General features: G+C 38.8%; 4 protein-coding genes and 1 pseudogene across 4 annotated transcripts; 3 read left to right on the forward strand and 2 right to left on the reverse strand.

The window, feature by feature from the left end:
* The first annotated feature begins 18,057 nt into the window (after positions 1–18,057).
* On the forward strand, positions 18,058–19,120 carry LOC143544573 (ethylene-responsive transcription factor ERF084 pseudogene; annotated as a pseudogene).
* A 7,702-nt stretch (positions 19,121–26,822) lies between these two features.
* Positions 26,823–29,018, reverse strand: LOC143544574 (uncharacterized). Its single transcript, XM_077036651.1, has 5 exons — positions 28,764–29,018; positions 27,395–27,442; positions 27,243–27,305; positions 27,045–27,113; positions 26,823–26,966 (listed from the first exon to the last, which is right to left on the reverse strand). Exons 1-5 carry the CDS (start codon positions 29,016–29,018, stop codon positions 26,823–26,825), a joined length of 579 nt encoding a protein of 192 aa, XP_076892766.1.
* Positions 29,019–41,593: 12,575 nt separating this feature from the next.
* On the forward strand, positions 41,594–42,352 carry LOC143544575 (uncharacterized). Its single transcript, XM_077036652.1, has one exon. The coding sequence runs from the start codon at positions 41,594–41,596 to the stop codon at positions 42,350–42,352; it is 759 nt and encodes a 252-aa protein (XP_076892767.1).
* On the forward strand, positions 42,353–46,175 carry LOC143544603 (uncharacterized). The gene is made up of 3 exons (XM_077036669.1): positions 42,353–42,692; positions 44,694–44,746; positions 45,718–46,175. Exons 1-3 carry the CDS (start codon positions 42,599–42,601, stop codon positions 45,859–45,861), a joined length of 291 nt encoding a protein of 96 aa, XP_076892784.1. The 5' UTR covers positions 42,353–42,598; the 3' UTR covers positions 45,862–46,175.
* A 394-nt stretch (positions 46,176–46,569) lies between these two features.
* Positions 46,570–54,189, reverse strand: LOC143544604 (F-box protein SKIP2-like). Its single transcript, XM_077036670.1, has 2 exons — positions 53,209–54,189; positions 46,570–47,346 (listed from the first exon to the last, which is right to left on the reverse strand). The coding sequence occupies exons 1-2, from the start codon at positions 54,187–54,189 to the stop codon at positions 46,573–46,575; spliced, it is 1,755 nt and encodes a 584-aa protein (XP_076892785.1). The 3' UTR covers positions 46,570–46,572.
* Positions 54,190–67,395: the final 13,206 nt, after the last annotated feature.

The raw sequence follows: 67,395 nt of genomic DNA on the forward strand, positions 1-67,395 counted from the left end.
GGGTTAAACGAGTAGTGTTTAAGTTACACATTTTAAATTTGGTTTATTTACATGAACAAAAATACATGGATTGTTCGAGTTAACCTGCTTAACCTGACAACCTATAAACTTGTCAATGCGTTAACACGTCACGGTAATTTACACCCTAATGGTATAAAACACAAGAGGTTAATCAAAATAATTTGATGTATTTTATACCTACAAAGTTAATATTTGTCGGACCACTAACCTAAACTATAAATAAACTTTAAGAAAAAAAAAACTATTATTCAAATGACAGAAAAAAAGAAAGGAAATAGTGATAGAAAAGCAGAAGTGACGTCATATGAGAAAGGAAACTAAGGCTTTTTGAACACACAAAAGATCATAAATATCAAATCAAACAATTTAAGCACTGTTTAACAAGAGATTTGTAGACCTTAATTTTACAACACGTCCCCCTGCCCATACATACGTACATGGCCCTGGACCTGGACCTGGACCTGGCATGCACCACCAGTAACTGTGACCCCTCCTGAACCTCGTAAATCAAACAACCCTTTCCACATTATTAACCATCGGTTATAACCAGTAAACATGCATGGTCCAAACCATTCTCTACCTTCACCTACCGACCCCTCTCACCTTACTTGTCAATTAATTGTAGTATTGACTCTTAACTCTTAGTCGTATCCATTATTTTTTTATAAGTCAAAACGAAAATGTATCTCACAATTGATGAGAACCTCATAAAATGAAACAAACATATCCCAAAAACGACTTGTAATATCTAAAACTAAAGCATATATATATATATATATAGTTTACTTTTATCTATTTCAATATTTTAGTGATTACAATTTCCAACATATTCATCAAGTACAAAAATGTCGCATACAAAAATCACAAATTCATAATAAAAGGTCTAAAGTACGTAGCATATTATGTCAGGTCGAAACCCCGAAGGAGAACTAAAATAGCATTTTATGTCAAATTAAAATTATTTATTGCATTTTAAAATATTATAATACATAAATTTTAATGTTTTGTCAAAATAAAACTATTTATGTATATGGAGTTCCGTCCTAATGTGTCGAAACTACGAATGAGATTTTTTTTTCTCGAATACCAGTACTCGTACCCGCATATTGGTACCGGTATCGGTACCTAGATTTTAGAAATTTGGTTGGATATTTAAAGTCGGACGGTATTTCGGTACTTGGTACCCATTTAATACTATAGGTTACTTTGATATTATGGTTTATTGGTTTTATTTTTGGTTTTGGTATATGTTCTAGTTGTATTACAGTTTTGGTATAATAGTTTGTTGAATGACGGTACCTGAACCGGTTTAGCTTATTTGTTATTCATACTAGTATTGATATCAAGTTTAATGGAGATTCGAAAAAAAATAAATAAATCAGTGGTCCAAAGCATGCACCGTACAAAAATGCCTATTGGCGGATCTTATAAGGGGCCAACGTGGGCCTCGGCCCATCCTTTTCGCTTAACAGGGTAAATTTTTCAATAAATAAAAAAAAATTGCATGTGCTGAGTTTGGTTCGTCCATATTATTTGTGTCCGGCCCATCCATCTATTTGTGTTCGGCCCAGAATTTATTTATTTTCTTATAATATGTTCTATTTAAAGATTTAGCCCAAGCCCAATAATTTTTTAAACAAAAAAAAAGACTAGCAATAAACTCGCTTCTTGTCTTTTTTTTTTTTGGTTTAAAACTATTTTTGTGTAAGAAACGGTAATTTGAATAATTGAATTGGCGTTTTAGTTGAAAGATTGAATATAGAGTTTTTATTGTTGAACCTGACCCGAAGCAGATTGCTCATGACCTAAAACTTAGAAGTAGGAAATAATACCTGGGTCTCGTGAATTTCGGCCCGCCAATAATAAATGTTCAAGATCCGCCACTGGAAATAGACGTACTATAAAATTTGATATGGTATCCGATATCGATCTCATTCCAATCCGAAACTGTTCTCGAACCTATGAAAAATAAAACATATGTTTTACGGGTGATAGAAATTAAATTAACCTGCGAACAAAGTTATAGCTTTGATATGATTGAAATGCTAATCTCTCTCATATCCAAAGTATATTTATAGAACTACGGATTTCTACTAAATGTTGGTGATTTATTGTTATCGGGTCAATTTCGGTAATTAGGAATTCACTTAAAATCAAATAAGTTAGAATATGCATTTATACAATTTAACATGTTTGGAGTGCATGCTTGATCAAAACTGTTATAATTTCCGATGCTTAATAGTGAGTGAAGCTCACTGAATATCGGGGTCTATGGTTGTGGCACCTGTAGTTATGGAGGATATAGCCACCAATGGAAGTGGTGACGTTATAACTACTCGATGTTAGTAACGAGGTTACGTTGGTATCTTACAACTCTAATAAAAGGCTACTTCATTGTGTCACTTGTCAAGCTCTCATCACTCTTCACTTTTTTTAACCCATATTCAATAAATGGTTTTTATTTCGAGTCAACCCGCCCAAATAATAGTTTCCGGATCCTTTTATAAGTCTGTCCATTTCTTTTCATAATGCACACCCAACCCAAATAACAAACCCTAATCTTACTACTCTAATAAAAAGCTATTTCATTGTGTCACTTGTCAAGCTCTTATCACTCATCACTTTTTTTAACCCATCTTACTACTTTAATAAAAGGCTACTTCATTGTACCACTTGTCAAATTCTCATCACTCCTCACTTTTTTTAACCCATATTCAATAAATGGTTTTTATTTCGGGTCAACCCGCCCAAATAATAGTTTCCGGGTCCTTTTATTATTCTATCTATTTCTTTTTATAACACACACTCAACCTAAATAATAAACACTGATCTTACTACTCTATTAAAAGGCTACTTTATTGTACCACTTGTCAAGCTTAATCACTCCTCACTTTTTTTAACCCATATTCAATAAATGGTTTTATTTCGGGTCAACCCGTCCAAATAATAGTTTCTAGATCCTTTTATTATTCTGTCCATTTCTTTTCATAACAAACATCCAACCCAAATAACAAACCCTAATTCCCACGCCGTTCATCCCCACCGCCGTCTCTAATAAAAAACTACATATTCTTGCCACTTGTCAATCTCATAATCATCCTCATATTTTTTTTTTCTACCCATTTCAATATATAGTCATTATTCTTTAAGTCATTTCAATATATGAATTCAATATTTTTATTAAATGTAGATCATAACCGATTCATTCATTAGCAGATGATCTCAAATGACATCATATTAATTAATTAAAAGGTATGATATTTTATGTGCATGGTTTTTTTTTTTGTTTAATGGATACAGTATCATTTATTAGGGTTGGAATGCACTTGAAGAACCTTATTTGTCACACATAAGAGTTATAAGCAGGCCTATTTGTTGCCTTATTAAGAGTGCCACACCCCGACCAATGACGGCGGAAACGTCGAGGCGCGACATGATTGCTCATTGCACAATGACACTATAAAGTTACAATATTTAAACAACTCATTTAAATCCATATCATCATAAATAACACAACAATTGTTCATACAAAATGCCAAATAGATAGATAAACAAATAACTTGTTCTTTTATTTTCTAATATCCTAAAGCCAAGATAATAAGTTTCTTCAAGTAATCCAATCAAGCTAACATCAAACCTGTAACATTGCATAAAATAGAGTTTGTCAACACGAAGGTTGGTGAGCAATTTTCATAGTTTTGGACAATAAGTATATAGTATGAAATCCACAACTAGTATATGAAAACAATAAATAATAGCAACAATTTAGATAAATGAAACCGTCAATAAGAATACATTGACGACAATAATGAAATCGTCAATAAGAATACATTGACGACACCTATATGGGGATACCATATATACTCGGAATTAACGTATGATCATACTTTGATGAGGCTACCCACCTTAGCATTCAAGAATTTGCACATAATCATGTAAGCATATAACACCAAATCGAGCATTTATTTAAGTAAACATATACAATACGTGTTGTGGTTTAAGACTCAAGTATAAATCATTTGAATTTGAATAAGTATGCAATGTCACCCCCAAAATGAAAGATGGAAAATGGGGGATGAAAAAGTACTCACATTAACAAGTAACTTGAAAGATAGTGTCGTGAATAATCGGAGAGATCGGTTTAACGAGCAAGACCTATATTAAACGGGTCTTGTGTTAGTAGGTAGTCTTGGAAGGGTTTAAAATAAAATACATGACAAATAAAGTAAATAAATAAAGTTTAGGATTTAAAATGTAAATATTTGAGAAATTAAAGAAACGAGTTTTGTAAAATAAGTTTACTCGAAACCGGGTCTCGGTATTCTATTCATTAGTTTTTTTCTTTTTTTACTCAACCTATGTTAAGTAATAATGTGGGTTAAAATGCGATATTGCAAAACCCTTGGTTATAAGAATACCCAAAACGAGGTTTAAACGAGTGTTCGGGTTTGTCGGTTCGAGACTTGATAATTGACCAAGCTCACAGTTAACTTCCCAAAATAATAAATGTTATGAGATAACTCAATAAAATCAAAATAGACTTAACCAAGTATGTAGTTCTATTGTGAAGAACCTTAACGTTCGTTAAGCGAGTATACGACCTTATCGGTTCGAACTTGTTATAAGATCAAGTTGGTTACCAACATGCCAAGTATGTTTAGAAACTAACTAAAATTGATTTAAAATATAATCTTGAAGAAAAATATGAGTTTTGGTGGCTAAAAACACACTTGTGTGTCTTAAGCGAGTGAACTCGGTTTAGTTCGGTTTTTGGTTCGGTCCTTGACTCGGAATAAGACCGAGGATGGTTACCACATACCCAATTACATGGAACTTGTAAAATAACTTATAATAATACTCAAGTTTTACATTCAAAAAGTTAACAATAAAGCTTTTAAACAAAAGTTCGGTTTTTGGTTCGGTCCTTGACTCGGAATAAGACCGAGGATGGTTACCACATACCCAATTACCATGGAGCTTGTAAAATAACTTATAAATAATAATACTCAAGTTTTACATTCAAAAAGTTAACAATAATGCTTTTAAACAAAAGTTCGGTTTTTGGTCCGGTTCTCAACTCGGGATGAAACCGAGGCTAGTCACCACATACCCAATACCATGGAACTTGACAAGTATGAACAATAAACTAAAATATGTAGAAGTTAAGCAAGTATAACAAGTTATATGGTTAGATTTGTTAAATATATAAACAAGGACTACAAAGTCCTCCATGTAACCTTGCCTTACTAGCCCGACATTTCAACCGGCCGAGACCGGAGAAATGAAAGACCGAAGGTAAACAAGGAGTGTATATTATATATATGTTGTAACATCAAGCTCTTAAGTATTGAGAGTTAGTTAAAATGAAAGATTAGCTTATGAAGAACAACCTTAGAATTCAAGAATTTGAGAGAGAAATAAAGAAATGAGCAAGCACAAATGAAGAAGATGGGTGTGTATATATAGGGTAAGTTGAATGGGTCTTTCATAAAGGGTGTTTCATGAAAATGGGTTGGTTATAGACCCAAGAAAACACAAACTACAAATGGGTCCTTCAAGTCTCCATTTTAGTAGTTTTAGTCCTTGGAGTTCGTTTTGAGCGTTTTCGGGGAATTTTAAGAACCGAAAAGGGTGTTTTTTTTATCCAACAACTATAAAACAAATATTTAACATACAATTCATCATTTTGATAATATCGAAAGGTTCGGGATACAAAACGGGTCGGGTTTACATTAAGAATTCAAGTATAAAATAACCCGAAATTGACAAATGTCACAAAGAGTTACAAGCAGACATGGACTAAAGATTTTGATTTTTGATAAACATTGTATACCGACCAATATACAATCACAAATGTAGTATAAAATGAAGGTTTACTTATTTGCAACATATTTGTGTAATCTTAGTTATGTAATTTCTGTTATTTTAATGTAAATTGTAATTTTATTAACATTATATGATCATTTTTGTTGATTGTATTTCTCTTAATGGTTAAAATTTAATTTTTTTATCAATTAACTGTGTAATACACGGGCCTCAAACTAGTGTTATATATCTAACAACCAACCATTAAACCCTTATATAAGAAATCATTTTGGTCTGATTGTGGAATCGATTTACACAATTCAAATTTCACATATGTCGCCTACTCGATTGCCTAAGTGCAAAACATAATAGGAGTCACTCCCAGAGCCGAAATTTCTAACAAAATCAGAAGTCCAAGGTTGAGCATATACTATGTCGTATGAGATTATAATCACGAAGGCATACCGAATTACTACTCATGGTCCACAATGCCATCAACAACTTTATAAAGCTTTAAGAGAGAATAGGGAGTAAGGGGGATCTTCACTTTGACCCGAGTTTATTGAAGCGACGTTGATAGCAATTAAAAACAATGTATTAGAGAATACGAATTATGATGAGTTGATCAACAGCAACAAAATCTCATAAACAACCTTGTTTTGTTTTGTTTATTGGTATAACATTTATCATCGTATTAGCATGGAAAAAACTTAACTTATATGCAAGAGCGGATCCACTATGGGTTCACCAGATTCAAGGAAACCCACTGAGTTTTGGATTTTTAGTAGAACGTTCATATAAAAAGACTGGAGTGAACTCACATATAAAATACCAGAGTGCACCCATACACAAATTGAACAAATGCTCTAGTGGTTAAGTCTCTACTTTATAATTAAAGATAGGGTTCAATTCTCTCTTGCTGCATGTTTTCTAATATTTTTTATTCAAAACATATTTAGGTTTCTTTTTCACTCTATAGCCCGCACTCTCCATCACAGCCTCCACCATACAACAAAGTACTATGCTATATACATTAACTGCAAGATTCAAGTAAAGGCTAAGCCATGTACCGTCAAGTGATGTTGCACATGTCTCCATGTTAGCTTTCATGTGCTATGTAATTGTGCTAATGCATTTTTTTCTTAAAAATATTTAGGACTAAATTCATGGTTTAATAATTTATTTACCGATGCATATGCTTCATATATATCTAGATATGGGGAAAAAGATGAAGATGTGTCTTGTCACACCCGGCCCTGAGCGGCGGAAACAGCCGGGCGCGCGCGAGTGGGGATTGATAATTAAGCACGGGCCATTGCAAACATTCAAAGATTTTCATTGCGCATGAAATGTTTAATACAATACATTACATTGTTTAAAAATTACATAAAAACATCCAAGTATAAAACTGTTGAAGATTTCCAAGCCATATCCCCTTGCGCGGTGGGAACAACCACGCGCATCGAAGGGATAGAACTAAAATCTTCCAAAAAGCTGGTTTTAGATGTTCAGCGTGAGGTGCTCTAAGTGTGACTCCATGCGCTACCTAATTATCTCCTGAAAGACACGTAAAAACATTTGAATCAGTATAAACTGAGTGAGTTCACAAGTTTTAGTAACTTGATAAATCGTATTGCATCATAATCTTGATAAAAATCATTCTGAAACATAATTCTGATAGCATCATTAAAACACATGCTTGGTAAAACATAGTTCTATCAACATATTCTGATAAAATCGTTCCGCGGGTTACGCGCGAACATTTCTGGGAACTGTGCTCGTCTGTGTAAGTGGCGCTGCCACTACGAGCGAAACAAGTAATACTGTCCCGCGGGTTACGCGCGGACACTTCTGAAAAATCGTGCTCGTCTGTGTAAGTGGCGCTGCCACTACGAGCGAATAATACTGTAATACCGTCCCGCGGGTTACGCGCGGACGTTGTGCCGGAAAACAAGGCGCTCGTCTGCGTAAGAGGAGCGACCTCTACGAGCGGGCTCAAACCCATAGTACTGCCCCATGACCATACTAGGCACTCGTCTGTGTAAGAGGTGCGACCCCTACGAGTGGGCGGATCAAACCAGCAGTCCCTACCCTTAGAGTTCCAATGGTAAAGTGATCACTTACTCGTTCTTGCGCACTCATATCGAAAACCATAGATAACTGTTTGCATTGCTCGAAAACTTACCATAATGAATTATAAGTTAAACACATAATCGCTTGCATTGTTCGTAAATATACCATGATAAAATGTAATTTAAACACGTGTCCCTCGCCCCGAAAACAGGTTAAAAACAGTGAAAATAGTGAAATGGGGGCTGTGAGACTCACCTGTGGTTCTTGTTAAGGGATTAATCGAGATTCGGGTTTTCTTGGTGTTGGCCTCGGAATCGAAGGTCTAGTAACAGGATCGGAGCTGGAAACAACGGATGCTTGGGAGAGGATTAGTGCAAGTTTGTAGTTCTTTGAAGTGTGTTTTGGGTGATAATTTAGGTTACAAATTTATAGGCAAACTCAAGGGAACACAATCCCTTGCTTTAGGGGATTGAAATCTTTTCATATCTAGGTGTAATGATGATAAAGTATGGAAATTATTATTGTTTATTGTTTACTTAAAAGTGGAGGAGTGGATAAAAGATCTTGATTTGATTTGGACAGGACATGCAGGTCTGGGGTTGGTGAGAATAGGGTGGCTGACAGTTGACTTTTCATGTTACAGTGTGCTTTTTCAGGTACTTTTGTCAGTGTACAGTAAAAAGTGGAAAATCTCTGAAACACGCTACTGTTTCCTTTTGGGCGGGAGTAATCTCCTTATGTCTGGAGAATAGACTAAGTGTTCTGTGCGCATCACTTTGTGCGCATAGCTTTCTGCGTGAAGGACATTTCTTTGCTGCGGGTAGGTGCGTAACCTTCTCGCAGTTGGGGATATTGAGTTTCATTTGTAGATTCTCCAGGTGGTCTTGGTATTTCAACATAGTGATCAGTCATGTTGAAGTCAATTCCATCTTGGAGCTTCAGACAAACTAGCTCTCAATGTTCCCGCCATGCGGGGAGGTTAGTTCCCTTCCGCACGCGCATAAACGATGTAGGATGCACCCGCCTTAGCATCATGCGGGATGGTCAACCCATAGACAACATAACGTTAAGTTACATGAAAACATAAAGCCAAAACATTCACGCATGGCGCATATAACATATGCTCACGCTGGTTCTTAACATGGTGCGCTTGCGCAGGGCGCACATAACAAATGCACGCGCTGACTAACATGGCGCGCTCGCGCAGGGCGCACATAACAAATGCACGCGCTGACTAACATGGCGCGCTCGCGCAGGGCGCACATAACAAATGCACGCGCTGACTAACATGGCGCGCTTAATATTCACAATCACCTAATTATTAGGTTGATTACTTAGTTTAAGGGATTGGGAATTTACCGGGTGTCACATTCTCCCCTCGTTAAACGAATTTCGTCCCGAAATTTAGGAGACGTTGCTGGCAGAAGCCATGCTCTGAAAGAGGTGTGGGTATTTCTTGCGCATCTGGTCTTCTCCTTCCCAAGTGAACTCAGGCCCACGCCTCGAGTTCCATTGAACCTTTACTAACTTGATTTTGCTCCTGCGTAACTTTTGTTCTTTCCAATCGGTTACTGCTATAGGTTCTTCTACGAAGTGCAGCTGTTTGTCGATGTGAATCTCTTCCATCGGCAAAATCAACGTTTCGTCAGATAAGCACTTTTTGAGGTTGGACACATGAAACGTATCATGAACTCCACTGAGTTCGGCGGGTAAACGGAGTTTATAAGCAACCGGACCGATCCTTTCCAGGATCTCAAATGGTCCAATATAGCGCGGATTCAACTTTCCTCGCTTGCCGAAACGGGGGACTCCTTTCCATGGAGAGACTTTCAAAAGTACTCTATCCCCTAACTGAAACTCCAATGGTTTCCTTCGCACATCTGCGTAGCTCTTCTGTCTGTCGCGTGCTGTCTTAAGGCGATCCCGTATCTGAAAAATCTTGTCTGTTGTTTCTTGGATCAATTCTGGACCAGTCATTTGCTTGTCACCCACTTCAGCCCAGCACAGTGGGGATCTACACTTGCGCCCATACAAAGCTTCGAACGGCGCAGCCTTAATGCTTGTGTGATAGCTATTGTTGTAAGAAAATTCAACCAATGGGAGATGAGTATCCCAGCTACCTCCGAAATCGATTGCGCACGCGCGTAGCATATCCTCCAATGTCTGGATTGTTCGCTCGCTTTGCCCATCCGTTTGAGGATGATAAGCTGTACTCATATCAAGGCGAGTACCTAGAGCTCCTTGTAACGATCTCCAAAATCTTGAGGTGAACCGACTATCTCTATCAGAAATGATGGACACTGGGACTCCATGTTTTGAAACTACTTCTCGAATATACAGTCGGGCTAACTTTTCCATCTTATCGGTTTCCTTGATCGGCAGGAAGTGTGCTGACTTAGTTAGCCGATCCACAATAACCCATATTGTGTCATAACCCCCAGGTGTCCTTGGCAGTTTGGTGATGAAGTCCATAGAGATTTGTTCCCACTTCCACATGGGAATTTCTGGCTGTTGAAGCAACCCTGATGGTTTCTGGTATTCAGCCTTTACCTTCGAACACGTCAGGCACTTACTGACATACGTCGCGATGGCGCCTTTAAGATTGGGCCACCAATACAGCGTTTTAACATCTTGGTACATCTTGTCTGCGCCAGGATGTACGGAATACCGCGTCTTGTGAGCTTCGTTCAATACCTGCTCGCGCAATCCTCCCTTGAGAGGGACCCATATGCGGTTAGCGAAATATAGATTGCCGTTTTCTTTCAGTTCCAAATTCTTAACCATACCCCCAAGGCATTCGTTTTTAACAAACTCTGGTTTCAAGGCTTCTTGCTGAGCGTCTCGGATGCGGGTAGAGAGATCTGCGTGAATGGTCAACCTTAGAGCCTTGACTCGTAGCGTTTTTATTCGCTCCTTCCTACTTAGCGCGTCTGCTACCACATTCGCCTTTCCAGGGTGGTACTTTATTTCACAATCATAATCGTTCAACAATTCAACCCATCTTCGTTGCCTCATGTTTAAATCCTTTTGATCAAATATATGTTGAAGGCTCTTGTGATCCGTAAAGATTATACACTTTGTACCATAGAGGTAATGGCGCCAAATCTTTAGCGCGAAGACAACCGCTCCAAGTTCCAGATCATGCGTTGTGTAGTTCTTTTCATTGGTCTTGAGTTGGCGCGAGGCATACGCTATGACTTTGTCTCGCTGCATAAGGACACATCCGAGTCCCTGATGTGAAGCGTCGCAGTAAACGACGATGTCATCCGTCCCCTCGGGCAGAGACAAAATTGGCGCACTACATAACTTCTGTTTCAACATTTGAAACGCTGCTTCCTGATTTTCGCCCCACACAAACTTCTTGTCTTTCTGAGTTAGCGCGGTCAGAGGTAGAGCTATTTTGGAGAAGTTCTCAATGAAGCGTCGATAGTAGCCAGCTAGTCCTAGGAATTGCCTCACCTCAGTTGGGGTTTTTGGCGCTTCCCAGTTTTCGATGGCCTTGACTTTGGAAGGATCAACGTGAATTCCTTTCTCGTTTACAACGTGACCGAGAAAGTGAACTTCTCTAAGCCAAAACTCGCACTTGGAAAACTTCGCATACAACTTTTCTCTCCTTAACAATTCCAAAATCAATCTCAGGTGTTGCTCATGCTCGGCCTTGGTCCGAGAGTAAATCAGAATATCATCTATAAACACAATCACAAACTTGTCCAAGTATGGTTTGCACACGCGGTTCATCAGATCCATGAATACAGCCGGCGCATTAGTTAGCCCGAAAGGCATCACTAAGAACTCATAATGGCCGTATCTAGTTCGGAAGGCTGTTTTCGGCACATCTTCCTCATGGACCCTAAGTTGGTGGTATCCGGACCGTAGATCTATCTTCGAATAATAACTGGATCCTTGCAACTGGTCAAATAGGTCGTCAATCCTCGGTAAGGGGTACCGATTTTTGACTGTCAGCTTATTCAGCTCCCTGTAGTCAATACACATTCTGAACGAACCATCCTTCTTCTTAACAAACAGTACTGGAGCTCCCCAAGGTGAAAAGCTTGGGCGTATGAAACCCTTATCCAATAGTTCCTGTAACTGATTGGATAGCTCTTGCATCTCAGATGGAGCTAGTCGATAAGGCGATCGAGCTACTGGCGCAGCTCCTGGGACTAAATCAATACGAAATTCTACTTGTCGCGGCTGCGGCAATCCGGGCAAATCTTCAGGAAAAACTTCTGGAAATTCGCGCACTACTGGTAAGTCTTCAATTCTTCGCTCATCACCTTTCTTCTCTACTACATGCGCCAGGAAGGCGTAGCACCCTTTCCTTAGGCACTTTCGCGCTTTTAGGCACGAAATCAGTTTCGTCGCAACTCCCCTTCTTTCCCCTTGAATTACCAAGGTTTCTCCGTTCAGCAGTGGGATCCGAACCTGCTTCTCATGGCAAATAACTTCCGCGTGGTTCTCGACTAACCAATCCATACCTACCACAATGTCAAAACTTCCCAAGTCTATTGGCAACAAGTTAATATTGAACCCGTGACCTCCCATGACTATTACACATTCTTCAGTTCTTTCGTTCGCGCATAACTGCCTACCATTGGCTAGTTCTATAGTATAAGGCGTGTCTAGTCTACTGGTTGCTAAGCCTAGGGAGTTTTTAAACTCAGCAGATATAAAACTTAGGTCAGCGCCAGTATCAAATAAGACAGATGCAAAATGTCCGTTAAGCAAAAACGTACCGGTTACCACATTCGGCTCTTCTTTAGCTTCGCCCGCGCCGATCACAAAAGCTCTCCCGCGAGCTTGGTTTCCCCTTTGCGGGCAATCCCGACTGAAATGCCCTGGCTTTCCGCATGCGTAGCAGTTGTCACTGGCTCCAGCTTCTTTAGCACGGCAATTCACCGTCTTGTGCCCTGGCCTGTTACATTTGGCGCACGTGACGCTCGCGCATTCACCCTCGTGGTGAAACTTGCATTTGTTGCACCATGGGTAAGGCCCACTGTATCCTTTTCGTGGTGGCTCCGCGGCCTGAATCGCGTAAACCCTTGCGCTTTCCTGCTTCTTGAACGGTGGCTGCTTGGAGTCGGACCCTCGGTGGTGAGAGTTCCATTTCCTCTTGGGATCAGAGGTTCGCTGCTCGGTTCCGCGCGGAGTCAACATACCCGCACGGACCGTATCCCTTGTAAGGGTGATGGCCCGCGCTACCGCCTCATCAAAGGTTGGAGGCGCTGCGGCGTTGAGCGGAACCCTAACAACAGGAGGTAACCCAAAAATATACCTCTCGATCTTCTTTTCCTCCGTGTTTGCCATGTCTGGCACCAACTGGCAAAGCTCGTTGAACCGGTTGTTGTAGGCGTCGATATCCGTTCCTACCATGGTGTGGTTCCAGAATTCCTGCTGCAGACTCTGGATTTCTGCGCGAGAGCAGAACTTTCTCATCATCATCTCCTTCAGTTCCTCCCAGGTCTTGTGAAGAGCAACTTCTCGCCCCAAAGTCTTCACTTGAAGCTTCCACCAAGACGAAGCTGCTTCTTGGAACATGCAGGTCGCGTAAAGAACCTTCTGGTTCTCACTACATCTGCTAATGGAGAGAACTGTCTCCATCTTGTCAATCCAGTTGTAGAGCCCAATGGCCCCTTCGGTACCCTTGAATGGCCAAGGCCTACAGGCCATGAATGTCTTATAGGAGCATCCTTTGTCCAAGGCTCCTGATTCGGGTTCTGGGGTCTCATTCTGACGACCCTGACTAGATTCGGCCTTGCTGGCCTCATGTGTTGCGATCGCTTGCGCGATTATTTCCGCGAGTTCCTCGGGTGTCATAGTAATTCCCTTGGCTTTAGTTGGAGGCATTCTCGCTTTAAAAGAGAATGGAAATATATATCAGACTTAGCGCATGTACTCTGAGCACATAATGTTCTCTCTTTATTTACTAGACTGTGTGACCCGTGTTCCTAAGTGTGTGTATAGTTTCTTTTGAAAATATTTTCTTTGAAAAATATTTCATGCGATTCCCCAACGGTTATAGTCTAGGTTAAAACTTCTTTTCCTAGTTCGCTATAACCAGTGCTCTGATACCAATCTGTCACACCCGGCCCTGAGCGGCGGAAACAGCCGGGCGCGCGCGAGTGGGGATTGATAATTAAGCACGGGCCATTGCAAACATTCAAAGATTTTCATTGCGCATGAAATGTTTAATACAATACATTACATTGTTTAAAAATTACATAAAAACATCCAAGTATAAAACTGTTGAAGATTTCCAAGCCATATCCCCTTGCGCGGTGGGAACAACCACGCGCATCGAAGGGATAGAACTAAAATCTTCCAAAAAGCTGGTTTTAGATGTTCAGCGTGAGGTGCTCTAAGTGTGACTCCATGCGCTACCTAATTATCTCCTGAAAGACACGTAAAAACATTTGAATCAGTATAAACTGAGTGAGTTCACAAGTTTTAGTAACTTGATAAATCGTATTGCATCATAATCTTGATAAAAATCATTCTGAAACATAATTCTGATAGCATCATTAAAACACATGCTTGGTAAAACATAGTTCTATCAACATATTCTGATAAAATCGTTCCGCGGGTTACGCGCGAACATTTCTGGGAACTGTGCTCGTCTGTGTAAGTGGCGCTGCCACTACGAGCGAAACAAGTAATACTGTCCCGCGGGTTACGCGCGGACACTTCTGAAAAATCGTGCTCGTCTGTGTAAGTGGCGCTGCCACTACGAGCGAATAATACTGTAATACCGTCCCGCGGGTTACGCGCGGACGTTGTGCCGGAAAACAAGGCGCTCGTCTGCGTAAGAGGAGCGACCTCTACGAGCGGGCTCAAACCCATAGTACTGCCCCATGACCATACTAGGCACTCGTCTGTGTAAGAGGTGCGACCCCTACGAGTGGGCGGATCAAACCAGCAGTCCCTACCCTTAGAGTTCCAATGGTAAAGTGATCACTTACTCGTTCTTGCGCACTCATATCGAAAACCATAGATAACTGTTTGCATTGCTCGAAAACTTACCATAATGAATTATAAGTTAAACACATAATCGCTTGCATTGTTCGTAAATATACCATGATAAAATGTAATTTAAACACGTGTCCCTCGCCCCGAAAACAGGTTAAAAACAGTGAAAATAGTGAAATGGGGGCTGTGAGACTCACCTGTGGTTCTTGTTAAGGGATTAATCGAGATTCGGGTTTTCTTGGTGTTGGCCTCGGAATCGAAGGTCTAGTAACAGGATCGGAGCTGGAAACAACGGATGCTTGGGAGAGGATTAGTGCAAGTTTGTAGTTCTTTGAAGTGTGTTTTGGGTGATAATTTAGGTTACAAATTTATAGGCAAACTCAAGGGAACACAATCCCTTGCTTTAGGGGATTGAAATCTTTTCATATCTAGGTGTAATGATGATAAAGTATGGAAATTATTATTGTTTATTGTTTACTTAAAAGTGGAGGAGTGGATAAAAGATCTTGATTTGATTTGGACAGGACATGCAGGTCTGGGGTTGGTGAGAATAGGGTGGCTGACAGTTGACTTTTCATGTTACAGTGTGCTTTTTCAGGTACTTTTGTCAGTGTACAGTAAAAAGTGGAAAATCTCTGAAACACGCTACTGTTTCCTTTTGGGCGGGAGTAATCTCCTTATGTCTGGAGAATAGACTAAGTGTTCTGTGCGCATCACTTTGTGCGCATAGCTTTCTGCGTGAAGGACATTTCTTTGCTGCGGGTAGGTGCGTAACCTTCTCGCAGTTGGGGATATTGAGTTTCATTTGTAGATTCTCCAGGTGGTCTTGGTATTTCAACATAGTGATCAGTCATGTTGAAGTCAATTCCATCTTGGAGCTTCAGACAAACTAGCTCTCAATGTTCCCGCCATGCGGGGAGGTTAGTTCCCTTCCGCACGCGCATAAACGATGTAGGATGCACCCGCCTTAGCATCATGCGGGATGATCAACCCATAGACAACATAACGTTAAGTTACATGAAAACATAAAGCCAAAACATTCACGCATGGCGCATATAACATATGCTCACGCTGGTTCTTAACATGGTGCGCTTGCGCAGGGCGCACATAACAAATGCACGCGCTGACTAACATGGCGCGCTCGCGCAGGGCGCACATAACAAATGCACGCGCTGACTAACATGGCGCGCTCGCGCAGGGCGCACATAACAAATGCACGCGCTGACTAACATGGCGCGCTTAATATTCACAATCACCTAATTATTAGGTTGATTACTTAGTTTAAGGGATTGGGAATTTACCGGGTGTCACATGTCTAATTAAACAAATAGGATTGTTCTAAGTGTAAAGGTGTATGCAATTACAACATTTGTATTTATGTTTATGAAACTTTATATGTTTAAGACTTGTGAAATTAAGATGAAATTTAAGCGTAGTTTTAGCCGTAGGAAAAAAACGCGAAAATCAGCCTACTCGTATAGTTAAACCAATGGCAATGGCATGCGGATTATCTGTTGTTTTTTAATGGAGAAGGTTTTTTTTTAAATTACTGTATCGTATTTTTATTATGTGATTAACCTTATCCTACCTAAACCGTTGAATCAACCCGAAAATTTTTGTACGTAATCCTATGAATTCGGAGCACTTAAAAACATTGAACCCATTGAAAAAAAAAATACAGGATCCGTCGTTGCTTAATTATAAGGCCTCATTTTTACTAGTCCCACATGCAACGAAATCTCATAAACAACCCTGGATTAAATGCTCATAAACTAGACTTGTCACCCATACATACCAGCAGTTGATCATGGCATTAAGCGCAAGTGGAAAATATATATATGTAGCACAAGCGTATACCACATGCTTTATGCATTCATTTAATAAATTCATATAATGTAGTCACGTATTTATTATATAAATATAGAGATGTAACACATTAAAAAGATTAGATGATCAAGCACTTGTATACTTTAGTAAAGCATGACGAACCAAATCTTGGGGTTGTGAGTAGGAATACTTCCATAGTTATTTAAATGAAATCTATATCTGATTGATAAATAGATGTATATCCAAACAAACCAAGTGTTGTGATGTCTCTCTATATCAACATTATTTCACTATCTTTAAAGTGTTCTCATATCCAATATTGATTCTTGCCTTTGCATGGCAAATGAAAGTGAAGGGTTTTGTGAATTTGTGGTACAAGACGTACTAGTTTCCTATCGATATATATCTCCATCGGCTATCACTACCGATACAGATATGTGTTGAAAATCTTAATATCAATTGTCATACATGCGTATTAGCTGAAATTTTATGAGTTAGCTATCATGAAGATAACATTCATTGACAAATTCTCTTAAACAGTCAAGGGTTTAGGTTCAAGTTTTGAAAGTAAAAAAATTGTCTTTGAAAAAATAATTAAGGTGTTCATGAAGGGAAAATTCTTAGAATAAGCATTTATGAAAACAAAGTTGTTTTAGGTATCATTTGCAAAAAATTTCAGAAATATGTATTATAAACTAGTCGTGACGAGTAGTTTATAGAACCAATTAAAACTTGCCGTGTGTCCTTAAACTACCGTAACGAGCACGTTCACTAATCATTTACTCGTCAAGACTAAATAAGTTTCAACCCTCATAATCAACGCCCACGAGTAATTCATAAGTGTTTAATTTAGTCGCGACGACTAGTTTACCCGGTTTACATTCCCTACATGAGTAGTTTATTAGTGGTTAACTCGTCGCGACTAGTTTAACCTTGTAATCTACTCGTCGCAACTAAAGGACTTATGAATTACCCGTGGACGTTGATTATGAGACATGAAACTTATTTAGTCGTGACGAGTAAATGATTAGTGAACGTGCTCGTTACGGTTAGTTTAACGACACGTGCCAAGTTCTAATTGGTTTCTACAAACTACTCGTCACGACTAGTTTATAATACATATTTCTAAATTTTTTACAAATGTTGCCTAATATTAGAAATTTGTTTCAAAAATACTTATTTTAGTAATTTTCCTGTTCATAAATCATAATAATTAATAAAAGTAAATTTAATAGATATCTATACAGACATCTAGAGTTCCTGTAGAGACAATAGAATATTATATATTTCATTCGTCTAGAAGAACGGGTCGGGTTGAAAGCGGGTATAAATAGTGGGCCTCATCACTCCCCATGCATACAAACCATGAACACCCTCTTCCACACACACCACTTTAACCCTAATTCAGTCCAACCCTTCTCTTTACTTCCACCAACTCCCACACAAAACCATCCTAATGATAATAATATCATGTCTGAAAACATTAACCCTCCTGTTCTTGAAGGCATAGCTGCCGTCGTCGGAGAACGTATACTGTTCGGAAAACCAGTAACCACAGCGGATGATGACGTCATAAAAGAAACCGAGTTCCAGCCGGCCAAGAAAGTCGGAGAGGAGAAGAGTTACCGAGGAGTAAGAAAGCGGCCGTGGGGACGCTGGTCGGCGGAGATACGCGACAGGATAGGGCGGTGCCGCCACTGGCTAGGTACCCATGGGTGGGCGCCCGGCTGGGGCACGCTTTTTAGAGGGCACAAAATTTTTTTAAAACAAACTCTTTATAAGCTCACTATTTTAGAACACAAGGATACATATAAGCGCACTTTTTTTATAATACCCGAACTCTTTATAAGTTTACTTTTTTAAATTATCCAAAGATTTATATGGTTCTTAAAATAATGTTAAAAACTTAAAAGTCCATTTCTTTTGATTAATCAATATTATACGTTATAAACTCATTCTAATACCGTAATTGTTGTTTAAAAAAATTAGTTTACATTCTTTAGTTTGTTAAGGCTTAGTGGCATATTTATTTCGGTTTGGTCGGGGCACGTGAATTTTCAGAGACGTCACTGCAGGTACGTTTGACACGGCGGAGGAAGCAGCGCGTGCTTACGACGCTGCAGCAAGGAGATTAAGAGGGTCTAAAGCTAGAACTAACTTTGAGATACCCTCGGTGTTTCCGTTGTCTGTTTCACCGACAACGTCCACGTCATCATCGTCGGAAGCGAAGAAGAGGAAGTGTCACGTGGTGACGTCAGTGGGACAACTGTTTAGTAAGTCTGGTACGATGTTGATGAGGAGGGAGATGAGTTACTATCCTGGTACGGGAACTAATGAAGTACTGAACGACAATTGTAATAATAATGATGTGGAAGTTGATTTGAATCGTGTTGGTACTTCGAAGAGAAGAGTTTGTACGTTGTATTAATGCAATGCAGTTTAAGTACTTATGTTAACGGTACTATATATATTATGACTAGCTATTATATTGTTTCTTTGTCGCATTTTGTTAATTTCATGTCACGTTGTCTACTTGTCTAGCTTTGGTGGTTTTCTCATTCTCTAACATAAACGTTAACAATGTGGATTTAATTATTTGAATAATAAAATTGGTATATTTTAAGATATAAATGTATGAATTTAAACATTAAAATTGGTCCGGGTTAGGGTCAGTATTTTTTTTTTTTTTTGCCAGTATTTATAACAATCCTATCATGCGTCAAATTTTTCGGGTCGTGTTGTGAACCCGAGATTAATTTGATTTGCTCAGGCAAAATAGATCGTCTGTTTCGTCAAGAGAGATGGCAATTAAGAATATCAATTGCCAATTTAGTTCCAACTTCCAAATCCAAAATTAGTTAAATTAATTTGATTTTAGTAAAAAATTTTACTTTTTTACTTGGGTTAAAAGTTCAATTGAGTCCGTCATAGCCCATTCGAAAAACTTTTTATAACTTTTAAATAAGTTAATAAATTACAAAACTTTAACTTACTAGTTTATCACTATCATATAAAAAATAAACCCATACACTTCTTTCAATAAGTTATAACTAGGTTAAAATAAGCAATCCCAAACGCACCATAACTAGTTAAACAATAGCTTTGATTTTATAATTGGGCCATTCACATTTGGGTTTCAATTTTTTATATTATATATATTTTTTTATTTAGATATTTAGTTAAAGATTTTATAGAAGTTTTATTTACTAAAATTTTCATGGGTAATGAGTTCAAATTTTTTTTATAATACCAATGGGTTCAATCGCCAAAAAAAATTGGTTCATTCGAAAATATCATGTTGCACGCTCTACATAGAACGTGAAAAAAGTTTAGTGTTGGGCAAACTCGACACCAAAAGGGCAGCTCCACCACTGCAACTCACAATTTACTTAATAAATCTATGTATGACTGCGGAGCTGGAATAACATGTCAGACACGACACAGCATGATAGGATACGATTACTTGTGGTGCTAGACATGAACATGACACGATAACTATTCGTGTCATCAAACACGAACACGAAGTTATTTAAGAATAGTTTACACGCCACAGTCTATTTGGGGACATGAAAAATGTCACATACATAATGAAACAAAAGTTGTCAAAAGTTATAAAAGTCGTAATACATAATTTTTAACATATTTGAAACACAAATCTAAATACAAGGCTTACCTATGACATATGCCCAATATTTTATAAAATTGTTAATTAATACATAATTTTTAACATATTTGAAACAAAAATCTAAGTACAAGACTTACCTATGACATAAATGCCCAATATTTTATTTTATTTTCTTAAATTAAAAATATAAACAGATTTAAATTAACATGTTAGGTGCTTAACCTGTTTAGACTTGAATTAAACTGTGTGTTACACATTTCAACCCATTTAATTAATACGCAAAATATGTTAAGTTTAAACCAAAACTTGTTTAACTATGTATTAGAAATTGTTAGCCCTAGATATATTTTTTTGTGGATAGTTATAAGTAAAAATGACTTTAGGAGTTTGTGTTACATGTTTAGTTAATCTGATAAACTAAGTACCCCTAATAGTTTTGTATTTAACCTATAATTTTAAATAAGCATCAATAATGTCATAAACTTTATCAATCAGCAACTTCTTACTCTTGTGTTATGATTGAAATAGTGAGCCCAGAAAAAGGTTGCAGAGATAGCAATGAAATGACAAGCATAGTATCACTGAATATACGTAATCCAAATCAAGCATTAGATTTAGAGAGAATTCCACGAATGGCCATGTGGTTTGAGTTAAATTTTATATACTTATTCTAAATTTTGCAAGCATCATCCCTGACTGTCGACTTTGGTTTCATTGTTGGTCCAAAAAGATAACTCAGTTAACTTTTGATGTTAAATGTTACACGTGAGGAGCATATTAGGGGTAGTTTGGTCAATTTAATTCTCTAATCTTCTCCTCTCTCCTCTTAAGAAAAACATTAGTTAACTCAGTTAACTTTTGATGTTAAATGTTACACGTGAAGAAAAACACTCATTTCCAACCTCAAACTTCAAGACCAGGTTATAATCCTGAAATTAAATATGGTTCTTTGTTCTTGTGGGTGTTTGACTATAATCCGAACATCATGGACTTCAAGAAATCAGCTCTGCGGTTCTACTGTTGTGCTAAAACGGTGAGTATTGATTTTCCCATTTTCGAATTCTATCTTTAAAATATAATTTTTCTAGTGTTATCTACAGGGAAGAAATTGTGGTTTTGTTGGATGGGTTGACCCATCATTGTGTCGTAGTGCTGTAGTTAAAAAGTTTTTTTTTTCTTTTTTCTTCTTTTTTTTTTTTGGTTATGTGGATGTTTTTTTTTTTTTTTTTTAGGGGGGGGGGGGGGGGTGGACCAAACTATCCATAGTGTCCTTCTCTGTAGCATTTAACACCAAAAATTAGCTAGGTTATCTTTTTGGATCAAAAATGAAATCAAAGTTGGTAGTTTGGACCAAGCATACAACTTTTAAACATTAAGGCCGATGTATAAAATTTTGTTCAAACGGCAGAGACTGTTCATGGAATTCTCTCTTAAATTTAATTATAACTTTCAGTTCACAAAATAATCTCACATAATAAGGTTTAGTTTAATTATATATTGAATGCATGTGATATATACCAGTTAAACCGTTCTAATGAACAAAGTTTTTTTCATGAGGAGCAATAATTCAAGTTAAACCGGTGTAGTTCATAATGAAAATTAATAGAAACTTGAGTTATTCCCAACTCTCACTTATTAGCCGGGATTAATCCTTAATTAAAAAATGATTACAAGCAGTCAACTTTTAAAATATTTTTCTTCAGCAATCTCATACATATTTTCCACGTCTTTAAAAGGCTAGCAGAATTACTTTTCAATTAGTATGGGATTCCTGAAGAAAAACACATTCAAAACTGAGACTATCTATAAACATTTCTTAAATTGAGATGAATCTCGGCTAATAGCCAAAAATTGGGATTATTAAATTCCAATAACCCTAAAAACGTTGGTATTAAGTATCTATAAATATGATTTGAAAGGATTAAAAAATCAGATGCTTAAGTTTGTACAGAAATTAAAAAGAATTCGGTCAATGATGATATTATGTGAGCAGTACAAGGGGGTAAGAATAGTAAATTCCATAGGATGAGTGCATATGCATCCAAGCTACATACCTTCAATAGTGAATAACAAAGGTTACTCTTACTCTTACTCTTACTCTCACTCTCACCCCCACTCCATAAATTCAAAGGAAAAAGGCAAAATAGTTGGGTAGGTCCACAAAATCTGGATCACTTTTAGCGTCTCAAGCAATTCACCAGCCAATCATTATTCATTGCTTGTCTTAAAATCATATCAAATATTGAGTCGTGGGTTTAAATTGATTAACACTGCATTTCAATATAGAAACTCAAAAATCTTTCAAAATTTTTTTTGTATCTTGTGGCGGGTTGATGAGTTTCTCGTTGGTGGGTTTAAAGCTTGAATCGTTCAACCCGAATATGACCAATATATTTATTTGTGTTAAAGATAGCAGCCAGAATCTGGCAATCTGCACACATTTAAAACTATTAACTGGTTTGTTATTATTAACGCCGGAAACATGTTAAACATAACTTAAATTTTATTAAAAATTAATATTTTTTTTATTAATATAGATAGATTTCTTTTTTTATATGTATATAAAAATAACACAACTCTGATTTTATTGTCGTAAAATTTTTAATAAGTTTATATATTTACAATATTGCAAAGCTTTTTCAACTTTATATGTTAATATAAGTTTTACACATACAGATTAAATAACATAAAATAAAATAACTTGCTAAAAGGCATACCATTACAAATTTATGGTTTTCATCAAATAGTATTGTTTTTACTTGCAATTAAGTTCGACCCAACTAACCCAGTTAAATTTGGTCGTTAAACCCATCAACATCCCCCTCACGTGGCAAGTTTCTCCTTAACTGGTTGTGTAATCGCTTGGCCCGTTTATTTGTCAAAAGTGTCATGATCGAAGCGCCGTGGATGAATTGTGTAATCCTCATTTATTCGTGTAGGGTTTGTGGAAGACGAAGGAAAGAACGACAAAGATGTAAGTGGGATTTGGGAATTTTGGATGAGGTTTATTTGGAGAGAAAAAGGACAAAATTGCCTCTCACGTGAGGGCCACACTTATGGGTTTAGCGGCTAGAGTTAACGGGGTTAGTTGAGTCGGGTTTAATTTCAAGTGAAAACAAAACAATTTGACAAAAACCGCAAATTTGAAACTATGAGACTGAAACCACATATTTGGTCAAACCACAAGGACGAAAACTGGGCCTAGGACGGTTTGTGTGTCCGGAACAACACGTTTCAGAACAATACAAGGACAAAAACCGTAGTTCACCCACATGGGTGGCACTATTCCTTCTCGTTTATGATTCTTCGCAGAATCATGGACTTCGCATTAGTTGTTCGTAGTTTAGTTTAGACGGGTCTTAAAAGGTTTGAGATGAACCGATTAGTACAATTTTTGGAATTACTTAATTGTACCAACTGGTTTGGTTTTGTTGGTTGGACCACCAAAACGGTTCGGTTTTGTTATCTGCTAGTTTGGCCTGTTTTATTTAGCAAGGAATTATACCTACAGATAGGGGTGAGCAAGAAACCGAATTAACCGAACCGAAACCGAATTAATCGAAAAAACCGAACCAAAGCATTAACCAACGGTTTATTTTTTGTTTTTTTGAAAAATCGAATTTTCGGTTTCGGTTCGGCTTTCCATTTTTAAAAAACTGAAAAAAACCGAACCGAACCGAACCGATATGTGTTTTTACTTAAATATTAATACAATTATATGTGTTTTTTAGATATTAGGACCGGAAACAAAACACCAAAAGGATCTACCGTTGATGGTGATGAGGATTATGAAGATGGTGAAAATTGGGAGTAAACTTTGAATATAAAGAATGAAGATTGGAACTAAACTTTTAGTGTTTTTTGATTAATCATTTTGTTGAATTTTAAACTCTAATACTCTTGTAAGTTTGTATTTGTTTGGTTTCACGTAACAAATACCTATTTTTGTTTTTTGGATCTAATATCATTTTCATTTTTTTGGAATTTTTTTTGCAATGTCTACACACACACACAAAATCCGATTATAACCGAACCGAAACCAAAAAACCAAAAACCGAACGGTTTGTGCATTTGAGAAACCGACTTTTCGGTTTCAGTTTCACCTAAAAACCAAACCGAACCGAACCGTGCTCAGCCCTACCTACAGATTTTGATAGTTCTATAAACTGATAGGTTTAAACGATCAAATCACACCTTTTGTGTATTAAAGGTTTATAAAAAAGAAAAATGAAACAAAAACTAATAACACGAAATTTGTTAAGCTAATACGTATTAAAATTAAAAAAAATGTTTATAAGGATCATATAATCCTTTGATTCCTCTACACGATAAAACTATATATATATTTTTTTTTAATATCCAAATTAAAAACAATTATGATTCTTAATATTTCCTTTGGTTCAGTTTCGACGCTCAGTATTGAATTATAGACCATAAACAGAACTGTAAAACCCAATTTTGCAAACTGTAGACTGCATCGATTCAATCCTAACCTAATAACCTTATCGATTTAGCTCGGTATGGATGGGTCGAACGGTTTCAATAGTTTTCTTTTAAATTCCTACTTTGCATTGTAGATTATCTAAGTTGCACTTAAAATTAAAATGACTAATATATGTTTAACGGAGCGCTTATAACAACTTTGTTTTGTACTATATATAATTTTATTAATTAGTTACTAATATAAAGAAAATACCAAAAGAAAGTTTGTTGGTTGGTTAATCTGACACGGTTCTTTTTCATGACTTTAGTTAAGCAAGCCAATTTTGATTTAAATTAACATTGTCATAGTGTAACTCGACACAATTGGAAAGAATACGAACCTAGAATTTTACAACTATTCAATTACAAGAAAATCGCTAAAAATTGTTCGTGTGGACTAAGGTCCTAGGTCCGACATGTAAGAGTGGGGTATGGACGTGCAATCATGTCCTGAAATTTACTTGTTTGATACAAAAACAAAACAAAGAAAAAAAACACATGTATGTATAATTATAATATAAAAACGTTGATATATATATATTAAAAGATGTTTTAATGGCATATAATAATTAATAGTAATATTAATGATGATAATAATAATAATAACATTAATGACAATAATAATAAGAAGAACTCAACACATATAATTTTCTTTTTAATTTTTTCGGAAAAAATGCACTACTAAACGGAAAACGTAGTGAGGCCCGGTCTATACCAATTAAAGATCCGCCAATGGACTTGCTAATTTAACATGTTAAACATGAACACAATCCGAGTTTTCACGCTATTGACTTGATTCTTTGCATTAGTTGCATTCTTCCTGATTTATCGAATGAGAGTTCCGAGGAGAAAGAAGAGTTCTTTTGTTTTCTTTGTAAGTTATTGTGCATTTGGTAACACCCATACAAACAGTCTATATTACAAATTGTTAAATGATTTAATTATGACAAATCAAAACTGACTATTTTTTGTCGGTTTCAGGTCCCGTTAACAATTACCATCCTAGATTATAAATTTTAGTTTTGGTACATTGACGGACCGGTTTTAATTTGGGTCCAAGAAAGGCCTTCATATAAAAAAAGAAAGTTGTATGTTATTGGGCCACGGTTTGGAAGTTAAATAGGGCTTCCAAGTTCCAACAACTGAACACCCTTTCGTTGTTCATCAAATTGAACAAGCATCCATTATTATGCATGTGGAATACAACATGTTATACATGGTTAATGTTAATATAAAGGGTAAACTTAATAACTAGTAGACATTAAATAGATCGTTGATGATCACATAAATTCTAACACTCAAACTACGGATGCACAAATTGAGTTTGAGGCCCAAATCAATTCGGTTAAAAGATGGTCAAAACCAATTTTCAGCCCCAGCTGGTTCGGTTTTTTGGATCGATAATTAACCAGTTCTGGTTTTAACCGGTTTCATAATCATTTTCGGCTTAGGTTAAAACCGGCTTTATATATTCACCTCTAATCCTCATTGTTCTTAGAACTTCACATTAGGTACAGGTTTTGGGATATTCGAGTTCTAGCATTGTCGATTCAGTGTTCTGCATCATTTATGTTTGAATTATAAATTTATAATCAAAATAAAACTAAATCATAATATGTGGAAGATTGTGCTATGAGCTCCAGTCAATGTAATAAATTTACAAGATATAAATTTCATCCATCATAGAAGTTAAATACTGCATAGAACATCATAGCTCGAACATGAACCGAATTAAAGAGTCTCCAAAGGTCCACTCGATAAACCTTTCTATTAATAGATGTGTTTGTCTTTTTGTAACTTAAGTCCTTAATTATCACGAGTTGATTAAAAAAATTTAGCATTGAGTTGATTTTGATACAAATTAATGTACACAAAAGGAAATGAAATAGTGTCCAACTACATCTAAAAAGGGTTATATAGAATTTTTGCACTATAATCCTCAAGTTACTTTCATTAAGTTATCTTAAATCCGATGTTAGAACTTATTTTCCTATTCTTGAATATACGAGTTTATTCTATGCTCTTAATAACTCACAATCGCATCCTCCCCGAAAGGAACATTGAGATCAGGAAGGACAATTCTGCCATTTTGCCCGTCAACCATTTTGAAGTGGCTGTTTGTGGTCGCCTTTGGTCTCTCGCCTTGTGTCTCTACTTGCATATCCAACTAAATGCAAAAGTACAGTCATAAAACTTATATTAGTGTTTTGAGTTAACTATGGAGAGATTATTACAATTATTTTACCTTAATCTTCTTTAGCGTCACGTTCTCCTTTATCTGTTTTGCATATTTAGCCTGTAGTGCTGCGAGTTTCTTCATTAAAAAGTAACAAAAATTAATGACCGTTAAATTATATAAATAATAGCGAGTACGTTTGATTAGAGGTCTCAGGTTTAAATTCGGCTTTTTCCGGCCTTAAAAAAATGTGTTTAATTAACCTACCATTTTCAAATGATGTTGTTCCTCCACTAATACAACTTCTTCCGTCTTAAGTGCCACCAAAGTCTAGAAACAGTAAATGGATAAAACTATGTTAACTAGATATTAAGATCACTTATGATATAGTTAATAACGGTACATGACTAATAACTTACTTTCTTCTTTCTTGACCTCTTAGTTGAGGTTTCACAAGGTGGCGTGGCCTGCAAGTATCATCCCAAAATAACTCAACAATTATAGTTACATGACACATTGTGTACATAGGTAATGACAAGTTACACACAAAACAAAGAAGCTGAACTTAAATTTGAATCAAACTATAAAAGTGTATGGTGACAAGTGATTAGATCTTGGGTAAAGCACTAAAGCTACAAGACCTTGACAACTTTGTATAAAGCCATATTCTTTAGACATTTTCAAATAAAATAAACTGATAAAAACATTCTTTTCCCATTCATATGTTTTAAGCACATGCAAACATGTCACGGTGTGCGAGTTACTCGTTCTAAAATCATTGTCTTAATTAAATTTAATAGTAAAACAACAACAATAATAATAAGAGTAAGCTGCAGTTTTCGTCCCTATGGTCTAACCAAATCTGCAATTTTAGTCCAATAGTTTCAAATTTGCGATTTTCGTCCCTATGGTTTCATTTCACTTGCAATTAAAATCGATCACACTAACCCCGTTTAGTCTAGCCGTTCACGTGAGGGGCAGTTTTGTCCTTTTTTCTCCCCAAATAAACCCCAGCTCTAATTCGAAGCCCTCTCACGTGAGAGGCCGAGGTGTATTTGAGTAAAAAGGACAAAAATGCCCCTAACGTGAGGGGTACGCTGATGAGTTTAACTGCCAGACTTAACGGGGTTAGTGAGATCGGGTTTAGTTGCAAGTGAAATGAAAGCACAGGAACAAAAATAATCAATTTAAAACTATTGGACTAAAACAGCTATTGGAACAAACCATATGGATGAGATTACTCTAGTAGTAGTAGTAATAATAATATATAAACTTTTGAGACTTGAATACAATTTATTACTAGAGCAAAAATATCACAAAATAAGCATGACTAAAAGGACAATCAGTAGCCAACACACGCACCAAACTGAAACACAGACCTTTACTTGCCACGAAAACACGCCACCGTTACAAGCATAAGCCCAAATGACCAAAACACCCCTAACTACCCCACACATTTACAACCTGGAAGGTAGATAGATGGATATAATTTCGACCTATTATGTTATGCACACGAGTCATCATATCATTTCATCACGTAAAATGTCATAAACACCCTTCAACATAAAAGCTGTTCAGAAGCAGAGACAGGGATTAAACCGTTCAAGGGTAGAATAGTCATTTCCGAAACGGAATAACCGTCGTCATAAGGCTGGTCAAAATGATTAACCGCATCGAATAACACAACAACCAAATGATGACTCGTAATAAATAAGTTAATAACCATCGGAAAACCATACGTACGGTTGCCGGAGACGTAACGCGTATCCATAATAAGCAATAACAAACCTTAGATCTCGAGGTATCAGCAATTGCAGCACAGCAGCTGCCGGAAGTGGCAGCGGTCCACGATAACGGAGTGGTAGGGCTAGCCCTAGGCGGTTCGGATTTGGTACTGGACCGGCGTTGACGAACGGTCCAGCAGTGCAGTGGTTCCGGTCTGCGACGCTTTGGCGGCGGTGGTGCTGCTCGGAGGTTAAGGAGGATTTGTGCGACGGCGGTGGTGTCCGCCATGGCGACGGTGAGCCAGTCGTCTTGAGTCATGGTGGGAGTGTGTGAAAGTGAAAGAGTGGAAAGGAAGAAAGGTGTGGAGTTATATTATTATGAAGGAAGGAGTGGATTGGAGTTGGGTGGGACCCACATGCAGACTGTTATTTTCTTATTGAACCCATTATTTTTTTTTATTATTTTAATAATATTTTGTTGTTTTTAGTGTGATGGTACTTTCTTTCTCTTCTTCTTTTGTACCTTTTTTTAGACTGCGTGTTTTTTGTTTAAATGGAAACCCTTGGGTGTGATTTGTCATTGTATTGGATTATTGGATTGGTAGGGGTCTGGTTTTCATATTTCCATGCTATTGTTTAAAAGAAGCTTGAGCTCGTTCAAGCAAAGGTAATATCGTTTGCTGGCTTGCTAGTTAGCTTGGTTTGTAAATAAATCGAGCAAAAGCCATCAATAAATAAGTTCTTGCCAGTTCAATAACATTTGTTAAATATTTCATATTAAAAGAAAGTTAGATGTGATAGTTTTATTAAAAAGTAGCTTCACGTTGCGTATTATAAATTATAACAACTGAAAAAGATTATTGTGGATAGAACTCAAAGTGTGGTGATAACGTGTTTAGAAACAAGTTTAAGGTGTTAACCATAGATTTTTTAAAATTTTGAAACTCTGTTCAGAATATGGTACGAACTCATGTGATCACTTTCAATATCAATCCATCGGATATTAATCTCGAAGGTAAACTCTCAAATGTATACATTTAAATTGATCTTTTATATAGAATTTTACGTTGTAAAAACACATCACGTCTCTCGCGTACTAAAATTCTTTAAAGTCGTATAAGAATTACTCATAGTACAAATTACATCCAATAAAATTTAAAGGTATGTTTAACATGTTTCTCTAACAAACTAACGTAACTCTTCTTTTTCAAGACATGCACGACTCCGGTTCTTTCTAAGAGGGACACCAAAACACTAAGCATTATCATTGTTTTGTGTTTGATATCAAGTTCATCATCCTTATCACGAATAAAAACACTTATTTGTGACAAACACTTTATCTAGAGAAATTAAATACGATTATTGTATGGTATTTACATATTTATTAGATGATTTTGTAGAAAGAAAAATCTATATGTATTTTACTAATTGTCTTTTTCTTTTTCTTTTTTTTTTTAGGGGTGGGGGGGGGGTTGTTTGTTGTGGGTAATTATGAATACGATCCGTACTTCAAAATACAAGTTGCAGTTATATTATAATGGTTATTGGATATCTACTTTCAAATGTAACTTGTTTGAATCATGTGTCACTATAATTATAAAAAGTAGTATTAAACATGAAAAATACAATTTAAATATGTTTCCTGATTAGCATGTCCACTTACCAACTCAATTGGTAATTTTCTCCGGATTTCTCTCACAATCACCACAAAATCACCTTTTCAATACCCACATGTTAGGTTAGAGAAACAAGCATATTAAAAAGAGATGTCACAATTTTAAACCTAGCAATAGAGTAGTTAAAATTTAATTGCTGGTGTAAAATTGAGTAAGAGTAACGCTTGTTGTTATTTAAAAAAAAACATATTCACTTAAAAAGGAAACTAATAGTGGCAGGCAATGTTTTAAAAACCGGTTCAAACCGGCCGGTTAAACCGGATTTCGCACAACAGACCGGTATTTTGAGCCCGGTATTTTTAGCCGGTTTGCTAGAACATCATACCAGTGGTTTTTTCTAAAATACCGGTTTTTACCGGCAAACCGGTTTTATGTCTAAATTTTTTTTGATATTTACGGCCCATGTTTTATCAAAATTACTTTTAACCCAACAATTAATGTTTGAACGTGAAAACTTTAGGACTGGTTTTTTAAAATTGAGTGCTTTTGTTTTATTTTTTTTAATAAAAAAAGATTAACTTTTGGATTATCTTTTGTTATGAAATCATTTACTTTTGGGTTATTTTTTGAGTTAAAGTTGTATTTATAGGAAATTATAAGGTAAAATGTTCAGCCGGTTGAACCTCCCGGTATAACCCGGTTCAACCGGTTGTACCATTTTTTAGCCTAATCCAGTACGAGTAAAAAACCGATTTTTAAAACATTGGTGGCAGGGATAGGGCTAATGAACATTGGTTACGTTCATTGGTCCCTGCTTGGTAGAAGCAGCCTAACGGAATGTGATAGTTACATTTGAAATCACATTGGTTGAGGGTAATCTTCTCTTTCTCTTTGGGTCCACCACGGATTGTTGTATTAGGTGCTATTGGGTCCGGGTTTTCTTTTATGGAGTTAAGTTGACCTCGATGTGGTTGTGTGGTGAACAGTGCCGGCTCTTGGGTGGTGCAACCCAGACAACCGGCCGAGGCACTTACTTTTCGGGGGCACAAAACTTTATACACACACACACACACACACATATATATATAGGGGATAGATCATGCGAGAAGTGATATTAGAGCGAGAAGCGCGAGAAGTGAATCTCAACCATTCAATACACAAATCAATGGCTTAAAACACAAGATGGCATTATTGTAAATACTTTGAATATTTGACCATATATTTTAGGCTTAAAGGGTAAAGTCGTCAGAATGGTGCAGAGATAAAATAGGTAACTTATGCAAACCCTTGTTTCACTCCCAAATCTCTTGACATAACTCTGCATGAAATCCGACTTTCCATATGAGATTGACAGACATGTGCATATTGATGTAGATACGTACCTACATGTTGATATACGTACCTACACATGTGCATATTGATTTAGATACCTACATCATGTATGAAAAGAATAAATTGATGTAGTAAGCGTATGAAGAGAATATATTGATGTAGGTACGTGTGTAGGTACCTACATCAGGTATGAAGAGAACATATTGATGTAGGTAGCTACACATGTACCTAATGTAGGTACACACGTACCTACATCATGTATGAAGAGAATAGTAAGTGTTTTAATTTTCATGTACATGTGAACGATATATCCTTTGTCTTGTAGTATATATTGATGTAGGTACCTACACACATTATCAAGATCAGTTACCACTCCAATAATAATAATTAGCCATTTTTAGAAAAAAATGATTTTAGATCAAATAAATTCCAATAGTTCAAATTTCATATGAAATAGAAAATAATAGGGATTTTTACATATACCCCCCTGCTAAGAGCTCTTATTACATATTTACCCAACCCTTAATAATAATTACATATTTCCCCTTATCTTGTAAAATTACCCATTTACCCTCTTTATAACTCAAATATTATCAAATCTGCCACCATCTAAATCTGAAAAGATAGATCAATTTCTTTCATTTCAACCATGGCTGGAAAACAAATCACATAAAACCTTATTCAAACCATTGCAATTTCCTAATAAATCTTATTCCATCCATCCTAAAATAAAATTCCTACAACCGATTCTTACACAATTTTCAGTTCTATCCTGTAAGCGCCGCAGCAGCCGTAAGCCATTATCCATCATCGTCGCCCCTATGTAAAGCAGACGTCGCTTGCCACCAGGAACCAGAAAGAGGCCGTCGCAACCCTTTTTTCGTGCAGGCCAACACCACCTGAAACTAACCATCGTCGTTTCCGCTTCCGTCTCTGTCTTCTATTTTCAAGGTAGACGTTTGGGTGTGCCGGCGGTGAAGAGATGAGAGAAAGAGGTGTGTCCGCACTCTGCAACTTAGGTTTAGTTTGTGATTGTGTATTTGTATATAGTTTCAGGTGGCGTATACGCATATGATTATGCGTGTGTGTATTTGATTTAAAGAAAAAGAAAAGAAAAGAAGAAAAGGTAGAATCTTTGATTATGTTATGGTTCTTATGCTTTGTAATCTGATGATTGAGTTATTAACTGTATATGATTTTAGGAATTTGATGAGAAGAAAATATTAAAAGAAAAAAGAAACCATTAATATGTTATAATTTCATTATGGGTAAAATAGTAATTCAATAGAAGTGATTTAATGAAATTGGTAAATATGTAATATATATGGTTTAAAGATCCTTAGTTTGCCCATCCTCAAAATGAACGTCGGAGCACAGATTATGAAGGAATGTACATCAGAGATGACTTAACAAGTTATGAAGTCGATGTTACAAGAATAACTGAAGCAATGCTCAACGATATAGAAATGGAAGAAGAGAGGGAAAAAGAAAAAGGAAAAGAAAAGGAAACAACTGAGAATACCAAAAAGGACAGCAAAATCAAGAAATTAATTGTCCGCTGGAAGAAATAGATAAATAAGAACTGTAGTAATTATAACAAGTGTAGCTATAAATAATGTTATGCACTTTTGTAAACTACAATAAAATAAATAAAGGATATATTTTAATTTCCCGAATATTAAACTTGTCTTTAAAATTTTATTGTAGTATGTCAAAAAAAGGAAGTGCAAACTCTCAAAACAATCCTTCCAATAAAGTTGGAAGCGGAGAAAATGTTGACAATGAAAACAAGGAACTCCCCCCCCCCCCCCCAATATAAAGATGAAATTCAGAAAATAATACAAGAATCTATCAAAGATAATTCTATCAATCAAAGTCAACTAAAATCTGATAAGGAAAGTAAAAGTAAATCTGTTCATTTAAGAAAGGGGGAAGTTTATGATAGCTCTGCATCTAATAATAACTCAAGGGACAAACCTCGAAAGAAGTTGAAGCATCAAATGGGATGCAACTTTAAGAATTTCCAAGCTTACAAACCTAAGGAATTTTATGGAGACAAGGATGCTATAGCCGCTCTAAGATGGTTTGAGGAACAAGAAGCAATCATTTACATTAGTAAATGTACAAATGAAAAAGCTATTTAGTATTCTTCTCAAATGTCAAGGGAGAAGCTCTTGAATGGTGGAATACCCTAATCTGGAATAAAGGAAGAGAAACAATGTACAATCTAAGCTGGGAAGAATTCAAAGATCTTGTTATAAAGAAATATTGTCCACTTGATGAGATGGATCGGATTCAAACTCTGCTATGGAATCACAAGGTTGTTGGAACAAATCTCAGGGAATACAATACGAAATTCCTTGAATATTACCGACTAGTCCCACATCTAGTTACTCCGGAATATAATAAGATAACACGCTATATATATGGATTACCAAGAGAAATAAGAGACTTGGTAAGAGCTAATATGCCGCAAACAATTGAGTCGGCCATGGAGGTAGCCGGATACTTGATTAATAGCATGATAAGAAATCAATAGGAAGAAAAGAAAGAAGAAAAAGAAATCAAGAAACCGAAAGATTACGAGAAGATAGAAAAAGAAGGAAATACTTCAAAATCCACTTGTAAAACTTGTGGAAGAAAGCATTCTGAAAAATGTCGACGAGAAGGCACAGATAAGTGTGCATACTGCAATAAAGAATGACACATAATGCAAGAATGCAGGAAGAAACAAGGAGTATGTTTCATATGTGGAGAAACGGGTCACTTCAAAACAAATTGCCCGAAAAGAAAAGTTAACCAAGACTGACACTAATGTCAGAAGAAATCATAAATATCTGACAACAAATAACATAGTTAACTTCTGTACATTAGTTGTAAGTCGTTCTGAAAACGATAAGTTTTGTAAACTGAGAAAGGGTATTTAATTCCCTCTGTTCTAAATAAGATATTAGCATACAAATCTTGTCAATATACAAGAATGCTCAATCGAAATTGAAACTGACGTTCAAAACCGATAACATGCTGATTTGATTTATTATCTGACAGATTCATCCAGTTAGATGAACTATCTTTATTAGGCCAAGACGTATTAAACATCATATGTAAATACAAAATATAAAACGACTATAAAACTCTATTAAGGTTAAATGAAACCTAAAGAGTCTGCTGAACCGAATCAGACTTAAAGTCTGCTGATCAGACCAAAAGTCTACTGAATTAAATTAAACATAAAAGTTTGCTGATCAGACTAAGAGTCTGCTGAAATAAAATTAAGCTTAAAAATCTGCTGATCAGACCACGAGTCTGCTGCCACGAATCTGCTAAACTGAAACAGACTTAAAGTCTGATGATTAACCAAGAAAAACCATCTAGATATTTATGCAAGCCTATTAGGTTAATAGCATACTGAGGGAACAAGATTCTGAGTATCACTGATATTACGAGATATCAAAATATGCAAAGATAGCATATCATTGAAAAGAAATCTTTGGGAAATGTTGTTGAAAGAATGATCAATAAAGATTGATCAAAAAGTCAAAGAAACTCGAGAATGTTTAAGAGACATGATTGTATATCAGATATGATTGCTCAAAAGTACAAAGGTACTGTTATGACGTAAGAAAAATAAATAATAAAGATCAAGAGATGGAATTGATTCGACAGCTCTAATCCAAGAAGCAATAAAGCTAATATTGGTAACTGTTTAGAATACAAAAGGTAAGGTAAATAATTAAACATAACTGGCCACTGTGTTTAGCAATTTACAATTACTTATGATATTCTGAGCTATTGACTGATTACATCAATTGAGATGTAAAGTTAGCAACAGGTCTAAAAATTTTCATCGTTCTAAACATTAGATCGATAGAATCTAATCAAGATGTAAAAAGGCGAGAATCAGATTAGATAGAATCTAATCATAAATTTGTAAGTAAGAGCATCCAACCTTAAGACAAGCGAATCTCAAGGACGAGATTCATTCCAAGGTGGGGAGAATGTAACATCTAGGAAAAACCCATATTTATTTTGGGTGAAAATTTCCAACTTTGAAAGTTGAAGGATTAAAAATAATATCAAAGATAAGTAAGGGGAAGAATGAGATAAAGAAAAACAAAGCATTCTTATGTTAAGGTAATAAGAAAAAATAAGATAAGAAAAACAAAGCATTCTTATCTTAAGAAAATAAGAAAATCCACCCCACATGGAAAGATGGAAGAAAAGGTAAGCATTTCACATGGGTATAAATAAGGAAAAGATACTTTCATCCCACATAGAAACAAACAAAGAAATGGAAACTTTTATAAGGAAGCAAGTTTCCATAAAAATGTTTTAATGTGGCTAACCACTCTCCATAGTCCTAGCGGAGGGTGCGAAGCACCCGACGCGCACGCGCACGGACACAGACTCGGGCGATGGGCGTAATGTGGCGTTTTGATGGCACACTTTGCGCATCGCCGCATAAGGGCCGCTTTAGTATTTTTGGAAAATAGAAGTATGATCAAGAAGTGACAAGTTATCAAAGACGAGGGACTAAAAATAAAAATCTGAAATTTGGAACCCATCGTGCTACTCAATGAGCCAGCCTCAAGACCATCGTGCTACGCGACGGCCTGTGATGACGCAGCAACACGTGTCGCGACCAGGGGACACGTGGCAGACGCTAGGGCTGAGTTAGCAGCCACGCGTCGTTTCTCTGACATCGCGCTACGCGATGGCTTAAGACAATGGAGCATCGCACTACGCGATGGATCCCAAACTCGGCTATAAATAGGAGTGTTCATGGCATTCACCACTCACACCTCCAACAACACATTTCACACACACTAGCCTCGGTTATCGTGCCAGTCTCGTGGAACGTGCCAAGCTCCAAAGCTCTGACAGTCTAAGCTTTAGTACGCGATATAGAGTAGAGGTGCTGCTCAATCAGTCATAGGCATTTAACTCCAAACAACCGTACGAGGTAGGGGTTCTGATTAAGTTATTATTTTAATATTATAATAATAGCTTAGACCATAGTCGGGAATATAGCCCGAACCTTGATTACTGATAAGCATAATATAACTTTTCATAAGCAATGGTTAGAGTTAAATTATTGTTTCTTCACGATTAAGAAACGTAACCATTTACATGCAAAGGTTATAGTTAAATAGTATTTCTTACTAATTAAGAAAGATACTATTCATTCACAGGTTATAGACAAAGTAATGTTTCTTCTTAAAGAAGAAACCTGGTATAAATGTTTCTTCCTGAAGAAGAAACCTGAGATATAATTAATAAATAAACAAGGGGGCTAAATGTTCACATGTTTTGTACAAATAAGTTATCAAGGTTACAACTATACAAAACAGACTACGGGGTCTGAAGCTAGATCGTTGATCTAGATATTTATAAAAATGTTATTCTCGTACTATAGGTCCGAGATAACAATCAATCAATCCGAAAGCTGAAAAACAAAAACAGGAATCAGTAACAGAAACTGATTTACAGACAGGGGTCAGTAACCGGAACTGATCAATATACAGGAATCAGTGTCAGAAACTGATTACAATCATAACAGGTGAATACGCCCTAAACTTTTACAACTCTTTTAGAGTCTGAACTGTTTACATAGGATTTACGAATCCTTAAAACTTTGTGCTACAATAATAAGAAACGGGCATACTCAAATTAAGAGTATACATGTGTCTTGATCCATACATACATGGTGACTCGGATTTCCCCGAGGCCATGCATATCATCAAACATGTCTCTGGTAGTCTACGGGATTGATCGGATAAATGATATTGTGTATATGATTAATTGTACATATACTTAGGGTAATTGTAACCCAATTGAGTTGAGTGCCTAATGAGTATTGTCACAAAGGTATTGTTATTGTTTACACACTGATATTATTGAGTCAGCGTCATTCACCGGCTGTGTGCTGACGTATTTTTCCCCCACGTTTCAAGGAACTATAAAGATTAGAACTGACAGATAGGAACTGATAGAAGATTGAAGACATAGTCATTAGAGGTGATCTGATGGCTCAGATATTTTATTTAGAATATTATAAAGAATGATATTTTCAAAAAAATATGTATTTAAATTATCAAACGGGTATTCAACTCTTGAGAATTTCAATATAATATTTTATCTGAAAAGACTTCCGCTGATATTTTACAATATTCAAACAGGTATTCTAACCCGACATTTTATAAATGAATATTATATTTTAAAAGACTTCCGCTAATAACCCGCAACTCTGATATATTTTCAAAACAGATACCAACTAACGGGCGTCGCACCCAGGCCCTAAGTCGGGGTGTGACAATTTGTTAGTAACTTATCATTAATTATTAAACCATTAATGAGAATAAGTTATAAAACAAAATACTTTATATTTCACTAATATACCCTTGCATATAAATAATTAGAAAATAAAAAGAAATTATGTGATTAGTTAGAATCTCTTCTCGCACTTCTCGTCATAAGAAACATTTCTGAAATGAACCTAATCCTATATGTGTGTGTGTGTGTGTGTGTGTGTGTGTGTGTGTGTATAGGGTAAGGTTAAAATGAAAACCTATTTGAGTTATGAAAACCCGCGAAAACCCTATGTAACATCGTTTTTTTTTTGTTACATGTAATATATGTTGTAATATTTAATACAAAATATCGAAACATAAAAAAAATGTTTTGCTATTTTTTAACATTTTTTTACTAATTTTTATATATGTTTTCAGGAGAGAGAAAAAATTATATTTATATTTACATTTTTTATTCGCTTTAATTGTGGACCACAAGATTTAAACATTAATTAAAAACATGTGGTTGAAAATGAGTTTCTAGAGTTTTCACAACTCAAGTGGGTTTTCATTTTATACTTAGTCTATATATATATATATATATATATATAGATAGAGAGAGAGAGAGAGAGAGAGAGATGAATCTAAAGGGGGGTCAGGAGGGTCCGTTGACCCTCCGACGACTCTCCGACGATCGAAAATGTCACTAGTGAGATCTAACGCTTGATGTTTTTTCTTATGCTTTTGACCCTTCAAATTACTATCAGCTGTGTGGTTGAAGTTGAAAAAGGAAAGAAAGTAACATGATCTTAAAAAAGTTTCCAATAACTAGGAGGGCGGCGGTATTTGATTGTGAGTTTATCAGGAAGAGAAAGATAAATATAAAATTGGAAAAGTGTATTTAAGGTATATAGTATATACCCTGCTTAAAATAAAAGGATTTTAAATTTTAAAAACGTATTCTAATTGTACTTATTATTTTATTGTTTTCTTTCAAAACTCAATATGATACTAATATTTACATTTTTTTTATATTATTATTACTTCGCAGTTGATATTTATTACATTATTTTGACTTAATCTTCTTTTAAACATATAAAAGTAAACAATTTCAAACTTTTTGTTAGGATCGGTTTTTTACACATTTAAGAATTTAAACTAGATCGGTTTAGTTAGAGCTTATAGTTTGGATCGTTGCGTACATATTGAACAAAAGCAGTATAAAACTAACGAATGATAAACTTTAAATCGTCGGGAATATTATATAATGATGAATGTTAAGCGAAAATGTGCATAAACGATAAATCGGGTTTATCTAACGAATTCAATAAAAATCGGCGAATGTAAAATGCATTAACAAAACTTGAGATATATATGAATATTATATAGACATCTTTATAAACAAAAACCGAAAATTCGAAATGGGTTGGGTTTTCGGGTTTGAAAAATAACGAATGTTACAATGTCCCAAGAAAGACTTAATAGATTGACGATGATAGCCATCGAGAGCGAAATCTTAGATAGTATAAACTGCGAAGAGATGATCAAAAAATTTGCTGTCAAGAATGCTAGGAGAGCCTCACGAATCATCGGTTAGACGTTAGCTATTATTGTATTTGAGTTTATTACTATAATTTTGCTATTTTTATTGTTATAACGTTAATGTCATTTAAAAAAATATCTTATATATTTCGTTACTCGTTAGGGCCTACGGGCCTTTTTTTATGCTTGTCCTAGGTATTTAAATTCTCGGAGACGGCCCTGGTGATGAATCATGTTCACTTCTCTTCGCTCCCAAAATTTACAAAAAGTCACTATCTTTTATCTCTCTGTCATATAATTTACACTCATAACCCGTTCACAACTTTACCCTGTAATTTGTTCCCCTCACATAGTTTTTGGAGATGAGTTAGGAATGCTCTAAAATAAACGATAAAACGAGTAAATGAGCAAAGTTAGAAACAAGTCAAATGATTTGAACACGCGTCAAATATTGAACTCATATTTATGAAAACACCTGATTAAGAAGCCCAATTAACTAATCGGGTTTAAGCCTTTTTAATATTTCAAAATGCCCATTAACATTGAAATAGAAGCCCAATTAGAGTCTCAAAGCCGATTCATGTTACTATATCAAAGGAGAGAAAAATATATAAAATATTATCGAAGATTGTTTGTTTATTGTGGAGGTTTAGAATACTAAGTCGTTTATGAATCTTAATGAAACCCTAATATGAAACCGAGAGATTGGTGGTTTCTTGTTTCATATATTTGTGTGTTTGTTTTCATTTCCAATTTTAAGTTCAGTTGTCTAAGGTTAGCTTAACTGAACTCAATCAACATCTTTGATTTTAGCAATCAAATAAAACATGTAATGCTAATCACACGGTACCATAAAAGCAACGCCTTACGTACTTACATGTGGGCAAATTAAGAATTATATAACATTAACATTAACAGTGTGTTAGTTAGTAGCAGATCCAAGATTTTATGTTACTGGGTCATAATTAATTATTTATCAAATTCGCCAGTTATAACGTGTCAAAATGGGTCGCTATAACAGGTTAAAACCAAGTGGGTTATAACAGGGGTAACAAGTCGGTTCTTACGGGGCAGTCCTGTTTCTAACAATTAAAATGTCATATTAAGAATTTTATAGTGTCGTATTTTAAACCTATACACATGCCATACATTATAAGGTTGAGGGGGTAGGGGCACAGGCTACCCTTGGTTGGCTGTGAATCCGCCCTGATGTTAGGATCAAATACAAGTAGATTAGCATGCTAAGCATATAAATTTAGGTAAACAAAAGAGTAATTATTATTACTATACTCCATATTTACAGTGTAATTACTCTTGTTCTGTTAATGGCTAAATTCATTTGTACCTATCAAACCTGGATATTAATATAAGGGATTTTCTATAGACACCGACGGTGTTTGTTAAATACCACCCAATACGTCACGGATAGAGCTAGGTTTTAGATTCGAGTGGCTCAAGAACACATTATTATACATATAATTTTCTTCCTTTTTGTCCTAGCGTCTTGCTAGGCTTACTTCTTTATATTTACAACATATATTTCATATACTCCATGATACAACAATGCATACCATGCAATATACAATCATTCTATCCTGGTCCTCGTGGATTAGAGGTGCACAACAAAACTGGGTCCGGACCCGACCCGACGGTTCCTACCCGGAACTGGACCCGATCCTAACTTACCCGCGGGTATGGACCGGGTCTTGGGTTTTCCTCTGAAAGTGGAACCGGAACCGGAACCGACCCGGACCCGATGGAACCGGTTCCACCAATACCCGGTCAAAACCTAGCTGTACCCTACCCGAAACCCGAAAAAAAACCCGATGGAACCGGTCAAAACCCGATCAAATACCCGACTATACCCAGAACCGGTTCCTACCCGGACCCGATTTTGACTTTTGTTGACTATAATCGGTTCCGGTTTCTAAGAATACCCGGTTTGTGCACCTCTATCGTGGATGATAAAGGGTTGAGTTCGGGATAAGTTGGGCCTTATTTAATTTTCCTAAAAGCCCATTTATATCGGAAGCCCAAATACAGACTCAAAACAAACTATACACTCTGCAGTCTGCACTTCACCTTAAAGGTTCAATTAGGGTTTCCAAACCACCATGGCCACTGCAATCTATCTCCATTTCCGTCCACACAGACACCGCCAACTCATCCTCCACAACGCCACGTCATCTCTCCGATCCTACTCATCCTCCAATTCCGATAACAACAATAATAATAAACCACAATCCTATTTCAATGACGTTAAATCCAGCCTCAAAAACACTAGCTCTGATCCGACTAAAAAGGTAGCTTCACTTGAAGACATCCGTAACAACCTCTCTAAATTCCGTCGTGAACCGTCCGTACAACCGCCCGCCAAAGCGATTTCATTCCAGGAGCTTTATCAATGGAACCTCACGCCCAAATCCGAACCCGGATCCGATTTCAAAACCGGGCCGGATTCGCTCCGTACGATCCGCGAGAGCTTAAAGAGTATTACTTCCAATCTATCACAATCACAATCTAATCTTAATGTTAATCGTAGCTCACGGCTTAGTAATATTGGATTGAATTTGAATTTGAAGCTGAGACCTAAGGGTTTGAACGAAACGGATTTGGATGCGGAGAGTAATAAGTCGGACGAGTCGAAAACCAAGTTTGTTAGGACTTTTAACGAGGGAGAATTGGGGGAGAGGTTGAGGAAGCTAAGGCCTGGTAGTAAGAAGGTTAAGTTCTCGTTATCCGAGCTGAACGAGCGTATGCAGAAGGTTTGGGAAATGGAGGAAAAGGAGTTTTCGAATAACACGTTCGGGTTGATAAGGGATAGCCTCAAGAAGTTGAACGATAACGTGGAGAAGAAGAAAGCAGCTATTTGAATTTTCGATAATGGTTTGCGTTGCGTAATGTTGTTTGTTATTTACTTTGCTGTGTATATTCGCAGCTCCGAAAACCAAAGTGATGATGTTTGAGGATGCTTCTAGATATTTGTCATTGCCACCGAAAGAGGCCTTGGTTGAAAAGGCAAGTTGCAATGGCTGTTTTGCTTTGATGATTTGGTTAGTGAAAATGAATTGAATGTTTTGAGTTTATATTGTTGTGGACAGTATTTCCATCCGGATCATATGTCGTCTGCTGAGAAACAGAAGCTTGAACTTAAAAGTGTAAGGGACAAGTTTAAGATTTCTGAATCTGACTGCGGGTCGGCTCGTGTTCAAGGTACGAAATAGATAAATATCTTCCTTTTCTGCGTTTCTTTCAGTCTTATGTTTGTGTGTTGGTAATATCGTTATCTTTATTCTTTAAGTGTACAATTGTGTTAGGGTTTAAAGCATAGTTACCGAATACGCTCCTTGAGGTGCGAATTGCGTATTGGAACGCAGTGTGCCGAAACGCAATACGATAGCGTACCGAACGCTAATGAAATCGCGTACCAATTCTGATGGTACGTCGATCCAATTCGGAAATTTAATCAATCAATATGATAATGAAATCGTGTTTCCGATCGTTTTTTTAGCGTTCCGATCGATTAAGGTTGCCTAATTTTTAGCGTTCCGTCAAAAATTGGGCACGCTTTTGATCAACTACGTTTTTGGCGGGAAATGGGTACAGCCTCTTCGATTTCACCAGTGTACCTATTTCCAAGGTGATTTCAGAGTTCAGACTTTAGAGTCTTCCGACCAATATATCATCTATATCTATCTATCTATCCAAAACACCACATTTATCATCAATTCACCAATTCCCCAAAATTAAATCCTCAATTTACCTTTCTCCTCTTCAATTTCAGTTTTTTGTATTCAATTTCTGAAATGGTTTTGGATTATCTGTTATGGTTCTTATGGAAGTATGCATAATATTGTAATCTGTTATGGAATATGGATAATCTATTTTGGATAATATGTTATGGAATTTTAGCTTTGGATATGACATTTGATTATCTGCTATAGAATTAATGTTTTGGTAATATGTAATTATGTATTTTGGTAATTTTTGTTTTAAATTGGGTACACCGAACCAGATTCTATGGTACACCATACCACTTCGTACCGGCTCGTACCGAAATGAACCTACCCCCTTCGTACCGAATACGTCTACCTTGAGCGAATTGCTTACCCGTATTTCGTTCCCGTACCGCGATTTAGGTAACTATGGTTTAAAGCATCAAATGCAACTTTTATTATTTAACATAGATTGCATCTAGGGGTATTCACGGTTTGGTTTAAAACCGGGACACCGCCCAAACCAGTCATCGGTTTGGTTTCACGGTCGGTTTTATATTATAGTTTGGGTCGGTCGGTTTTGAAATTTTCAAATCGTAGCAAACGATTTGGTTTGTGGTTTATACCGAAAACCGGCCGTACAAAACCGGACCGGACTGTTAATTATAGGATTTAATTATTTTAATTATTACATGTATGCGTGTGCTAGGCTTATTTCAAAGTGAGCTAAGTTACATAGCTTCCATTCTCCATGCTATTATAGGTTTAATATAAATGGGTTATTGACAATTAGCTGCTCATCCTGTTATTCATTCTCATTTTGTTTAACAGGCCAACTTCCATTAGTAATTTGTAGAGTTATAGAGTGGCTCATACATGTCCTCCCCAAGTTTACAAACAAAAAGATGATTTTTATGTAGTGAAGATCATACATAAGCTATGATGTAAATTTAACAGCCGGAATGGGTCAGAAAAATAAGACAAGCAATATTTATTTAGATGTTGACAACCTGAATAAAGGTTAAAAGGTCCAAACCGTGAAACCAAACCGTTAGTAATGGTTCGATTTGGTACGGTTTCAATTTTCAACGGTTCGGGTTCGGTTTTCAATGATACTAACGGTTTGGTTCACGGATTGATCTAAAAGCCATCAAAACCGAACTGTGAACACCCCTAATTGTATCTGTGTAGGCTGTAGACTGTTGAGAAAACTTCAAAAGTTCACTTTTTCCATTAACAAAACAGTTAAAAATTGCCATTTGATGTATTTGATGCTTTGAAACTTTTCGGGTGATGATGTGGCACCGGTTGATGCATCCAACTTGTACCAGATGCATCTAAAATTCTTGTTTTTTTGATGATACGGCACCAGTTAAAAACATTTTATTTCTACTAGAATAGTTATACTTTTAAGGGGTGTTTTCAAAGGCAATTTTGTTATGTTACTGAGAATATCTATATAGAATTTCAGTTGGTTTATTATTTTTTCTTTTTTCAGTGGCACAACTCACCACAAAGATCAAGCACCTCGCCACGGTTCTACACAAAAAGGTAATAGACATAACGTATTCTGCGACTCCTGTTAAATTTTTTAATTATAGACTCGTTTTACAAATGCGTCTCTGAGTTTACTTCTAAATAGGGGTTGTAAACGAACCGAACCGAACTAAGTCTTGTTCATGTTCGTTCGTTTAGCATTAAACTTGTTTACGAACGGTTGACGAATGCTAACCAAACGTAAAATCTTGTTCGTGTACGTTTGCTAAGGAATTGAACTTGTTCATGAACGCAAACGACATGCACTAGTTAAAACAAATAGCGTTCGTAATCCAAAACATCAGACGTAATTACCTTAATTAAATGTAAAGTTAATCACTTGAGATAATAATAATCATGAGCATAATTATTGTCTATTGGCAGTTTTTTATGATAATGCCAACGAAACACAAGTTGTTGTTAGTTAAATTAAGACGTTGTAAAACAAACCATCAGCGAAATGAACTGAATGTAAACAATAAAATTATAAATGTAAATGTTAGTTGATTATTACAAATATAATATTATAAAAATAAAAAGCAAACTATCAACTAACGAATACAAACAAAGGAACGTAATCGAACATAAATGAACACATTACCAAACGTTCACGAACACAAATGAACAAACGCAACCTCTGTTCATGTTCGTTCATTAACTAAACAAACAAAATTTTCTTGTTCGTGTTTGCTCATTTATTAAACGAGCGAACGAACGTAAACAAACTTCCCGCCGAACAGTTCACGAACAATTCGTTGAACGTTGGGTTCGTTTACAACCCTACTTCTAAAAGATTGAATCCCTTAAAGAAGTTCAACAAAAAAGATCATATTATATTTTGAACAAATATTTTTTTTTTTTTTAATAGTATATAAGTCACTAAAATAGTTTAACGTCTTTATCTTTACATTATTAAATCTATAAAAGGGCTTTTTTGTGAGTTTCTTTAAAAAGAATTAATCTGAGATGGATGGAAAATGGTGCAGGATAAGCACTCTAGAAAGGGTCTACAAGCAATGGTACAGAAAAGGAAGAAACTATTGAAGTACCTTAGAAGAACCGATTGGGATTCTTATTGCTTTTGTCTCTCGGAACTTGGTCTTCGGGACAGCCCTGATTACAAAGCTTAAACTTCACATTTTGTTCTATTAGTGTTTTATTTAAACCGGGTCGAATAAGAAAGGGTTGGAAAGTGATATCATGCCAGTGAGGAATGTTTTGACCAGCACTGAATTCAGTCCAAAAGCTTATGTTTGATGTGTTTTGTCCCATATATTGGCACCTCTTCAACATTCTAGCTGTGAATCTAGTACAACCAAAGGAGTCCAGGACAGTCTTCTAGGATTCACTACTTAATTGGTTGTTTCAAGAGTTCTTATGTTTTATTTGGAAGGAGCCTAGTTTATTTGGTTCTGTTATGGAGCAAAACTCAATATGTAGATGACTTTTTGTTTAAACTTACTATAACTGATCAAATTTTTGTTACAAATGACTGATCCTATTATATTTCAGTTGTGATTGTTTATAAATGATTAAATGGTAAAATTAAGTGGCTTAAATAGAACAAATTGTTATTTTGAAGTAAAAACCATAACTTGTATCACCAGATCTTATAAGTTTATGAAAAACTCGCTAACAATAAAACTAGATTTCACAACTGAACGTTGAACTTTTATTAATTTATGATTTCATAACAAAACACTTTTACATGCACTCGAAAGGTAGTCTTTTCATAACAAAACAGCTTAAGTTGGTCTTTACAAGATAGCATAATAGCATATACAATTTTTTTTTAAAACGTAATACCATATAGCAATAAGCATCATACACACCAAAGGAGACTAATTATCACAAATTTGGCATCCATGCCTCAACATAAGCTGTCTTTGCCTTTCTGTAGTAACAGCATAAGAAGGCGGGACCAGTTTCCTCAACGACGGCCTCGTGTGAACCATCCAATCAACCACAAATACATGCAAATTAAGACACCCCATCAGATTAACCTCCCTCAACTTCTTACAGTTCTTAACCATGAACTTAACCGCACTCGTGGTCACATGCTGACACCCTTCGAGATCTATCTTCACCAGCTCGTTACACCTAACCGCAATTCCAACTAACCCTTCATCATTTACACCTGATCTAGCCATATGAAGCTTCTTTAACCTTAGAGGTTCCACCTTTAACCCTATATTCTTGACCCCACCACAATCTTGAATACTCAAATGCTCAATCTTATTACAACTTTTCAAGATCTCACCTATGGACCATGTAATGTTTGAACACGAGCTCACATCGAGCTGCTTTAAGTTAGGGCAAACCAAACCGATCTTTAAGAGACATTCATCGGTTAGATTTGAATTCCATCCCAGTTTCAAGGACTTTATGCTTGACGCTTTCGTGTGCACATCATTCAAATCTTTTTCCTCGCCTAGACCTGTATGTTCCATTTCAACTTGTTCAAGAAACGTACAGTTGTCAATGAGAGCAAACAACGATGCACTTGTTAGCCTATGACAGTAATTAAGCTTGATTGAAACAAGATCACGAAGATACTGAGATAAAGCTACAATGTCACTATCACATATCATCATATTTTTAGTAAGATCTAAAAACTGAAGTGAATGATACGTGTAGAAACATGAGATGAATCTGACCTGATCCATGACGATGTTCCCGGGTCTTCGGGATGAACGAGCTGCGCCTTGATCTTCTTCTCCGGCTAGCTTGAGATCTGCAATGGCTTTTTGGGGGTGTGGAGGTGACTGCTAAGAAATCTCGAGGATCTCTTGCTTACAGACACAAAAATGATATGATGGCAGCTCTTCCTGAGCATGACATCTTAATAAGAAGGTGGAGACCTCCTTATATAGAGAGCCTCATGGCCACCATCATGGTACCCTAATGGGCCTAGCCCAGTTAGGGTTACCTCCACAAAACCCCCTCAGCCCAATAATATTGTATTAGTCCATATAATAAAATAAGCCAAACATAATAAATTAAGGTCGTAAGCCGGGTTTAGTACCATACCCCTACAAGCCCCCCAAGTCCAGTGTTGCTCCTAGGCGTGCAAGCGTTTAGGTGGAGCGCTGGACTTCATAAGGTGTGTTAGGATATGAGGCGGTTTTTCCCCTTTCTTTGGCCTTGTTTTTATTGTCTTTGAGTTTTGAGAGGTCTTTTCCATGATGGTGACATGTTGTGATCCTTATGATAATGATGGTGCACTGGCATGAATAAGATATAGCGCGCATCATAACAATAGTGGCGAGGGGCCTGATAAAAGATAGAGTGCACATCTCGATAATAATGTAATGCGACTTGCGCGCGAGGCAGCTTACGAGCTATAAAAATAATGAAGCTTGCGCGCGAGGCAGCTTACGAGCTATAAAAATAATGAAGCTTGCGCGTGAGGCGACTTACGAGCTATAAAATAATGAAATCGTTATACACTGATGTGAAGCAAAGACTAGAAGCTAATGATTTCTCTACACTGCCTGAGGCACATGCATGTACAGCATGGATGAAATCATTGACATGAAGCGAATGATTTCTCTATAAAGTAATGATGGTGTACTGGCATGAATAAGATATAGCACGCATCATAACAATAGTGGCGCGGGGCCTGATAAAAGATAGAGTGCGCATCTCGATAATAATGTAATGCGACTTGCGCGCGAGGCAGCTTACGAGCTATAAAAATAATGAAGCTTGCGGCTTTTTAGCTATAATATGATGATAATGACTGGCCCACAGGGGCCTCTTCTACGCGGGATGACTATCCCGGCTTGTTTTCAAAATAATAATGGAGGCACAAACGGCCAGATAATAATAATAATGTCATAGGTGCTTGTGCGGCTCGTAGCCGAACCTGCAAAAACATATAAAATTGGCGCGTGGCCGTTTGGGTTTATGAGGATTCCCAACCTTTAAGTATAGCGTGTAGCCGTATGGGTTTATGAGGATTCCCAACCTATGATTAGGATGTCTTCCATCCTTAGGCAAATTATGAGGTGTGCCCAACCTAGTGTTTGGTGCATAGCTGTGTGTTCTGCATTAATATAAGCACAATTTTTTGTGCCATTTCATGCAAATCTTATATACTCATACTTTTTCGTTTTGTTTTATTTTGATTGTTAAACCAAAATCAATATAGGCGAAAAGTTTTAGGTTTTGTAAAAAACTTGTGAAGTAATTCACTTACTTGAGGAATTTGTAACCAAGCATGTGCTATTGTTAGCGTTCTGGGATTTGGCCGCGAGGATTGTTTTTGCTTTGCCATGAGAATTCCACGCTTCCGACATGAGTGTTCCGTGCCTCTGACTCGAGAATTCTTTCAGATCGAGGAAGGTTTTCTTGTTATACGTGTCGGAGCAGAATAAGACCTCCGCCCCAGTTTGCCGATTTTAAAAAGTTGCGTTGCGAAGATGTATGCGTTCTTTAGTGATCGGTCTTGGTCTAACGAAGTGTTAATCTGCGGTGCGCGGATACATGGGGGCGGAGTGGTGATCCAAGGTCGCGTATGCATGGCGGCAGAGTGGTGATCCGCGGGCGCGCATGCATGGCGGTTGAAAGTTGAGCGCGCATGCATGGCGGCGAGTTGAGCGCGCATGCATGGCGGCGAATTGAGCGCGCATGCATGGCATTAGTCTTGACCCTCAGCACTGCGCAATCATGGCGTCGGGGTTTTCCTCCGATGCGGCACATGCATGGCCGGGAGAGTTCGTCCACAGCGCACTTGCATTGCGTCGGAGTGATCCGTGGGTGCATGCATGGCGGCGGAGGACTCGCGGGCGCGCGTGCATGGCAGTGGAGTCTTTGCATAGAACCAAGGTATGGAGTCATCCTCCCACTTGAACAGTGATGCGGATGTAAGAAACCAAACTTTTGGAGGCGCCCATCCATTATAACGCGGTGTTGTTCCGCGACGACGCCCACGCATGTGGCGCAGTGTTCTTTTGTGACGTGATTGCGTAGTGGTGATCCGCAAGTATGATGGCGGTGTGCTGTGTAAATGAGTAAAGGACTTAGAATATATTTTCTTGCCTGGCTCCACCTGTGGAGGTGGTGTGGTATTTATAGTATTAGGGTTTCCAATGATTGGGCTCAGACCCAATTAGGGCCTTTTTGGCCTCCTCCTATCGCTTCGCGCCACGTACTTGGGACACCTGGTGCTTTTTCATTGATTATTCTCTGACCAAGGTATTTCACCTGACCCATGTGCCATCACGTGGTGGCACATGGGCTTTGCTGAGTTGTCCACCCTTCATTGGCAGCTGTCAACATCAACATATTCTTTATTCCTTAAAAGATACCTTCTGGAAGGTTGTCTGATGAGCACAATCATGGTTGTCCTTATCCTGATTTGGATAGGGACGTGGTTGGTTGTGTGCATATGTGATATGCGCTTATCCTGGGGATGCGCGAGGTCCTCTTTATTCTCACGCGCAGATGTGATATGCGTGAGCATATGTGATGCGTGAGCATATATGATATGCGTGAGCATATGTGATGCGTGAGCATATATGATATGCGCCACGCACAGATGTGTTATGCGCGAGCATATGTGATATGCACCACGCGCATAGGTTTTGGCTTTGTCTTGACATCCTGATTTCAAGCATGTGATGCGTGAGCATATGTGATATGCGTGAGCATATGTGATATGCGCCACGCGCAGATGTGATATGCGTGAGCATATGTGATGCGTGAGCATATGTGATGCGTGAGCATGTGATATGCGCCACGCGCAGATGTGATACGCGTGAGCATGTGATGCCTGAGCATATGTGACGCGTGAACATGTGATGTGCCACGCACAGATGCGATGCGTGAGCATGTGATATGCACCACGCGCATAGGTTTTGGCTTTGTGTCTTCATGACATCCTGATTTCAAGCCTCTTATCTATATCTTGTAGGTTGACCCGCCCCGTTCGATGTTAAGGCGGGTGCATACCCCTTCAAGCCCCCCCAGTCTAATGTGTGTCTTGTCTCGCGCGAGCGAGGTAAGATAGATATTAGACTTAATAGTTTGCTTTTTTAATAGGGCTTGTTTTTTTCTTTTTCTCTTCTTGTACGCGCGTTGCGCGAAATTCCATCCCTTTGGTTAAAATGAAATCGTCAATGCATGTGGTTGGTTGGTGTTGACATGCATCAGAGACATTCAGACCTTTCGTGTGCTCGACGCCAGCGCGCATACGTGATGGCGCGCTGCTGCTTCATAGCGGTGAAACTCATGCATGGTGGCATGCATCATGGCGGCCAGATGGTTACCCGCGATGGCGTGTACGCGTGGTGGCGCAATGACATTACGCGGTGGCGAGGTTCACTTGTCGTGGCACGTGTGAATGTTGACGGAATGTTAATCCGCGACTGTGCGCATGTATGGTGGCGGAGTATTGACCCGTGACGGGGCATCGTGATCCGCGGCGACGCGCTGCTGCTTCATGGCGATGTACTGAACCGCGGTGGCGCATGCGTGGTGGCGAAGTATTGAATCGCGGTGGCGCATGCGTGATGGCGGTGTATCGAACCGCGGTGGGCATGCGTGGTGGCGGTGTATCGAACCGCGGTGGCGCATGCGTGATGGCGCGCGCGCGTGGTATATGGTATGCTTACACATTGAAATTTGAACAAGGTTGTAAGGAAATTATTTTTACTTACTCCTTAACAGTTGCATATTTCAAGTTATTTTGCGATATTTTGAATATGCTGACACGTGCCTTGGCATTTCATTATTCCTCTTTTGCGCGACGTTATCGCGCATTTATTATAGGGAATTATGAATGAGTTTTTTAGCCTTTACGTGTCAGTATGTGTTACTCTGCCTATATCCATTATAATCCCATGCGCGGCCCCGACCTGAAACCTTAACAACTATGCTTTGGCATGTGCTTTGCCTTAGTTGTGCTTAGGTATTTTATGGTCCAGCTGCGCAATACGTAGGATGGATGCTATGAGTAATTTGAGCTAAGGCTCATATTATCGGGCTAAGGCCCTGACGTTTTAGAGTTAAAACTCGTCAACGCGTCTGAGCTTGAAGCTCGCGCAATTATGTTTTACTTCGTTTTATTTTTAGTTTGATGTCAATACAATGTTGTCATATTGCTCAAATTAATAAAGGGAAGTGTGAAACATGTATGCAAAATTAAAATCAGGCTCGCACATGCATGGTGGCGGAGTCGTGACTCGCGGGCGTGCATGCATGGTGGCGAAGCTTGATCCTTGGCAGTGCGCATGCACGGCGGCGGAGTGGTGACTCGCGGGCGCGCGTGCATGGCGGAGAGTTGCGTGCGCATGCATGGCGGCGAGTTGCGCACAAGCATGGTAGAGGGTTGCGCGCACATGCATGGCGTTGGAGTCTTCTACGTAAAGCCAAAAGCATGGAGTCGTCTTTCGAACTCACATGGTGGTTTCCGCGGGCGCGCATGCATGGCTGCGGAGTGAGGATCCGCGGGCGCGCGTGCATGGCGGCGGAATGGTGACCCGCTGGCGAACATGCACGGTGGCAGTCTTTTGCGCAAAACCCACATGGTGGTTTCCGCGGGCGCTCACGCATGTTGGCGGAATGGTGACCCGCTGGAGAGCATGCATGGTGGCGGTCTTCTGCGCAAAACCCACATGGTGGCAGTCTTTTGCGCAAAACCCACATGGTGGTTTCCGCGGTGGCGGAGTTTCTCCGAGACTGTTAACTTTAGTTGCTCTAGTGGTGATGGAGGAGCACCGATGTACACAGCCTGTTATTCTTCTGTGCATTCTTTTTTGCTCCCAATTTTTGCTTTGTGGCCATAGATCTAGAACTTATTCCAGCATTGAACACTGAAAAATCAGATTTGGATCCGACACCCATTGCGTGTGAACGCAGATCTGCGTCACTCCAGAACACAGATCTGGAAGCATCTTTTAGATCTATGGATCTTTTTGAGCTTTAATAGAACAAGTCTTGAAGCATCTTTCTGTAAACTTCCAGATCTGGATTTTTCTTGGGAGAAAATGGATGAACAGATCTGAACAATGGATGAACAGATCCGAGAACCGAGACGAAAATCGAAGAGTAGCTCGTTGCCGTCCCACGGATGGCGCCAATGTAGAAACATGAGATGAATCTGACCTGATCCATGACGATGTTCCCGGGTCTTCGGGATGAACGAGCTGCGCCTTGATCTTCTTCTCCGGCTAGCTTGAGATCTGCAATGGCTTTTTGGGGGTGTGGAGGTGACTGCTAAGAAATCTCGAGGATCTCTTGTTTACAGACACAAAAATGATATGATGGCAGCTCTTCCTGAGCATGACATCTTAATAAGAAGGTGGAGACCTCCTTATATAGAGAGCCTCATGGCCACCATCATGGTACCCTAATGGGCCTAGCCCAGTTAGGGTTACCTCCACAAAACCCCCTCAGCCCAATAATATTGTATTAGTTCATATAATAAAATAAGCTAAACATAATAAATTAAGGTCGTAAGCTGGGTTTAGTACCATACCCCTACAATACGCGTGCAGGAACCTTGTAAGTCCATTAATGGAGTAACTTCTGCTATCAGAAAGCGACACACTCTTCAACGGGACACGTGCTTCCACAATCGAGTTTAAAAACTCATCCGATACTTCAGATTCATTAAAATGAAGACTTGCTAACCGTCTGCCAGACGTAACAGTGCTGACGAAAAGTGAATCGGTTCCATGAATAGTCGTAATGAGACACATAGATACCGATCTCAAATCACGGCTATTATTTATCATAAACCTTACACCTTTCATCGTGATCATAATGCATTTCAAAAACGCTATCTCTTGCAGACGCAAACAATTCGAAGACAGATCAAACAACGACTTATCCGTAAGAAGCGGATTCATCAAGATATTAATCTTAACCAAATTCCTCAAACCAAACGACAACGCTTCAATTCCAGCATCAGTTATCATAATCTCACTAATACTATAATTTCTCAAAGCGTCAATCTCAAACTTATTACGCGAATAACTAACATCTAACTCCTCCAGATCCGGATAAAGCCTAGCTATATTAACCAAATCAACATCACAAAGTTTATCGACATTCGCACACTTCAACACCTTAATCCTCCTACCACTCAACGCTAACTCCTTCAATCCTTTAACCGGAACCGAATTACGATTCGAAATATCAACAGCTTCTAGTTTCAAAGCAACAGAGGACCTAGCGATCTCACAGAGAGCAGTTTCTACACTAGCGTTACGTAATTGACTAAGATCTAGGGTTTTGAGGTTTTTAAAACGGTAAAGGAATGGAGAAATCGTACCGTGGATGAAATACGTCTGATCGATGACGGTGAAACGGAGACGAAGGCGATCGGTTAACGACAGCATCCGTTTGTTAACGGCGGAAACTGATTCGAATTCCGGTTCATGATCGTTGCCTAATTGGTTCAGAATTAGCTCCCAGATTTCCTCTGGTAATTCGTCGTAGTTGCGGTGCATCGTCTTAATGATTGGAATTGGAATTGGAATTGGAATTGGAATTGGAATTGAGAGGTTTACACGTGCAGTGGGAGTGTGAGTGGGAGTTTAATTTCTGTTACGTGATGTGGAGCGGTCATGATGTCATGGTTCCGTTAGCCTCGGAGTGGTTGGCTTAAAGGAATAGTGTATGGGAGGTTTGAATTTTAAATGTTTCGAGTTCACTTATAAAAGTTGCATGTTTGTGTCAATAGTAACAAATCTAGATCTATTTGATAGTATCAAAAGTGGTCATTATGATCAAATATATTAATATCATGTACAATATTCTATATTCCAAACGGTGATTACCTGTTAGACCTCTTGTTATGGGTGTTTTGTTTGGACGCGGTGGGCGTTGCACATTGCTAAATGGCATAGTGGGTTGGGGTGTGGAAGGCTGTTTCTCTCTCTCTCTCTCTCTCATACACACACACACATATATATAATGGGACGCCTAAGAGGTTTCAAATCGAATTTTTTTTAAAGGGGGGCTAAATTAAAAGGATTAATCACTTGGAGGGCTGGAAAAATATTTTTTTTTTCAAAAGGGGGGTTGCCTCCATTTGTAATGACGGGGAGTTTCAAAAATATAGGGGTGTCGGAGTTATGGCAGAGAATGTAAGAACTCCCCTCCATTCTTAATGACGGGGACTGCAAAAGGGTCCCCCCTCCCTTTCTAACGGATGGGAGTCTGGAAAAGTTATCTCCACTTTATTTGAAACGGCGGGGAGTTTGCAAAAGGAGGAGACTCTTTTTAATGTCGATTTAAAATTAATCTTATAAAAGTTCGTGGTTCAAGATTTTAAAAGCTGAAAATTTAAAAATAACAGTACAAGACAGTTTTTTGTAAACTTCGTGTGTATTTCTTTAATCGTCATACGTGATCTTCTTAACTAATTTTTTTCTTGACTAATTTCTTTTACGTGAGTATTTTGCAACGCATGAAATGAGGTTTAAAATGAGGTTTATACAAGATATATCTCTTTCTTCAAAGTAGGTGGTACAAAATTTTGATGGTTGAAATTTAAAAACAATATTACAAAATAGTTTTGCAAAACTTCAAATTTCAAAGTAGCATCAATACCCAAAACTTTTGAATAAAAAAAGACATTTTGTAGACTCCTCGCCGTTACAATCGAGGGGAGATAGCTTTTCCATACTCCCCTCCGTTAGAAAGGAAGGGGAGATACTTTTGCAGTCCCCGCCATTAAGAATGGAGGGGAGTTCTTACATTCCCTGACATAACTCCGACACCCCTATATTTTTAAAACTCCCCGCCATTACAAATGGAGGCAACCCCCCTTTTGAAAAAAATATTTTTCCAGCCCCCCAAGTGATTAATCCTTGTAATTTAGCCCCCTTTTTTAAAAAAAATTTGTAAATCATAGCGGGACGTTATGGAAAAGGGTTTCGAAGCCCCAGCGCCGACGTGACGCTATGAAGGGGCTTTGATGTCCCCACCATAAAGAACAACCTTACGTAGCTCATATATTTGTGTTTGTAAATTTGACTAATTATGCGTGTATCTTTGAACAAATTAAATAAGGATCAAATCCTTGAATAAGAACTCGTATGAAACTATTGAAATTTTATAATCTCATTCAATTTCAAATTATCAGATTACTTAAATGACGGTGAGATCCATGGTCTCAACATGACCTGTATTATCCTGTCATTATCATATGGGGTTCTTAGGCATCAAATAAAGAATTTCTTTACTAGCATTATATAATGTAGAGGTGTTCAAAGTTCGGTTTTGATGGTTTTGGGGTCAAACCGTAAGCCAAACCGTTAGTACGGTTTTTGCTAATCAAAAACCGAACCCAAACCGTTGAAAATAAAAACCAAACCGAACCATTACCAACGGTTTGGCTCCGGCCGGTTTCACGGTTTAGGCTTTAATATGCTACTGTCAAAAACTTAAACTCTAATTCACAAGTTCAGATTTCAAGCTGTCCAAAAATAAAATAATCAAAATGCAAGTTTCCCATAATTAATCATATTGTCTAGAATTTAAGCCTAGAACATGACGGAATACTGAAGTTTTAGTAAAGTTGGGCTAAATTACACACTAGCATCTTATAGTGGGCTAAGACAAAAAGCCCAATTTTTAAAACCCATGATATATTATAAATAGTTATATAAATCTAATATAAAAAATAAAATTTATATATAAATAAATCTTATGGTCCGGTCCGGTCCGGTTTTTTTACGGCTGGTTTTCAATAAAAACCGTAAGCCAAACCGCTCATTACGGTTTGAAAATTTTGAAGCCGACCGACCGAACGTAAAAAAAAACCGACCGCGAAGCCAAACCGATGACCGGATTGGACGGTTTTACGATCTTAAACCGATCGCTAAACACCCCTAATATAAAGGCATAGGATTTTCATACACTATCCCAACAGTGACTGTACAGGCATATACAGCTCGTATAAGGCTATAAGGGCCATTTAGGACATGAAAAAGCTATTTTATGTATCTCATTCACACACTTGTCTGTCATGTGTGACATATACAGCCCATATAAGCATATCCGAGCCATATAAGCCTCCACAGTCACCATAAAGATGAGGTAAGAAGATGTAATCCGTGAATAAATAGTAACTTTAGTCTACCTAGCTTATGCATACTAACATTATTCACATAAAAGGAAGTTAACTTTACATAACTATACAATACATCTTTTAAGGCATAAATTTCAATTGTCGTGATTATATGATAAAACTCAAATCATTGACATAGGTAAGCTTGCACTTGCATTTAGCAAACAAGTATTTGTATCCGTGTGTTGCAGCAAAGTAGGTTAAATATATTACTTACTCTAGAGCAAAAAGTAAATATGCAAAACAAAAATTGGGGACGTGAAACTTGTGAGAAAAAAATTGGGGGGGGGGGGGGACTAAAAACGTATATGTGCGAAACTTAAAGTTGAACCAAAAGTGTAGACATACAATGTTATGTGGCAAAAATCTAATAACTTATAAGTTTTCATGTTATATAATTCTATCGACTATTACGTATTCTCGCTCTCTCATTTCACCTCAACTTGTCAAACTTAATTTTGGTCATCGTAATGTCGAATAGCCAGTGTGTCCTTTAAATTTGGCGATACTTATTAATATCAACATATCCTTTATCATCTCACAGTCCACAAAACACATTTTAATGTTTAAGAAATCCTAGTCATTTACATAGCCATACCATAACTTTCTCTTAAGCATACTTTTGTACGATTCTCATGAAACCAAGTTATAATTATAACAAATCAAGCATATATACTTGCATACTGATAACATGTGCATATTTATAATATGATATCATTTCTCACATGCTATAATTTATTGGGATGTTGAATACAATTTTAATCTTTGGAAAGCAGTATAAACTCATCATGATTTGCTTCGTTCTTCCTTGTTCTTCAATGCTCACACACACCACATAAAATATTCAGGTTTTTCTTTGTGGGAATGAAACACGGCTTCGAGATAAACCATCCAACATGGCTTAGAGCATCTCCAATATTGGCGTCGTTATGATAACACCTTTTTGCTCGATCTGCAAGTCATTCTACCTTATGTGGTTTAAATTGTATGTGGTTGAATGTGATATGATATCGTGCATGTACCCTTTGGCTATGAAACGTAAACAACACTTGATAATATAGGGCGGTTCAGTTATGATCTTGTAGGTGGCTTGGAGGAGATCAAGATACAGTAGAAACTTGATAAATTAATACTCGATTATTTAATAAACTCTCTAAGATAATATTTTTTGCCGGTCCCAACTCGGGGATAGGGTGCTAAATTAATAATTCGCTAAAATTATAAGATAATACATTTTTGATAATTTCTTTAGACCCCATATAAAATATAAATTAATAATTCCTTATATATAGCATATTACATGAATGATTTATGAAGATTTCCTGAAAAATGACTCAATTGTCTTTTGTTTTTTTGTTGAAATCAATTTCCCCTTGAATCTCGTCTCTAATTTTCCTTAGCATTGTAAGAACTTCTGGTGTTGTTTTCTCAAAGCTCAACAAGAAATTGTTCAATGTGATTGCCGCTTTAATAGCTTCGTTTCGCGAAGGGGGCTCCATTGTAGAACTTTTATCATCTTCTTCATCGATATCATCTTTATTAATTCCAATAACGCTTTCAATAATTTATTCATCAGTCAACAACTGTGCAACTACATTTTCTTTTGGGTGAGTCAGAACATTCTACTATAAATTAATAAAATATTAATTAATATATAAATTAATAATTATTAATTTATCGATTAATTAATAACTCTTTTAATTAATAAATTTTGGTGGTCCCAAGTGTATTATTTTATAGAATTTCTACTGTAATTTAGTTTATTAATTTAAGTTTCGGTCTATTTTATTTTAATTAAGTTTAATTTGAGTTTTGGTCTATCGATCTCTTTGTTTTCGAGATATGGCAGAATGAAGTCCAAGTTGGTGTAGGACTCAATTTGTGTGGGTAGTATATAAACCCATATGCTTTAGTTTATTTGCTCAAGCGTTTATTTGCTCGAGCAGTTCGTTCAAACCCTCGTGTTCAAGAAACAAATTGTTGCCTGATTACCAATTACCATCTTGAAATTTAACGTTGGTGTACAAGATTGAATGTTACGTGTTAAGTTTCACTTAGTCTAATGCTTAATGAAGAAACACTAATCGACCCCAGGCAGATTACGGATAATCTGGGGGTTAAATAGATGTTTCCCACGAGGGGTTAGGTCCGGCAAAGATGGTTCTTCTGATGACCTGCAAAACAGACACCGTGAGCTCGTCACTGAGAAGGGGGGGTACCTCCTTGTGACCACCCTCCGGCGTGAGAATCAGACTAGATTGCTCTTGAATATAAGTGTATATATTGAGAGATTGCTAGAGAAGATAAGATCATATATGGAGATATAAGATGTGATAAGATGATAATACCGTTCCAAGGTGTTGGAGTATTTATAGCCGAAGGTAGGTTTCCAAGAAGGTACAGCCGGCTGAATAGTATTCCTGTTCTGCCAACTGTGGGCTACGCACATGCCATGCTGGTGGTTGGTGGGTAGGCAGCGGCTGATAGTGACCAGGCCGGCTGTGTACTATTCCTTTTCCACCAACTGTAGGCTATGCACGTGCTACGACAGGTTGGTGAGTAGGCAGCGGCTGATAGTGACATTAAGTAATAGAGCATGATGCTCGTTGTGCTGTTGTCAGTGAGCTGTCGCAGCTTTGGTCAGATCTTTTGTCCATACCTCGTCAGGTACAGTACAAAAGATCTTCCAGTAGCGTACGGACTGGCTCATTTGGGCGGGAGTTTTCCCGGCTTTGGGCGGGAGTATTCCCGGCTTGCTCACTCCTTCTTCAGGTGACATTACTGAATTATTTAAGAGTTAAGTGCCTTGTGCGGGTAGCCTTGCTGCGCGGGTAGCCTTCTCTGATGGCTAGTATCCGTTGCTGCGGGAACAGGCGGAGTACGTCGACCATTGGGAGGCTTTTCCTGCGGGAACAGCTTGCGTACTGCGCGTAAGGACGTCACGTCTCTGAGCATGGTGGGTCCTGCGGATCCAGTTGGTTTCTGCGCAGACGTCTCTCTTCAAGGTGAGTTGCGAGTTTAGCCTTTGCGCAGACGTCCCTGTTGAAGGTGATTCTTGCGGGTTCAACTGCGCAGACGTCCCTCTTTGAGGTGAGTCTTGCGGGTCCAACTGGGCTCTGCTGGGACCTACCTCTTCAAGTCCCCCCAGTCCAATGTTCTTCTCATGAATTGTTAATAAGTGAGGTGAACTTTTGGACTTAAGCAAAGGGTTTTGAAAAGGGTTTAGTTTTAAGGTTTTCCATGGGGATTCTTCCCGCGGAAGTCCTAATGTCACGTGCAGAAATTCCCGACTTTTCTGCTTGATCTTTGGGTATGATGTGGGTAGGTCTGTAACCTCCTCGCAAGTCAGGAGCGTTGAGTTCCACTTGTATAGATTCTCCATGAGGTTTTGGTAGTTTTGAACATAGTGATCAATTATGTTAAACAACCAATTCCATCTTGGAGCTTCAAACAATCTAATTCTCGACGTTCCCGCTATGCGGGGATGTTATTCCCATTTCCGCAAGCATGGCCCAGAAGATCCTTCTTGGTTTCAATTCCCTGCGGAGTGCTAAGTATGTGAAGGGTTTCGCCTTGACACTGTACCCGCACTCGTCTTATAGTTACTTTACTTCCAAGGTATTCCTGGCTTCAATTCCCTGCGGGTGCTAAGTATGTGAAGGGTTTTGCCTTGACATTGTACCCGCACACGTCTTATAGTTATTTGGTTGCCGAGGTATTCTTGGCTTCAATTCCCTGCAGGTGCTAAGTATGTGAATGGTTTTGCCTTAACACTGTACTCGCACCTGTCTTATAGTTACTTGGTTGCCAAGGTAAGGGGTATAGTCCCGCTTACTTTTGAATCTTTTTTGAATCTTTTTGAATCTGTTTGAAATTCTAAGAGTTGGTGAAAGGATAAGAACGGTCCAAACTGTTGAAGGGACGGTTGCGTAGTCTGACGGTTTCTTCTGACAGTTTCGGGACGCGCAGGAAGTTATGGCGACGTGACAGTATATGGTCAATCCAGACGCTTTTTCAGGCGCGTGGGCGCGAGTTTTCGGGCGCGTGGCCGCGAAGTTTACGGCGCGCGTCCTGTCAACAGCTGTTGCCAGCTTGCTTTTTCCACGTGTCATAGTTTCATTGCACCATCGTTTTCCTCTCTCTTCCGCATTAAATTCATCGCATTCATTGCGATGAGTATATAAAGGGGGAGAGGGTGCATCTTAATCCACACCTTCACTTCACTCTTCTTCTTCTAAACGATTTCCGGCGAATACTCTAACCTTTCCGTCGAGCATTCTCCTGAAATCGTTCTTCACATCCAAAACATGTCTTCCGTTCATGATCTTGAGGCTACCGCCGAGGAGTCTGACTTGTATGCCGAGAATCCGTCGTCTACTTCTGATAAGGACGATAAGAGTACTGCTGGTGAGTTCCAGTGTGCTCTTACCGTCGACCTGTACCAGTACATTGTTAGGAAGTTCATGCTCGAGCCTTTCGAGCCTGAGTTTCCTAAGCCTCATCAGACGGTGTACGATGCCCCCAAGGGCAAGATAGGGGTGTATGCCGCATTCTTCGTTTATGGGAATCTCAGGTTCCCATTGACGAAGTTTGTGTACCGTGTTTTGGAGAGACACGGTGTACATCTGACGGAGGTACACCCAATGGCGATCGCCAAGATTCGCCATTTTGAATGGGTGTGCCTCATTCTGGGCGTGGAGCCCCATGTCGACCGCTTGATGACCTTCTATTCCTGGAGGTGCATCCAGGGGTGGTATACCTTGGTCACTCGGATCAAGGGTTTGAAGATCTGAGCTACCGAGCGCAGTCTTCGGTCTTGGAAGCGGGAGTTCTTCTATATCTCCGCTCGCGTCGTCCCCATAGCGATGAGTTCAAGAACGGGAGAGCTCTCCCGAACCTTCACGCCTCCAACTACCAGGAGGCGGAATGGTTCTCCAAGATTTCTCGGGTCCAGTCTCCGGTTTACCGCTTTGCGGAGTCCGGGATGCTGATGCTCGGGATGAGCCGGGTGTGGAAGGATGCTGGGGCGGAGGCGCCACAGATTCCCATCGTCCTCGAATACGGTTTGAACTCTATCCCTTACGGTATGATTCACATCCTCTTGCTGATTTATCTAACTGTTTCTCTTTTTGTTTCAGAGGGGAATGACTTACAATCGCTCCTGCATCCGCGGGAGGCTGGTGGTCCCGCTCGGCTGGGTACTCGTGCTCTTGATGAGAACGAGTTGCCCATCCTTGAGCAAACGGCGGATCGGTTTGTGGAGGTCTACCCGCCGGGCCATGAGATTTTGAGTGCCACGCGGCCAGGTAAGGAACTCTTTAACCCCCGCCCTCTCCATGCTCAAACCTTTGCTGGAATTCCTCTAATCTTGTCTTCTGATGAGGAATCCGCAGATGGTCATTTCTTCGCGAGGAGGAAGAAGGCTGCTGGCGGGAAGGGCAAGGCGAAGGTTGCCTCCACCGCCGATCGGGTTGACCGGTCTGACTCGGAGACCGAGAGCGAGGAGGTGGCGGGGAACCCTGGTGGTGAGACCACTGTTCCAGAGGTTGAGACAGCTGTCACCTCTGAGCAGCCCAGGATGACGACGGTGAGCGGCGTGAAGAGGCCGGCTCCATCGGGTTCGTCCCCGCCTATCAGAACCTTCAAGCTGAAGAGAACTCGTAAGTATAATTTTCATTTACTTTAACTGCATATCCTTCCGCCATTATATTTAACTATCTTGTCTTCATGCAGGCGTAGATGCAACTGCATTCCAAGTGGTACGGGGAGGAGCACATCTGGACCCATGACGGTAGGTTTGGTCAACCTACCCGAGGCGATGACCCAGGCGACTGCGCCTGTTTCAAGTGTTGGTTCAGTTGCTCATCCCGTTGAGGCAACTGTTCCAACTGTAACATCATCCCCGCCGGCTGTCAGTGCGATCTTCACGGAATCCTTCACTGAGCCGGCGGTGATATTTTCTGCGGGTTCTTCCGCAGCGGCGGCCACGGTTGTGAGTTCACCTCCAGGGAGTTCACCTCCGCTGGCCTCTACCGCAGCGGCTTCGACCGTGCCTCCGGCGCCGGCGACTACCTCGTCCCCGGCCGGTTCAGCAGGTATGTTTGGGGTTGGGGCGTCTAGCCAATCTCTGCCTCCTTCCCATCTGCCTGACCTCTTGGATGGATATCCGTTAGGTTCAGGTGATGGGTTTGGTGGCTATCGGCCTGTTGTCGACTCTACAGGTGCGTAGGGTTATTTTGGCATCTTTTTTTTTATATCATCTTTTCCTAACTGTTTTTTGTTTTTACAGTGTCGGATTCCAATGAAGTGTATGTTCCACGTTGGAACATCCGCCGAGGAACAACCCTTCGAACGGCTGTGGACTGCGTCGAGTGGGCGCGCCACGCCGCCCCAAGTGGGGCGTTGGGGGAAGCTATGTCAAGCTACCAGGAGGGTAGGCTGACAAACGAGCTTCGAATTCTCCTTGCCTGGATGCAGCCGCGCGTCGAGCTGCTTTGTCGTGAAAACGACAAGTTAAAGGCGGCTCGTATCCAAGAAGTAGCTCAGGCGCGGGCTATCCGGGAGGAGAACAGGAGACTCTCCGCCGTTGCTGCGGAGAAGGAAAAGGCCTTCAAGGCCCTTGAGGTTGAAGTTCAGGCCCGTCTCGAGGCCCGTTCCAAGGCTACCCAAGCTGTTAACAAACAGCTTCGGTTGGCTAAGGAAACTGCGCGGAACGCAACCGAGAGGGCCACTAAGGCTGAAGCTGTTGCGGAGCCTCTGCGCGCCGAGAATGAGGAGCTCAAAGCCAAACTAGAGAAGCTCCAGCAGGCTCATGACGCCTTGGCCATGGAAGACGCCAAGAAGCTTCAAGAGATCTTGGACCAGAGGGGTATGATTGACCATACTGAGCGTAAGCTAAAGGGCGTTGAAGAGGCTGCTGCTAAGGAAGTGTTGCTTGCCAACATTAACAAAAGTGAAGCTGAACGCGCCCGTAACCAAGCTCAAGCTGCCCTCCAGGAGGCTCTGGTTACCAAGGAATGGCTTCTACGAGAAGCGTTGTCGCAGGGTAAGCTTAGCTTCATAATGTCTTTACGCTTTTCTTTATACTTAGAAAAGTTGATAATTTTGTAGGTTGTGCATCGGATCTTCACGGACGCATCTTACGACGATGTCATGAGCGCAGTCCTCAACGCTTCTCATGAGGATGGGGAAAAGGCTGGCTTCTTGCTTGGTCTGGGGTTTGTTGAGAAGGGCATCCCGCCTTCCAACTTCCCTCTATATGATGTAAATACTGAAGCTGCGTATGACCAAGCAGTGAACCAGTATGCTGCCTTCCCGCATCCGGTGGTGGAGAAGGTGAACGAAGTTGCTGCTGCTGCTGATGATGGGCTAACCATTCTCAAGACCTTCCTTGAACCGCCACAGCCAATTGATGGTGCGGGTACAAGTGGGTTTGGAGGGAGTGGTCCTGAAGCTTGAACCTTTAGATCCTTTCCCACTGTTAGGATAGGTTTATGTTTTTGTATAGATTTACACTCTTGTAAGCGGGTAGATACCCGGCCATTCTTGTAATACTTGAATTTTTATGGAATGTATAAATCTTTGTGCGGGTAGGACCGCCACTTTCACTGGATGACTTGCTTTATAGACGTTATATGACTTGCTCATGCATATTATAGCTTAATTTGGCACTTGTTTTACCGCATAAACCATATATGATTCGCTCGTGCATACTTTAACTTAGCAAATTTCCAAGTGTTTTGAACAAGTTAACTGTTCGACGCGCGATTGTCAATAGGTTAGTGTTCAGTTTCCTCTATCATGATTGTGCGGGTAGGACCGTCACTTTCATTTAGTGGGATGACCGATCTTCACCTATAACTGACCTGCGTGAAGGTTTGCCGTTTTTTGTGTTTATGCGGGTTTTGCCGCCGTCCACACGCAACGACTTTTCACACTTATTTATGCGGTGAATACCGGCATATCAGTGTGTTGAATAAGTTAACCGTTTGATGCGCGGTTGTCAATAGGTTAGTTCGGTTTCCTCTATCATGATTTGTGCGGTTAGGACCGGCACTTTCATTTAGTGGGATGACCCAACTTTACCTATAACTGACCTTCGTGAAGGTTGTCCTCATCTGTTTTTTGTGCTTACGCGGGTTTTGCCGCCGTCCACACGCAACGATTTCTTCACACTTATTTATGCGGTGAAAACCGGCATCAGTGTTTTGAATAAATTAACCGTTCGAAGCGCGGTTGTCAATAGGTTAGTTCGGTTTCCTCTATCATGATTTGTGCGGGTAGGACCGGCACTTTCATTTAGTGGGATGACCCAACTTTACCTATAACTGACCTGCGTGAAGGTTGGCCGTTTTTTGTGTTTATGCGGGTTTTGCCGCCTTCCACACGCAACGACTTACTTCCCGACTTATGTATGCGGTGAAGACCGCATATCAGTGTTTTGAATAAATTAACCATTCGACGCGCGGTTGTCAATAGGTTAGTTCGGTTTCCTCTATCATGATTTGTGCGGGTAGGACCGGCACTTTCATTTAGTGAGATGACCCAACTTTACCTATAACTGACCTGCGTGAAGGTTGGCCGTTTTTTGTGTTTATGCGGGTTTTGCCGCCTTCCACACGCAACGACTTACTTCCCCACTTATGTATGCGGTGAAGACCGGCATATCAGTGTGGAAAGTTCATAAGTATAAATGTAAGATTATCAGCGTCAATGTGATAAGGAGAATCATTTTCATTAGAAGTGGCTCTGGGCATTTTCTTTACAAGTTTGGAATTGATCTACATGCAGCCTGTGTAATTGAGCTCCCTTCCATGTTCTTGCGATGGGAGTGTCATCGAGCCTTTCGAGCCGATATGCACTTGGTTCGGAATCTCGTTGTTTACGCAGTATGTAGTCTCCAACATTGAAGCTGCAGTTTCATTGGTGTTTTTCCCAACTAGGGTTCAACACGCATTAGCCTGCTCAGCGTTCATTACGCCATGAGGTGCGTGAGCATCCCATATCTGACAAATGCTTCGACGATGTCCTTCAAGTCTAAGCATTCCTCGGTGGTGTGGCCTCTTGTCCTATGGAAGTCACAGAATTTTCTTTGATCAGCGTTTGGACGCTGTCGGATAATTGGAGCCTCTGGCCATGGGAGCCTCTCGGTGGCGAATATCTCGGTGACGCTTTTGGTGAGTGGCGTCCATCTGGAGTTCCGGTTCGACTGCATGTTGTCCTTTCCGCCTAACCGAGGGTGCGAGCCGGATGAGGTGTCAAAGTTTACCCTTGACTGCCAAATACCTAGCTTCCTCTTTTTGTTTAGTCGGGCGGTAAGGACGTTGTTTTCTCTTGTTTTCTGGGTGTAGAGGTTTGTGCTTTGGGGAAGATATCTACCCAGTTGCTTTTCCGTTTCCGCGAAGCGTTTAGCTGCTGTCATGATGGCATCCCATGTGGACGGCATGTCATCTTTACCCGTTAAGGTGCGGATGAGCTCTGGGTCTTTCGCGCCCTGGATGAAAGCAGCGCGAACAAGATCTTCGCTAATACTGCCCAGACTTAGCTTCTTTGAATTGAAGCGCGTGATGAAGTCTAGTAAAGACTCATCTTCCTCTCGGATGCAGTTGAGGATTGTCCATTGCTCTTCAGTGTACTTTCTTTGTTGACTGAAGTGTTGGCTGAACTTCTGTTGGAAGTCTGCCCAATCGTAGATGTGGTGGACCGGTAGACGGTCGAACCACGCTCTGGCTGCTCCAACCAGCGTCATCTGGAACATATAACACCACGTGGGTTCCGTCCAGTTGCTGACGGTTGCCCCCGCTATGAATCTGTTCAATGATCGTCTGGGTCGGATATACCATCATAAGTGCCGATGTTGGACATCTGTTTGGCACTTCTTGGGGCGATTGCTTCCGCAATGTCCCTTGCAAACTTGGAGGTTCCCGCATTTGCAGCGGTTGGTCTGAAGGTTTTAGAGAAGTCACGTGGGTTTCCACCCGCGTTTTTTGGTTTGAAGGATTCTCCAAAATTCCTTCTCGGTTGGAAGTCCGTTTCCTTACGCTTCCCTTTCGCCCTATGGCGAGGGTTTGCGTCGTTGTCGGATTCCTCCGAATCATCGTCCAAGTACTCGCACTCATTGCTCATGTTGAGCTGTTGTCGAGTGCTTCCGAATTCGTCAGCCTGTTGGAGTGAACGTAAGCGTTCATCCAACTCAGCTTGGAATTCCTTCTGACGTGCTTCGGCCCACGCTTTGACTTGATCGAGTGTTTGGCGGGGGAGCTTCATCTGTTGTCTCTCCAACTGGGCATCGGTGAATCCCAGTGAAAGATTGTTTACTGCACTTGCCCCGGCTCGGGTAACCGGGGTAGTGTTCGTAAAATTTATTGCACTTGCCCCGGCTTGGGTAACCGGGGTAGTGTTCGTAAAATTTGTGTACTCGCCGGTATTCCCCCCAGTAGCTGGGGTTTCAGTTACCGGGGTTTCTTGGTTACTTGCTGGCCCTGTGACCGGAGTAACGTTAACCATCTTTCCAGAAGTTTTGAAAAAACTGAAAGTAGTTCTAGCTTTTATGCACGGATGGCGCCAATGAAGAAACACT

The sequence above is a fragment of the Bidens hawaiensis genome, unplaced genomic scaffold, assembly GCF_021521415.1.
Source record: "Bidens hawaiensis isolate Kalapana, Puna unplaced genomic scaffold, B.hawaiensis_p1.1 tig00013629_1, whole genome shotgun sequence".
In the NCBI taxonomy this organism is placed as follows: Eukaryota; Viridiplantae; Streptophyta; class Magnoliopsida; order Asterales; family Asteraceae; genus Bidens; species Bidens hawaiensis.

Excerpts from the sequence above, each read along its gene's own strand:
- LOC143544575 (XM_077036652.1), top strand. The coding sequence starts at position 41,594 with ATGGCCACTGCAATCTATCTCCATTTCCGTCCACACAGACACCGCCAA.
- LOC143544604 (XM_077036670.1), bottom strand. The coding sequence starts at position 54,189 with ATGCACCGCAACTACGACGAATTACCAGAGGAAATCTGGGAGCTAATT. Across the intron at positions 47,347-53,208 it reads ACGCGTATTGTAGGGGTATG|TTTTTAGATCTTACTAAAAA; the intron begins GTACTAAACCCA and ends CATTCACTTCAG.
- LOC143544574 (XM_077036651.1), bottom strand. The coding sequence starts at position 29,018 with ATGACTCAAGACGACTGGCTCACCGTCGCCATGGCGGACACCACCGCC. Across the intron at positions 27,306-27,394 it reads AGAGGTCAAGAAAGAAGAAA|ACTTTGGTGGCACTTAAGAC; the intron begins GTAAGTTATTAG and ends TACTGTTTCTAG. Across the intron at positions 27,114-27,242 it reads AACAACATCATTTGAAAATG|AAACTCGCAGCACTACAGGC; the intron begins GTAGGTTAATTA and ends TTTTTAATGAAG.
- LOC143544603 (XM_077036669.1), top strand. The coding sequence starts at position 42,599 with ATGTCGTCTGCTGAGAAACAGAAGCTTGAACTTAAAAGTGTAAGGGAC. Across the intron at positions 42,693-44,693 it reads CGGGTCGGCTCGTGTTCAAG|TGGCACAACTCACCACAAAG; the intron begins GTACGAAATAGA and ends TTCTTTTTTCAG. Across the intron at positions 44,747-45,717 it reads CCACGGTTCTACACAAAAAG|GATAAGCACTCTAGAAAGGG; the intron begins GTAATAGACATA and ends AAAATGGTGCAG.